Genomic DNA, 59,988 nt, shown 5'->3' on the forward strand with positions numbered 1-59,988 from the left:
TGCATGGCCAGGCAAACTTAGCAAGGGAAAATGGCTTCTCCCTCTCCCTCTTCAACTAGTGGGACCTTTTGGGGCTAAGGGACTCCCCCTTTAAGAAGGGTTGAGAGCCTCTCCTTTCCTTAGCCCTAGTAAACTGCCCCCAGCAGGATTTCTACTTGGCTTTTTTGGAATTTCTCGTCCCGTGATGTTAGGGACCTCCCTGAATGAAGCCGGGGTCTCCCGGAACACGGTGTGGCGAAGGGGCGGCTGTAAGGGGCTGGTGGAGGCCGTGATCAATTCGACCCTTTTTCCAAAAAAGCCAAGAAAGACCCACCGGCAGCGATCCCAATGTTCCCAGGTCTGGAAATGAGCAGGTCAGGCAGGGGGGCGCCTTTCAGCTTCTCCCTTCCATGTCCCGCCTCCTCCTTTCCTCGTGCCCTTCCTACGTGACACTGCCCCGCCAACCTCAGCTTTGACCCTTGCTTTTCTTCTGCACACCAATCACGTTGCTGGCTGTAGGTGTATTGAGTGAGAAGGGGCTGTCCTCGGTGTCCCCGTTACAGCCCCTTTGTCTCTTTGCTGCTAGACACGGGCTCTGTTTCGGACTGTGTTTGACATGCTTGAGAACTGTCCTTCGTGACAGGTGTTGGCCGTCCGGCGGCATCGGCGCACGAGTCGCAGTGTTGCTTCTTGCACAGGGGTGCCCCTAACCCTACTAACGGGACTGTGTAAGGAGTAAGGCGCGTGTGTCTTGGAAAAGGGTAGGGTCACAAAGTTGTCCTTTTCTTGGTGGGGTGGATTGGTCCGTCGGGAAGGGCCTAAGAGAGGGAGGAAGGCTTTCTTGAGAAGGGGAGACCTCCTCACCGGTTCATTTCCAGACATTTTTCCCTTTGCCATTTCTTTCCCCTTCTTCAAAGGGAGTAAGATTTGGCGGAAGTAAGGCTGACCCCCCCGTAAACGGGCTTTGGGTCTCTCTCCTTTTTGCCCTCTCTGCATGGGCCCAAAGTGAGCTCCCTCTAACTAGGGTTTGCGTCTTCACTTGCCCAGCCTTCCTCCCCCGCGAGGAAGCTAAAACAAAAGGCAGGACTAGGCAGCACTTTAAAGCTAGCTCTAGAAACAAGCCCCTTTTAGTGAACTGGGGGTTGGTCCTGTCGCCCTCCCGTCACCCTGACCTGCACGCACTCTCAACCGCGTCCACGCCGAGCGAAGCCTGCACCCAGCTGGCCACCACTTCTGCCGCTGCCAGGACTCCTGCTCACTGCCGCAGGTAGGCGCGGAAGTCGGGCTGCGGGGATCATTTCAAAGAGGGGCCTCGTGCACTGACTCTGAACGGATGTTGCCGTGCAGCGTAGGGAGTCGGCGCCTCACTTTCCTTCTCTTCTTTTCTCTCCCTAGCAGCTGAAAGGAGGAAACGGACAAGAAGAAAGCAGCGCTGACGAAAGAGCGGGCAAAGAGAGCGGAAGCAGAAGCCACGGGAAAAGGACGCCCACGTGACACGCATGGCTCTCCCTGTATCGGGGACGCTGGCCTTCCACTTCAACTTCCTTCCCCTTTGAGGCGGCAGGTCCAGGGACCTCCCTGTAAACAGGGATGAAGGTCCACCCCTTAGAGCAAAACTGCTTCATGAGGAAGCTAGAGCTGAGTGACCGCCCTTTAAGAAGGGGAGCGGTCGCTCTGTAGGTTTCGGCTCTTTAGGAGCTAGCCTTTCAAATAGATCTGGGACGTGACCTGTGCCTGTAACTGGGGTGCAGGTGTCCCTTTTTCGCCTCGCCTCGTCTTGTCCCGCCTGGACTTGCTTGGCAAAAAGACCACCCTCTCCTGAGGGCATGGAGGTCAGGGCTTTTTTCCTCCGCTGCCACCTAAAAGCTTCACGACCACCCTGTAAGGAGGGTTTGGGTCACTTTGCCACGCTGCGTTAGCCACAGGTCGCTTTGACGTGCCAGGCCAAACAGCTGCCCTGTAAGCAGAGGGCAAGGTCTTTCCCCTCTTCAACTAGGGAGGCCTTTCCATGGCTGTGGCTGAAGGACCCCCCCCTTTAAGAAGGGCGGCGGTCTCCTAGGCTTGAAGCTGCCAGGTGCCACTGACCTCTCCCTTTAAGCAGGGGTTCAGGTCTCCCCTTTTTAGCCTGTCTATGGAGGCTGGCACATGCCGGACACAGAGACCGCCCCCTCTACAGAGGGCAGTGGCGGTCTCTCCCATTGCACACTTTTCTCCTCTGACCCGTCATTGTTGTCCGGCTTAAGGGCCACCCTGTACGGAGGGTTTGGTTCTCCTTTGCCACGCTTCTATCTCCCAGGGGAGCTTTGCATGGCCAGGCAAACTTAGCAAGGGAAAATGGCTTCTCCCTCTCCCTCTTCAACTAGTGGGACCTTTTGGGGCTAAGGGACTCCCCCTTTAAGAAGGGTTGAGAGCCTCTCCTTTCCTTAGCCCTAGTAAACTGCCCCCAGCAGGATTTCTACTTGGCTTTTTTGGAATTTCTCGTCCCGTGATGTTAGGGACCTCCCTGAATGAAGCCGGGGTCTCCCGGAACACGGTGTGGCGAAGGGGCGGCTGTAAGGGGCTGGTGGAGGCCGTGATCAATTCGACCCTTTTTCCAAAAAAGCCAAGAAAGACCCACCGGCAGCGATCCCAATGTTCCCAGGTCTGGAAATGAGCAGGTCAGGCAGGGGGGCGCCTTTCAGCTTCTCCCTTCCATGTCCCGCCTCCTCCTTTCCTCGTGCCCTTCCTACGTGACACTGCCCCGCCAACCTCAGCTTTGACCCTTGCTTTTCTTCTGCACACCAATCACGTTGCTGGCTGTAGGTGTATTGAGTGAGAAGGGGCTGTCCTCGGTGTCCCCGTTACAGCCCCTTTGTCTCTTTGCTGCTAGACACGGGCTCTGTTTCGGACTGTGTTTGACATGCTTGAGAACTGTCCTTCGTGACAGGTGTTGGCCGTCCGGCGGCATCGGCGCACGAGTCGCAGTGTTGCTTCTTGCACAGGGGTGCCCCTAACCCTACTAACGGGACTGTGTAAGGAGTAAGGCGCGTGTGTCTTGGAAAAGGGTAGGGTCACAAAGTTGTCCTTTTCTTGGTGGGGTGGATTGGTCCGTCGGGAAGGGCCTAAGAGAGGGATGAAGGCTTTCTTGAGAAGGGGAGACCTCCTCACCGGTTCATTTCCAGACATTTTTCCCTTTGCCATTTCTTTCCCCTTCTTCAAAGGGAGTAAGATTTGGCGGAAGTAAGGCTGACCCCCCCGTAAACGGGCTTTGGGTCTCTCTCCTTTTTGCCCTCTCTGCATGGGCCCAAAGTGAGCTCCCTCTAACTAGGGTTTGCGTCTTCACTTGCCCAGCCTTCCTCCCCCGCGAGGAAGCTAAAACAAAAGGCAGGACTAGGCAGCACTTTAAAGCTAGCTCTAGAAACAAGCCCCTTTTAGTGAACTGGGGGTTGGTCCTGTCGCCCTCCCGTCACCCTGACCTGCACGCACTCTCAACCGCGTCCACGCCGAGCGAAGCCTGCACCCAGCTGGCCACCACTTCTGCCGCTGCCAGGACTCCTGCTCACTGCCGCAGGTAGGCGCGGAAGTCGGGCTGCGGGGATCATTTCAAAGAGGGGCCTCGTGCACTGAGACTCTGAACGGATGTTGCCGTGCAGCGTAGGGAGTCGGCGCCTCACTTTCCTTCTCTTCTTTTCTCTCCCTAGCAGCTGAAAGGAGGAAACGGACAAGAAGAAAGCAGCGCTGATGAAAGAGCGGGCAAAGAGAGCGGAAGCAGAAGCCACGGGAAAAGGACGCCCACGTGACACGCATGGCTCTCCCTGTATCGGGGACGCTGGCCTTCCACTTCAACTTCCTTCCCCTTTGAGGCGGCAGGTCCAGGGACCTCCCTGTAAACAGGGATGAAGGTCCACCCCTTAGAGCAAAACTGCTTCATGAGGAAGCTAGAGCTGAGTGACCGCCCTTTAAGAAGGGGAGCGGTCGCTCTGTAGGTTTCGGCTCTTTAGGAGCTAGCCTTTCAAATAGATCTGGGACGTGACCTGTGCCTGTAACTGGGGTGCAGGTGTCCCTTTTTCGCCTCGCCTCGTCTTGTCCCGCCTGGACTTGCTTGGCAAAAAGACCACCCTCTCCTGAGGGCATGGAGGTCTGGGCTTTTTTCCTCCGCTGCCACCTAAAAGCTTCACGACCACCCTGTAAGGAGGGTTTGGGTCACTTTGCCACGCTGCCTTAGCCACAGGTCGCTTTGACGTGCCAGGCCAAACAGCTGCCCTGCAAGCAGAGGGCAAGGTCTTTCCCCTCTTCAAGTAGGGAGGCCTTTCCATGGCTGTGGCTGAAGGACCCCCCCCTTTAAGAAGGGCGGCGGTCTCCTAGGCTTGAAGCTGCCAGGTGCCACTGACCTCTCCCTTTAAGCAGGGGTTCAGGTCTCCCCTTTTTAGCCTGTCTATGGAGGCTGGCACATGCCGGACACAGAGACCGCCCCCTCTACAGAGGGCAGTGGCGGTCTCTCCCATTGCACACTTTTCTCCTCTGACCCGTCATTGTTGTCCGGCTTAAGGGCCACCCTGTACGGAGGGTTTGGTTCTCCTTTGCCACGCTTCTATCTCCCAGGGGAGCTTTGCATGGCCAGGCAAACTTAGCAAGGGAAAATGGCTTCTCCCTCTCCCTCTTCAACTAGTGGGACCTTTTGGGGCTAAGGGACTCCCCCTTTAAGAAGGGTTGAGAGCCTCTCCTTTCCTTAGCCCTAGTAAACTGCCCCCAGCAGGATTTCTACTTGGCTTTTTTGGAATTTCTCGTCCCGTGATGTTAGGGACCTCCCTGAATGAAGCCGGGGTCTCCCGGAACACGGTGTGGCGAAGGGGCGGCTGTAAGGGGCTGGTGGAGGCCGTGATCAATTCGACCCTTTTTCCAAAAAAGCCAAGAAAGACCCACCGGCAGCGATCCCAATGTTCCCAGGTCTGGAAATGAGCAGGTCAGGCAGGGGGGCGCCTTTCAGCTTCTCCCTTCCATGTCCCGCCTCCTCCTTTCCTCATGCCCTTCCTACGTGACACTGCCCCTCCAACCTCAGCTTTGACCCTTGCTTTTCTTCTGCACACCAATCACGTTGCTGGCTGTAGGTGTATTGAGTGAGAAGGGGCTGTCCTCGGTGTCCCCGTTACAGCCCCTTTGTCTCTTTGCTGCTAGACACGGGCTCTGTTTCGGACTGTGTTTGACATGCTTGAGAATTGTCCTTGGTGACAGGTGTTGGCCGTCCGGCGGCATCGGCGCACGAGTCGCAGTGTTGGTTCTTGCACAGGGGTGCCCCTAACCCTACTAACGGGACTGTGTAAGGAGTAAGGCGCGTGTGTCTTGGAAAAGGGTAGGGTCACAAAGTTGTCCTTTTCTTGGTGGGGTGGATTGGTCCGTCGGGAAGGGCCTAAGAGAGGGAGGAAGGCTTTCTTGAGAAGGGGAGATCTCCTCACCGGTTCATTTCCAGACATTTTCCCCTTTGCCATTTCTTTCCCCTTCTTCAAAGGGAGTAAGATTTGGCGGAAGTAAGGGTGACCCCCCCCCCCCCCTCCGGTAAACCGGGGTTACACACATGAGGAAGCTAGTTATAGAATGTGAAAATTGGAATTCCTTAAATAGCAATTTTATTTACCACTATCTGTGTCAGTCATGTCCTATATCATCATTTGTCAGTTAAAATCCCTAATTATTTCAGATACTTGTGTGTCCCTGGAAAGCAGAGCCAACTCTGGGACTTGTGTTCTTCTGTGTCTGATATTTTCTCTCATTGTTTATCTGTCAATTTATTTTACTCCATTAAGTTCTGTCTTTCATAGTTGAAGGAAACCCCTCATTCTCTTGTTAAATTTTTCTAATTGGCTATGGTTATACTTTTGTGAATGTGTTTATTGAGTATCATGGAAAATTAAATTTCCTGTAATATTGTGGTTAATGAAGGAAAATAAGCGGATAACTCAAAAGGCTCTGAAGATATCTGTATAATATACAGTGGATACCGAATCAGTAAAAGGGAGTGTAAAACTCCTCAGGAAATCTGTGTCATGTGGTTTCAACATACACATTGTGTATTCCTTTATGCTGTATAATTTCATAATTGTAATGTATCTCACTTTCTGTTCCTTCCTACTTGTTGTAACTGTTTTACTTGTCACACTGTGTTTTCAAGTGTTTAGGGCAATTACCATATCTGACTTTATGCAGCTTGTTCTCTGATCCTTTTTGGTCTATGTGGATGTCACCTAGAATATAGAAATGGAAACATAATGTGTTATGTTTTGTAAACTTATTTTTCATAAGAGTTGGAATTCATGAATGCCAATACTTTTTCCTGAACTCCAGTATCAGACAGTTTTATGTTTCTAGGAAAAGGTGCGAAATAATATGTATGGCAATTTAAATGCTTCAGATAGTAAACAGAAATGATCATTTAACTAAAAAAGGATAGGAAAAACAACAGGAGAAATACATTCCATTAATCTGAATTTCCAGATTGTTTTTTATTTTTGTATGATTGGAACATGTTCAGCCCCAGTTAAAATTATGGAGGATTGCTCAAGGGATTCATGTTTTAACAAGAGATGATCCCAAATCAAACTCCATTATCCATGCAATTACAAAGTTCAGAAAAAAAACAACAAAAAAGATTAGGAGTGTGAAATGACTGCCATAGGAGTAGACATTAACAAGACTGAGATTTTTTCAGCTTTGAAAAGAGGCAACTAAGGGGTGATATGTTAGAAGTCTATAAAATCATGACAGCTGTGGAGAAAATAAATAAGGAATAGTTATTCACTTGTTTATATAACCCAAGTACTAGAGGTCACCAACTGAAATTAATTAAATGAAATTAATAGGTAGCATTAAAACAAACAAAAGGAATCATTTCTTCACACAACACACAGTCAAGCTGTGGAACTCCTTGACATAGGATGTTGCCAGAGGACGTTGTAAATGCCAAGACTTTTAACAGGGTTCAAAAAAGAACTATATAAATTTATGAAGGACAGGTCCGTTAATGGCTATTAGCCAGGAAAGGCAGGAGTGGTGTCCCTATTTTCTGTTTGTCAGAATGAGTAACAGTGAATGGATCACTTGACGATTCCCTGTTCTGTTCATTGCCTTTTGGGCAACTGGTATTGGCTACTGTTGGAAGACAGGATACTCAGCTAGATGGATGTTTGGTCTGACCCAGAATGGCTGTTCTTATGTTCTTATCCAGATCTAACAATTAAAGATAGTCCTAGCTATATAGTAGGGTGACTGTGACCTAGATTCGAACACACTGGTATCTGTTAAGCTTGAATTTGAACATTGTAATTCAATTTAATTTCTTATATTATTAAAATAAATTCATTGCCTTAATACTGAAAACAAGACCTAGCACTTCTATAGAGTTTTTTACTCCTCACTCACAAGTTACTTTGTGAAGGTTAGGGGTGTAAAATCCTTCACAAGGAGTGAAGTGTATGTGTACATATTATATTTGTAAGATATATGTTACTAGAGCACTATATTGCCTTTTATCACAGCTGTAGAGCTGTGCCAGCTAACGTTTTAAAAATATGTTAAAACAACATACAGGAAGCCTATATATAAAACTTGGATCAAATATCTTTACAACAGATGTTTCCTTCGCAAAAACATTTTCCTGTCCCTCATTACAAATAAAAGCCACTTAAGGTTGTACCTCCTTCGTCTAGCACCCTCGGGACTTAACCAGTCCCAGATAAGGGGTTTTGCCAGCCCAAGAGAGGACATTTTAACCCCCACTGACACCAGTCCCCCACCCCGTCAGCTCTAGCCTGGCTGCTGGTGGCCTGACCAGCTCTCCCCTGCCACTGGCCTGCTGCCCTGCCAGCTCCACTGGGATTCCTGGTCCCATCAAGCAACGCTGTTGCTTCGTGCCATAGATACCTTCCCTCCCAGTCATGATTGTGTTACCACAAACAGTTTGGGAGTGATGCCGTGGGACACATGACTGGGATGGAAGGTATCTGTGAGATTCTCTATTATGAGGTAACCCTTATTTTGAAAAATCAGAGGTCTCCTGCTCTAAGGTTATTTTTTATGGTGAAGGAAAGGAAAAAGAAACAAGCTAAATACAGAAGAATAGATTACATAGAAAATGGGCAGGAAACAGCAACCTGACCTCTTATCTGAATTGAAAGGAGTAAGGAAGTGATTACTTGACTGATGTAGAACATCCTTTTCCCAGTGTGTGTTAAATCATTCTTGGAAGTATAGGTGACTGGTGCCTGCAAGGGGTAGGGCTACCTAGAGAAACAGGGAGGGGCATGAGGAAGCACCGTATTTAGCAAACAAAATTTTGGCAGGGTATGAGGAGGCATTGCACTTCTGGGGTGCTACCATTAGTTACCTATGCTTTGTATAAATGACTTACTCCTGAGTCTCATCAAGGTACCAGCAAAATCCAAATATTTGGCCTTTAGAATTCACCAATTTACACTTTTACTTGCACCCTCAGGGGTGGGGAATCTTTTTTGGGGATCAGAGGCTGCTGACCCACACAAAAATCAGTCCGGGGCAACACACAAGGGAGAAGCAAAAAAAAAAAATCCATCACTAACATGGCTCTCAACTGAGAAGCAAAAAGACACTCTCCACACCAGATCCTAGTGGGGGTCAGGCTAGTAGACTTTGTATGCTCCGGTCCTGTACACAAGTGACAAGGGTTGTGGAGTGCCAGTGTGTGCACCCTAATCCTGGGGAGAGCCCTGAGCCTTGGGGGCTGGATCTGGGCTAGCCAGGGGCCGCATCCAGCCCCATGCCTTAGGTTCCCATCCCTGATCCAAGATATTAAAAATAGTTTTTATCTACACGTTTTCAGTCCAAACACTGGCCCTAAGTTTCAACACCTTTTGCATCAGTGGACCATAATCACTGATGGCCTTAGTGAATTCAGTATATTGAAGTAAATGACACTGTTCCTGTTTGTCAATGGTGAGCCCCAAATTAATTATTAATGTAATTACTAAAAAAATCCCAGATTCTAAAAGCCTTCAAACTCTCTGCAGTATTACCATACAGAGTTGGATGTGGGTGGGTGGATGGGTAGGTGATTTCACATTTTATGCTGCTTTTAAGTAGTATTAATTCAGGATAAAAGGGGAGTTTTACTTTTAACTACAGAAACCATATTATCTTCACTTTCAGTGTAATGCAAATTGTATGTCTCTCTTCATTTTCAAAGTAAAAGGAACCAGCTTCCATGAAAGAGTTAAGCATGTGTCATGTTTAAAAAAAAAGGATATGGGGGAGGGAGGAAAGTTAACAATGTGATAGTGAGATTGCTATAAACTACTTAAGCTAGATCCAGCTTTGGACACACTCCACCTCATAATTTGGAACCACAAGCGTAACCCATGCAAGGGAATTCCACCCCATATGTTACTGGCCTCAAAGACTCAAACTAAAAGGCAGTTTGCACACTACTCAACAGAGCTGTAGCAGGACTTAAAAATCCAAGATTACTAAAGCAATATCCAGTTTTGCTTGAACATAATCAGCAGATATGTTGTTACTGGGAAGTTTAAAAGCAATGAAGAGGAAGCAGCTTTTCTGCACTATGTTCTGTGTTCTGAGCTTGATAGGTGAGTATTAAACATATAAAGGCTCAATTTATGGCTACTATATTCATTAAGCACAAAATAGAGTGGGGGGAGGGGGAGAAATGTGCAGGGAAATACCTCTCTGTATTACTGATCCTACTACCAGTCCTTAGATAGAAGGTAGAGAAAACAGTGTACTGTAAATGTAATGTATGTTCAATAAAATTGGAGCAGACCACAGATTAGATAGAGAGCATTCTATAGAGGACATTTTATGTAGAATAATGACACATCTCCTGATTCTCCAAAAAAAGCCAAAAATGAGTGTTCAGAACAGGAATTATTACTGCTTTAAATGGAGTTGAAAACAAAAATATGAAAGCATTCAATTAGAACCTAGGTTATAAGAAAGATGTAAATGTGTGGAATTCCACTAATGAATTCATATAACTTGTTGCTCTGTACTAGCCGGAAAGGACAGAGGTTTCTAATTTTCAATGATTATTTTATAGGAATTAAACACTTATTTAGTTTAAAAACAAGTGTAACTACAAAACCTGTTCTAAAAATCTGTCACTTCCCAAAAAAAACTTTGCTTCCTCGGATGAACTTCTTGTTACCATGGGGAATCCTTCACCCACCCTTAAGTCATCCACAAGCAACAATCAGCACAGGGGGGAAGAGGAGAAGAGAGTAATTTTAAGGATTTTTGGTGCATAGGCCTCTGTTTTGCATAGGGTGCTTTTGTTGGATTTTAGTTTAAGCAATATTTAACACTTTGACATATTTTTGTATATTTGTTCTAATCTACTAAGAATCTTAATACTAATTAAGATTGGCATAATAAATTATTGGGGAACTTTTTTGTCTGAATATTCTATAAGCAGTACTAGAATAACATCCAAAATCCTGAAGTATCCAACCTACTTTGTTTTCACTTTTGTCAATGAAATGTGTGAGAATAGATTCTCTTAAATAGTCAGTTAAATTGTGCTCTTCTGTCTCTTATTTCATTGCTAATATTTCAGAAAGGAACAAATTCACTCCCTTATCAAGCTGGCACACAATATTGCTCACTTGTGCCATTTCATCTCACCTTCTAGTATGCTTTTACAGAAAGCCCAGTACAAAGAAGTCTTTAAAGTGTGTTTCAGCATTGTGTTACTGTCTGAGATGTGTGGTGAGCAAGGATTTAGTACAAGAGCTTTTGTCTGCAATTAGAAATCTGAATCATTTGTGCCATGAAAAAAGGCAAAGGCAAAATTAACAAGTGCTAGGGTTTGAGGGGGTTGTTTTTTGTTTTTTTTTAAATTTTGTACTTATAATGGACTTTGAGAGAAAATACACATACTGTAAAATGTGTTGCCATTTATTAGCTAAGCCAATACTCTGCTCTGGTATGGGATTTTTAAATGCTTTGTGAATAGTTAATTTGCTCCCCATATGTCTGGCTGATAGATCTTGCCTACATATTGATGGTCATATCTGGGGTCAGGAAGGAATTTTTCCCCAAATCAGGAAGATGAGATTCCAGGGGGCAGTTTCCTTCCTCTGCCACACAGCACGGGTCACTTTTACTGATTTGAACTAGAGTAAATGGTGCACTCTCTGTAACCTGATGTCTTTAAATCAAGATTTGAGGACTTTGGCGACTCAGGCAGTAATTTCTGGCCCATTACTACAGGAATGTGTGTTGTGAGGTTCTATGGCCTGGAATGTGCCAGACATTAAACTAGAACATTATGAGAGTCCTTTTCTCCTTTAGATCTATAAGTCTATGAACACCCCTGTGTGAGGTAAATAAGTTTTAATTCCATTCCATAGGGTAAAATAAAGCACAGAGGGGTTCTGAATACCTGCGTTTCTCATTGACTTCTGTTGGAGCTATGAGTGCCTAACACCTGTGAAAATAATTCCCTAAATGACATGTCTCAAGATTCCACAGTGAATCGGGTACACAGGTAACAGGAGTTCTATATCCTTGTTACTTACTTATTCCCTGGACAATGCTGCCTTTTTGGTGGCTTCTAGGACATGAACTTTCAGAACCAAAATATCATGCCTTTTTTCAGGTATCTACATCTTAGATGACTATATAAATTCAGGGGTATAATATCAAAAACTAGTTACTACAAAGAGAGTGGTCCTGGCCATCAATTTTTGAGCATCCAAGCACAAGCTCTATTGTATATTTGTAAACGTTGTTTTTCATTCTTCCTTTAAGACCTTCTATTTACTTGCTACCAGAATACTGTACTTGCTTTGGGCAGGGGGCTGGACTCGATGACCTCCTGAGGTCTCTTCCAGCCCTAGGATTCTATAAGCTGAAGCCTTTAACAACATTTCCATTTAGGAAAACTTATAGCAGGGACTGTGCAAAATTTGATCATTTGCAAGGATTCATACAAACACACTTTTTTGGTCAAGAGGCGATAAGGGTCTGGGAACCTCTGACAGGTTGTGATGCAGCCTGGGAGCTACTAGAATCTCTGTGCCCCTACCAGTTTAGCTCCAAGTTCAGTTATCACCCAGCATGACAGCAGGTGGCACTGCACACCCAGCTGAGTTACCCGAGTGCCTTACTTAAGCCACTAACTAGTTATTACTGGCTTACTATCTCTTGGTGCGTTGCAGCAAGATCTTTACCAAGGAGAGAGAATTAAGATTTGGTGCCATAGTATCTGTGAAATTAGCAATTGAGAATGAAACAATTCACATATTCTTTAGAATAAAAAAAATACTAACTTCAACTGAGCACCCTTTTGTGCCTATTCACATAATGCAGAACTCACGTTGTTCCTGTGGGTCAGGTGTGTTGATAAAAGAGAGACTGAAAGACATACCTATGGTGGGTGCTGTAGTGATATCAAGGTACAGGTTGAATGTCTCTAATCCAGAACTCTCTGGTCTGGCATGATTTCAGTTAGCGGGATGTCCACTTATCAAGGGTGTGGCCAAGTTTCCCATGGTCCCAAAAAGTTTGTTCACAGTCACCAGTCCTGACTGTTCTGTTATTTAGCTCTAATTTACCCCTAAATATCTTCTAAGGGCCCAGTAAGCAGTGGAAGTGTTGGTAATGCTGCTAGACAATATTGATGTCCAGTGGTACAGAAAATTGTCAGGTTTGGCTCCAGTGAGGTCCCAAGGATGCTGGACTAGAGAAGTTCAACCTGTACTTACTCCAGTAGATTTTCTGTCACATTGCTTCCTAGTCTGCTATAGTGTTGGAATAGAATTTTCCCCAACTTGTTTAAACATCTTCATTAAAGAAGGAACAATTTGCTACTTCATATATGGCTACGTCTTGACTATATCCCTCTTTCGACAGAGGGATGCAAATAAAGCACTTCGAAAGTGCAAATGAAGCTGGGATTTAAATATCCTGTGCTTCATTTGCATAATCATGTAATGGTGCTCTTTCGAAAAAGCGCTATTTTGAAATTGAAACCACAGTCTAGATGCAGTTCTTTCGAAAACGGGGTGCTCTTTAGAAAGATTTTTTGAGGTTTACAGGATCTTTCGAAAAAGCGCTCCATTTTTGAAAGAATCGTGTCTAGACTGTCGTTTCAATTTCAAAATAGCGCTTTTTCGAAAGAGTGCCATTACATGATTATGCAAATGAAGCACGGGATATTTAAATCCCGGCTTCATTTGCACTTTTGAAGTGCTTCATTTACATCCCTCTGTCGAAAGAGGGATGTAGTCTAGACACACCCCTAGTTAAAAGTAGGACCCAGCATATTGCTGAAGACCTGCAACTTGTTACTGACCTCTGAGTTGTAGGTGTCAGCACTTCTCAGGGTCACAACCCAACTCAGATGCACAACTTTAACAAAGCAAACATCTCCTGAGCAATTTCCTTGCTGATCTCTCCCCTTGGCTTTTAATCTTATTTTCCCAGCAGCATTTCTCCACTCAAGAGCTAGACAATAGAAGAATGACTCTCAAAAGCTATGTGCATGTTGGCTGAAATAGCAAGCTAAGAATTCCCTCTTCCCCACTGACATATATTAAGTGGAAACAAAACCACTCCATGCTGTTTAAAGGAAAATTTGTTGACACATATTTTCAGACTCCAAAGTAAGATTAGAAAAGGTTCAAGGTAAAAGCAAATCCAGAATTATGAAACACATTACTTGAAGGCTAATTAGGAGTGATTCAGCACTTGTCTAATCTAAATATTAAGCTATAATTCAGATTTATTCATATAATAATTTGTAGTTTTTCCAAGAACTACTTTTCATGTATTTTAGATATGGTACTTAGGGTCTATTCCTGGCTCTGCCATTAACCTGTTTTGTTACATTGAGCAAGTTATTTCAACCTGATGCTTCAAATTCCCCATTTGTAAAATGGGGATAATGATAAACTTCACATGCTTTGCAAAAAGGTATGTATAAAAAGCATGAAATAAGAGCTAAAAATACTACGGTGAGCTGACAGTCTGCAGCTAGGCTATATTTCATAGCTAAGCTAGTGGGATGCATTCCCAGCACCATGCCAACCTATGAAGTTTTAAAACCTTTGAACCACACTGTCTGAGCACTTTTGAAAATTAATTTTGAAGTAATTCACCCATGGTCTACGAGCAGGCACACAGTGGAGGCAGGATTAGAACCTTTTCTTCCTGAGTTCCCACATCGCTATCTATCCTTGCATGTGAGAAGCTGCCTTAAAATCAGAAGCCAAAATGTCCATCCTCAAAGGAAGACATGTACGAGAATGCTGTGCATCCCTGGAACTGCTATATTTCAGCGGGTACTGCATGTAATTTGCATTTCATCTGATCCAAATGAAAGTTGCTAAGTGGAAAATAATTGTCTGCAAAATCTACTTGGTCTTTCTGGTTCATTTTTAAGATGAGTGCTTTTTTTAAAGGCTGGGAAAGGGGGGGTTACTTCAGTTTGTACATTCCAATTACACCATATAACAGGTAGAACAGGAGATCCCAATACAGTGCTGAGTCACTGGAGATGGGCAAACCTGTTTGTTTAAAATAAAGACTTTTCGCCTTTGACTTGAATCAAATGCTAATCAAAACTATTACATTTAGGAAAGTTTCTGTATGTTCAGATTCAGCTAGTGAGAAAAATAGAAAGGAGCATAAACTTTGTCAAATTAAGTGTAAAAATATAATAAGAAAAGACAAAAAGGAGTTTGAAGAACAGCTAGACAAAAACTCAAAAAGTAATAGCAAAATGTTTTTTAAGTACATCAGAAGCAGAAAGTCTGCTAAACAACCAGTGGGACCCTTGGATGATCGAGATGCTAAAGAAGCACTCAAAGATGATAAATCATTCCAGAGAAGCTAAATAAATTCTTTGCTTCAGTTTTCATAGCTGAGGATATTGGGGATATTCTCAAACCTGAGCCATTCTTTTTAGATGACAAATATGAGGCATTGTCCCAGATTGAGGTGTCATTAGAGAAGGTTTTGGAACAAATTCATAAACTTAACAGTAACAAGTCACCGAGACCAGAATGCATTCACCCAAGAGTTCTAAAAGAACTCAAATGTGAAATTGTGGAAATATTAACTGTGGTTTGTAACTTATCCTTTAAATAAGCTTCTGTACCTAATGACTGGAAGATAGTTAATGTGACGCCAGTATTTAAAGAGGGCTCTAGAGTGATCCTGGCAATTACAGATGGGCAAGTCTAACGTCAGTACTGGGCAAATTAGTTGTAACTATAGTAAAGAATAAAATTGTCAGACATATAGATGAACATAATTTGTTGGGGGAAAATCAACATGGTTTCTGTAAAGGGAAATCATGCCTTACTAATCTACTAGGGTATGTCTACACTTCCCCCTAGTTCTAACTAGGGAGGCAAATGAAGCATACGGAAGTTGCAAATCAAGCACGGATTTTAAATATCCCATGCTTGATTAGCATAATCGTAGCTAGTCGCCATTTTAAAATGCTGGTCGCCCGATTTAACTTGCCACATGTAAACGTGGTAGTTCGATTGGAAACCCTTCCAATGCAATGAGGAGTAACAGTTAATTCGAGGGAAGGGTTTTAAATTGGACTACTGCGTCTACACATGGCAAGTTAAAGGGTGACCGGCATTTTAAAATGGTGACTGGCCGCAATTATGCTAATCAAGCATGGGATATTTAAATCCCGCACTTGATATGCAACTTTGGTATGCTTCATTTGCCTCCCTTGTTCAAACTAGGGGGCAAGTGTAGACATACCCTTAGAGTTCTTTGAGGGAGTCGACAAACATGTGAATAGAAGGGGTCCAATGGATATAGTATACTTAGATTTCCAGAAAGCCTTTAACAAGGTCCCTCACCAAAAGCTCCTATGTAAATTAAGTTGTCATGGAATAAGAGGGAAGATCATTTCATGGATTGAGAACTGGTTAAAAGACAGGAAACAAAGGGTGGGAATAATGGTAAATTTTCAGAATGGAGAGGGGTAACTAGTGGTGTTCCCCATGGGTCAATCCTAGGACCAATCCTATTCAACTTATTCATAAATGATCTGGAGAAAAGGGTAAACAGTGAGGTGGCAAAGTTTGCAGACAATACTGAACTGTTCAAGATAGTTAAGACCAAAGCAGACTGAGAAGAGCTTCAAAAAGATCTCACTAAACTAAGTGACTGGGCAACAAAATGGCAAATGAAATTTAATATTAATAAATGTAAAGTAATGCACATTGGAAAAAATAATCCCAACTGTACATACAATATGATGGGGACTCATTTAGCTACAACTACTCATGAGAGAGATCTTGGAATCACTGGGGATAGTTCTCTTAAAACATGTATTTAGTGTGCACAAGCAATCAAAAAAAGCAAATAGAATGTTAGGAATCATTAAAAAAGGGATAGAGAATAAGACAGAAAATATCTTATTGCCTCTATATAAAACCATAAAACGCCCACATCTTGAATACTATGTACAGATGTGGTCACCTCATCTCAAAAAAAGATACATTGGAAAAGGTCAGAAAAGGGCAAAAAAATGATAGGGGTTTGGAACAAGTACCATATGAAGAGAGTGTAAAAAGACTTGGACTTTTTATCTTAGAAAAGAGGAGACAAAGGGGGAATATGATAGAGGTCTATAAAATCATGACTAGTGTGAAAAAAGTGAATAAGGAAAAGTTATTTACTTATTCTCATAATATAAGAACTAGGGGACACCAAATGAAATTAATAGGCAACAGGTTCAAAAACAAAAAAAAGGAAGTTTCTTCACTCGGTACACTGTCAACCTGTGGAACTCCTTGCCAGAGGATGTGGTAAAGACTAGAACTTTAACAGGGTTCAAAAAAGAGCTAGATATATTAATGGAGGTTGTGTCCATCAATGGCTGTTAGCCAGGATGGGTAGGAATGGTGTCCCTAGCCTCTGTTTGTCTGGAGGTGGGTGACAGGGGAGGGATCACGTAAGGATTATCTGTTGTGATCTCTCCCTCTGGGGCATCTGGTATTGGCCACTGTCAGCAGACAGGATGCTGAGCTAGATGGAGCTTTGGTCTCACCCAGTATGGCCATTCTTACGTTGTTAATGTGATTTTTACATAGTAAAATATTACATGGTGTATATACATTAAAAAAAGGATTAAAAGTGCAGTGAATTGTGCTATTAGAACGTCTATTAAAATGTGTACCTAGTGTACTAGTGCAAGACCCTGTCTGTTTTTGTACCTGATGTAAGCTATATACATTTGTACCTATGAGTGTAGGGCTGCAACCACCTTTTCCTGCATACGATCATCCTCAAGTAGCTCTATTCATCTACCAAGAGCCTTCAAAATAGAGGAGATGATGAGCAGAAAATTGGTGAGGCCAAGGTGGAATGGTAATTCAGGTTCAACTTCTTCTAGAACACTGATTGTCAAGTACGCAAGCCACATGGATCATAGATGCTACCTGAGAAATCAGGTTCCTAAGCTGGCTCTTTAAGTCAGGCTATGCAACAAGGCAAAATCCCTCCTTACTGGCTCTAAGTGTTGATTGGGTGCCTTCTGCTCAAGGCTGACTGCAGTGATGTCATGGTTGGCATTGTCAGCCCTCCTCCTTTCCACATTCTCTTTGGCCTTTTTCCTTTGTGTCATTCGTGACTGCAGATCCCACACCCATATCCTGTCTGGGGCTGTATGGAAAGGGGGGGAAAAGGAGGAGGGAATTTATCAGATATTTCCAGAGCAAATGGAGTTCCAACCACTTGAATTTCTGCCACATGACGGGAGAGGAGTAGAACTAGAGCTTTATGAGTAATGTAGCTCGGCATCCCCAAAGCTGCTGCTTATTAAAGTTGAATAGCTTAATGAAAGGCAAACATTGACATGTGGCTCGTGCAGTTGTAGTTCAGTTCTGCCCTCTTTCTCCACAGCTTCTCCATTCCGATCAACACACTCGGTCTCTAGCTAGTCCACATCAGTTGATTGAGGCATGCAGGGCTCGGGCTAAGGGGCTGCTGAACTGAGGTGAAGACATTTGGGCTTTGGCTGCAGTCCAAGGCCCAGGTTCCAGAGCTCAGCCTGCAGTGTGAAGCCAAATGTCTATATCACAATTAAATAGCCCCTTAGCTCAAGCCCCATGAGCCTAAGCCAGCTGGCATGGGCTAGCCACAGGTGTCTAATTGCAATGTAGATGTACACTTAAAGGACCAGGAGCTCCTAAATGCTCATTTTAGTTCTGCCCTTGTGGCGTTAGTTATGTGTCATTAGAGTCCTTCCTCAGTTTGTCTGTCTGTAAAATTGGGCTAATACATACCCTGCATGGTTTTTGCAAGGATTAATTAGTTGAAGTCAAAGGTATTAAAGCAGAGATGGATGCCAAGTGATTTGAAAAAAATGAGGTGTCCTGTGGCACCTTAGAAAATAACAGGTTTATTAGAGGATAAGCTTTGGTGGGGAAAAACCCACTTCACCAGCATAGGCATGCGCACAGGGTGTGCCTGGGCACACCCTAATGCGGGGTGAACTGGCAGACGGGCTGGCTGGAGGAGGAGGGTTGTAATGGGGCAAGCCCATCCCCCCTACCTCTGCAAGACGACACCGGCGGCCACGGCATCAGAAACTGCGCAGCCCGGCATGCCTCGGTGCTGCTGCGCGTGCTCCAGCGGCCCGTGGGCACTTCAAAAGCCGGGGCCGCACACCATGGAGCTGGTGGAGGATGCGGGAGAGCTTCAGGTAAGTATGCCCCCTCCGGCTGGCCACCCCCTCCTGTGTGCAACCACACAACTCCCCCACCCCACCCCACCTGTATACCCCCCACTGCCGGCCACCGTCCCCGGTGCGGCTCTAGAGACGGCAGAGTGGAGCCGCTCACAGGGGGAGGGTGCAGCCGGGCTCCCTGCCTCGCCAGGGCCACTCACCCACCTGTGCCCCAAAGGCCCATCGTGTGCCCCAAGCCCGAGAGCTGCCCCCTCAGTGCCGGGACCCCACAGCCCGGGGTCTCGCCACTGACTGGGCCGCGCCGTGCCGGAAGTACTGCCTGGCTGGGTAGGGCTACAGCAGCTGCTCCTTGCACGCTGGGCTCAGCCCCGAGCTGGGCTCCTGGTGGCCAGGCTCAGGAGCTGCCCACATGGTGGGGGCCCGCTGCTCAAAGCCCACCCCAGGAAAAAATACCAGCTGGGAGGGAGGCGGGGCTGGCCAGGAGGAGGAAGGGACGGGGCTGGCTGGGGAGATTGGGAGGGGGGCAGCACCAGTAATCCGGGGAGATAAGGGGGTAGCGCGGCTGGCTGGAGGAGATGGGGGGCGGAGCGGGAGCAGGGGCAGCGTGGCTGGCCAGAGGAGATAGGTAGGAGAAGAACTGGCCAGCAGGAAGCAGGGATGGCCGGGAGGGTGCTGGGGGCAGCAGAGCTGGTTGGGAAGGATCGGGGGAAGTTGGCCGGGGGGGGGGGGGGGGGGGAGACTGATCCGGGCACATGCTGATCCCGGGGCGCTGTCAGTCCCATGCACGGTCCCGGCAAAGCGCAAGTGAGTCCGGCTGCGGCTCCACAACATGCTCAGGAGATGGGACAGGGCTCCTCCTCCCCACAGCATCAGACTCAACCAGGAATCACCAATTCGGCCCCATGCAGCTTGCTCTGGGGAGCTACATTTCCTGGGCAGGTGGGATGTTGAGCCTGGAGGATAAATGTGGCTTCCGGTGCCTCCATGTGCGGGTCCCTCCCAGAGCATTGAGGCTTCAAGCTCTATTGTTACTATAGTCTCATGTGTCTCTTGGAGACCTTTCGCCTTGGAGACCTTAGCCCTGGGCCAGCAGCTGGAGTGACTCCACAGACTCCAGCCCCGCAAACTGGAAGGCAGAAGGTTGGGGAGGGGAAGGGGGAAAATAGGGGGAAGGGATGGAAGAGGAAGGGGCTCGTGCTGAGGGGAGGGGGGCAAGGCAGGAGAAGAAAGGGGCAGGCACCAACGGACAGGGTGCAGGAGAGACAAATGCCAGGGGACCAAGTGGAGACAATGAGGAAGAGGGCAGGAGGGAGGAGGTGTCAGTGGGAGGGGGGACAGGGTGATGCTGGGAGAGGAGAGGGTAAGGGCACTGGGGGGCTAGAGGAGGGAGGAGGAGGTGTTGGGAGAAGGCTTGAAAGAAGGGGTGAGTATGAGGAAGGCGGGGATGGAGCAAGTCATGTGTGAGGGCACAGGGGCTTGAGAGGAATGGGGGCAGAGGGTGGTGAAGGGGTGGGCAAAGGGGCAGGGGCAGTGAGTGAAGGGGGAGGCACCAAGAAGGTGCAGGGGTAAGGGAAGGTGCAGGTGCCAGGGGATTCTGGGGGTGAAGCAGACAGGCAGACACCTGCAGGGGAGGGACCAGCACCAGAGGAGAGAGGCAGGGCAGGTGTTAGGAGAGGGGATGAGGAGGGATAGCTCACATGATCAGAGTGGGGCTACTGGAGGAGTGGGCACAGTGGGGAGAGAAGGGCTGGTAGAGGGGGGCAAGTATCAGGAAGGCTAAGGGCAGTGAGAAGGGCAGGAGTCAGGACAGCAGAGGAAGGTGATGGGGACTAATTTGGCTACAACAAATCAGGAAAGAGATCTTGGAGTTATCGTGGATAGTTCTCTGAAAACTTCCACACACTGTGCAGCGGCGGTCAAAAAGGCAAATAGGATGCTAGGAATCATTAAGAAAGAGATAGAAAATAAGACACAGAATATCTTACTGCCCCTGTATAAAACTATGGTACGCCCACATCTTGAGTATTGTATACAGATGTGGTCTCCCTCACCTCAAAAAATATATTTTGGCCTTGGAAAGGGTTCAGAGAAGGGCAACTAAAATGATTAGGGGTTTGGAACAGGTCTCATATGAGGAGAAGCTAAAGCAATTGTGACTTTTCAGTTTAGAAAAGAGGAGACTGAGGGGGGATATGATAGAGGTCTATAAAATCATGAGTGTTATGGAGAGGGTGAATAAAGAACAGATATGGGAACTAATGAATAAATGAACTAGAGAACACCAAATGAAATTAAAGGGTAGCAGGCTTAAAACTAATAAGCGAAAGTTCTTCTTCACGCAGCACATAGTCAACCTGTGGAACTCCTTGCCAGAGGAGGCTGTGAAGTCTAGGACTATAACAGAGTTTAAAGAGAATTTCATGGAGGTTAGGTCCATAAAAGGCTATTAGCCAAGGGATAGAAATGGTGTCCCTGGCCTCTGTCTGTCAGGCTGGAGATGGATGGCACAAGACAAATCGCTTGATCATTGTCTTTGGTCCACCCCCTCTGGGGCACCTGGCGCTGGCCACTGTCAGCAGACAGGCTACTGGGCTAGATGGACCTCTGGTCTGACCCAGTACGGCCATTTTTATGTTCTTACATTGGGGGCAGCAGGCACCAGGGGAGCTGATGAAGCAAGGGGAGGAGACATGGCAGCAGAGGGAAAAGGTAGAGGTTTATAAGGTATTTATTAGTAACTTGGGTGCCACAGTGGCACATCCAAACAAGCCACATGAACTCAGTACTGGTGCACAACACAAAAATCATTCTGCTCAATGGAGGAAACTGAGAGGGAACTCTTCCCCCAGCCTCTCCGCTCCGAGTTACTGTCACTGTTGGGTTAATGCAATTACAGGACAGTTGCATGAGGGAGGTTTGGTGAGGGCCAAACTAATCCCTATTGGTAGAAGGATGGTGGGAAAAGTCCTTGGGGGGGGGTCACATGACACCTTTTTTTTCTGGTCATGTGTCCATATTGCCCCGAGAGTGTTACCTCCAGAGGTGTGGCTAATGGGAGTCAGGGGGTGTGGCTAACAGGGGTCAGGGACATGGTTAACAGGGGTCAGGGGTGTGGCTAATGGGGGTCAAAGTACATTTTTTAAAAATTCTTTGGGTGCGCACCCTAATGACATGTGCTTCGCATGCCTATGTTCACCAGATGAATGGTGATTTGAAGATGAAGTGTGCTATACAAAGACTAATTAGTACCGTCATCACAAACAGGCAGCTATTTCCACAGGTTGCACATTAGTCATTGTGAAGATTCAGATGAGAGGAAGAAAACCCTGTATTTAACTGACTTATACACTACATAACAACATACAAACTGCTGAGACTTTGCCCAGTGTTGATCTGAGGCTGTTCCTTTGCTACAGGAGTGGGGAACCTAAGGCCCAGCATTCATCCCACCTCTGAGGCTCCTGGCTTCCCCCCCTCTCCTCCCCTCCCAGCTCTGGGGAGCCTACACTAGTGCTCCAGTCCCCCCTCCCCCAATTCTTTTGCGAGGCTGGAGCACACAAAATCCACTAGCCCAGGCTCCCCTAGGCTCTGGGGGTGTATAGAGAATGTGGGGAGTGTCTTTCTCCTCAGTTGAGGGCCATATCAGTGAAGACTTTTTTGTTTTTGTTTTATTTCTCATGTGTGTGCAGCCTCTGACTGATTTTTCTATGGGTCAGTGGCCCTAGACCCCAAAAGATTCTCCCGTCCCCCTTCGCTTCACCATACGGAGCTGGGTGTTGTGTAGGGCTGGGGAACAATGGTGCAGAACTCCAGTGGGAGTGATGAGAGTCAATTCATTTGTGTTGAGTTTATGTTGTTGCTTGATTATTTGATTTGATCTGGGTTAAGTGACAGGTAGGTTTATTGATTATTTTTATAAAATGGTCAAGGATGTCCAACGCACTGGATGAATATTCTTTTGTCGTAGTATAGTGAAAAGGTCAATTAAATAAATATTTGTGAAATCATGTCCTCCACACAACTAATTTGGAGATGATTCCCTTCTGTGCTAGATTTCCTAAACACTGATTGCTTTATGTTAACAGTTTTATTTGGCTTAAATTCTCATTCCTTTAATACTAATAAATTCACACAAATTTTGCAAAACCAATAAGAATGTCCTATGCGATAAATGATTCACGTTTTTAATGAAGTGCCACTTAGGAGTCATATCCCCATTCCCACCTGCATTGTTAGAGATATCTCGAGTCCTACAGCTGCAAAACCTTTTGATACTTGCAGTATTAAAATGGTTGCTTGTGCTGGGGAGTGGAAGGGAGGAAGGGAGTCTTCTTGTAATAAAATGAAGCAAATCCAAAGGCAACTTAAGGTGGAGGAAGATCCAGTCCTTGTTTTATGATGCACACTGATGCAAAGATTTTGGCCAAACAGCTTTGATATTTTTATAAACATCTGGAAAAGTTCAAAGGTGTTTGTTTGGGTGGTTATGGCACTTTGGGAAGTCAAGTTCAAGGCATGATGTCATTTTAATGAGGTAAAGGTTCCTGCTGATGTCCATGTAAATACAAGGCCTTATGAAATGGGGAGATTTAACATTACGTTAATTATTATTCCGGGCATGGAATCATGTCTTCTGGTTTTAATTTATCAGGAAAACTCAGTGATTTAACTCTTTTGAATTGGCTCTTTCCTGGAAAAGGATATCTCTTTCATCTAAAAAGAAAACCTAGATCCAATACCCTTATACAGTGCAACGATTCAGATTTGGATGTGAGCTTTGCAGCTCAGTCCCACCTCTACTTTTAAATTGTCATAGAAGTGTAGTTCATTGGGGGGGGGGGGAGGGAGAGATTAGTTAAAGGCTGGTAATGGGGTACAGGAAAATGAATGTCAGTTGGATTTTTGGGGCTAGAGACTTTGAGAGGTGATCAGCATCCATGCAGCATGATGACCTTTTCTAAAAATCTTCCTACTTGCTCTGGTAACTAAATAGGAGATGAGCTCTTAGGAAAATCTGGCCCCAGGCTACAAAGAGGACAATCATGGAATGGACCTTGGAGAAGGCCATATGATGGAGTCATAACAGAGCAAGTCTGAGGCATGTTATATAAGAAGAAAAGTTGCAATGCCAATTTCCAGGCTGCATCTGTTCTAAAGTCTTATCAGGAATGGCAGCTTGGCTTATTTCATCAACACTAACCCTCCCAATATTAATAATGTTTTCTAATAAAGATCTTTCACGTTTTTGACATTACTTATTGTCATCTAGGCTTCTTAACTGGAAGACAAGAAAGAATGTAGGATATAAGTTTCCTTGAGAACATCACTGGTTGGGATAAGAGCTATACATAAATATCTCTTCCTCTTTATGAAGAAACTTAAATCTGAAGAAGTGGGTTGTACCCATGAAAGCTCGTGATACCATCTACTTTTCTGTTAGTCTCTAAGATGCTGCAAGACTATTCATTATGTTTTAAGTTTCTTCAGTTACAGACTAACATGGCTACTCCACTGAAATCTTTATGAAGAAATTCCCCTTCCTAAGAAGATTTTTAAAATGACACAAACTTTTTCAGGCCTTGTATTGATTAATATTTAAAGGCATGATGTTAGCATATTCAAAGCACTTGCAAAAGCACTATGGAAATACAACCCGTTAACTTGCTACAATCTGTGTTTTGGGTACTTTTTGCTGCTCCTGAAGAAAAAAGTAGGTTCTCTCTTCACTGACAGAAAAGGCTTAAGGGTAATTGTGAAGCTATTCTGTGGTCTGCCTTTTAACACTATGTGTATGTGCTCTCTTTTGGGAGTATGGCTGGAGTATAGACTTCACAGTTACCTCATTGTAGCCATTTCCATAAAGTAAGGCTGCCAACATGAAGGAAACTCTGAACACAGGCATTAGGAGGATAAGGTATGAAAAGCATTCAAATGTTGATGCTTAGAAAGACTGTAGCTTGCATGTGAAATATCTGACAGGGTGCACGTTCACTGTGAGTTTCCTCTATGATAATGATGCCATGGAATGTAGCCTGTACATTTTCTTCAATGAGTACGAAGTTGCAGTAAACGCATTGACACTGCAACTTTATTGAACATGAGTTCCAGGGTAGTTCTTTTTGCCAGATGGGGGCTTTGGGTTTTATTGTAGGTCTAACAGATGAGTTTGGCTACATATGTAAGGCCTAGTCATGCAGTCACCATATAAACAAAACTGCCTTTAATGCCAATGGGAATTTTGAGCCTATATGGAATTGCAGAACTTTGCCTTTATTGAACTGCAGTTGAACAAAAGGTCTGTGAAGTGCAAAGATGGGGTCTGCACGCTGCTACTTACACAGAATCAATTGTTGGTGTTGAGTGCGGAATGTTACCACATGTCCCTTGGATAGTTAACAGTAGCTATTTGTGTGTTCGACACTGATGGGTTCTTGCTGTTTTGTGGTACTTTTTTATATCAAATGAATTATTCATTTAGTCTCATGTCTTAGGGCAGGTCTATTAGACCCGGAAGGTCGGTTTAAGGTTCACAACTCCAACTATGTAAATAACTTCAGAGGGGTAGCTGAATTAGTCTTTAACTGGAAAAACTTAAAAAACAATGAATAGTCTAGTAGCACCTTAAAGACTAACAAAACATGTAGATGGTATCATGAGCTTTCGTGGGCAAAACCCACTTCTTCAGGGTTTTGCCCACAAAAGCTCATGATACCATCTACATGTTTTGTTAGTCTTTAAGGTGCTACTAGACTATTCGTTGTCTTCTATGTAAATAACGTAGCCAAAGTCGAAATACATTAAGCTGAGTGGGGCACCGTCTTCACAGCAGGACATCAATGGGAGCAAACACTTCCCTCGGCCTCCCTTACTCCTCACAATGGCAAGGAGTATTGGCGCCGACCAGAGGAGCCCTCAGCGTTGGATTTAGCAGGTCTTTACTAAGCCAGCTAAATCAAATGCCAGAATATCTATCTCCAATGCGGCAAGTGGAGACATGGCTTTATATTTATTATACCCATTGTTCTGCAGTAAAATCTTTGTTGTTGCAAGTTGCTTAGTGAGCTTCAAATAGGATTAGACAAATATGGGTAGAAATATCACCTGCTCTGTTAATTGGATAAAAATAAGGGCCCAAAATTACTCCTGTTCCAAGGCATAATTTGATCATCATCATCAAGAGTCAGAAGGAAATTTCCCAGTGCTGCATATAATAGCATTGCATAATTAGCTATATTTTAGGGATTTATCCCTTCTCTGAATCACCAAACATTTTCTGAAGACAGGGTAGCAAACTAGATGGACCTTATCTATTCTGACATGGGAGGTGAGTAGTTTATGTTTCAGATACACCAAGAGACTATTAAAATGGAATATTTAATTTATCCCTAGAATGCGTTGCAGGGTGAATTCTGTCTTATTTCGTGTGGCTAATCAGCTGGATGCCGTGGCCAAGAGAGCTGATACAATTGTGGGATGCATAAACAGGGGAGTTTCTAGTAAGAGTAGAGTGTAGAGACATTATTTTACCTCTATATTTGGCACTGATGTGACCATTGCTGGAAAATGAAGTCCACTTTTGGTACCTCCAGTGCAAGAAGGAAGTTGCTAAATTGGGGAAGATTCAGGGAAGAGCCACAAGAATTATTAAAGGATTAGAAAACATGGCTTTACAGTGATAGACTCAGTGAGCTAACCTTAGTTTAAACAAAGAGAAGGTTAAGGGGTGACTTGATGTGAGTCAATAACCATGGTCCCCAACCCGGCGCCCGCGGGCGCCATGGCGCCCGCCGGGCCCTTTATGTGCGCCCACGGAGCAATCTGGGCTGGCCCCGACCCCGGGCGTGCGGCAGGTGCCAGCCTCGGGCGCATGGCCGGCCCCGGATGCGCCACGCGTGCCCTGGCCCTGGCCCCGGCCCTGGCCCCGGCCCCAGGTGCGCCGCGTGGGCCCTGGCCCTGGCCCCGCCCGCATGCACCCTTGCCGGCCCCGGCCCTGGGGGCACCGCGCATGCCCGCACTGGCCCCGGCCGGGGATTGCAGCACATGCTGCTGCCAGCCTCGGGTGTGCGGCGCATGCTTGGCCCCGCCCCAGTCACGTGGCCGGTGAGCGGCCCCGCCCCCTTACGTACAGCGTGTGAGTGGCCCCGCCCCCAAGCGCCCGGCAGCCCTAAAAGATTGGGGACCACTGGTCTATAAGTACATTCATGGGAAACAAATATACAATAATGGGGTCTTCAGTTTGGCAGAGGAAGATGTAACATGAGCCAATGGCTAGATGAAGCTACACAAATAGACACTGAAAATAAAATGTAAATATTTTAACAGTAAGAGTGGTAAGCCATTGGAACAATATACCCAGGGTCATGGTGGGTTCTTTGAAAATAGACTTTTTCCTAAAAGATCTGCTTTGGGAATTATTTTGGAACAAGCCACTGACTTGTGCTATCAGAAGGTCAGACTAGGTGATCCAAGTGGTCCTTTCTGGCCTTGGAACCTATGAATTTATGTAGTAAGCCTATTCGCAGGAGTCTATGGTAAGGCCCTCCTATACTAACTCCCATTTTACAGAATTCTCTCCGGGTTTCCATGGAAAGTTTTGCATTGGCATCAAAATTCTTCTCTGCCCTGTACCTATGACTTAGGCCAGGTCTAAAATAGACCTGGAAGGTCAGTTTAAGGTACACAACTCCAGCCATGTAAATAATGTAGCTGTAGTGGGTATACCTTAAGCTGAGCTTAGCACTATCTTTACAGTGGGAAGACAATGGGAGACAATGCTCCCGTCAGCTTCCCTTCCTCCTCGCATCTGCAAGGAGTACCAGCACTGACAGGAAGTGCCCTCAGCATTCAATTTAGGGTGTCTTAACTAGACCCACTAAATCAAAGGCCAGAAGATTGATCTCCAGCACATAAGTCTAGATGTGACCTGAGTAGTATCAGTTCACCATCCGATAGACTCTCCAGGTGGGAACTGAATCCAGCTTTCTTAGCAAAGCCAGGAACAGAACCCAGCCTTTCCAATCACATATTCTAACCCGTCAACCCCACTCCTTTCTATGATGAAAGGCAAGAATCATTTCATTATTTTATTTATTGTTTTAGCAAGAACTAGCTGAAATATATTTCCTCTCCCTGAGTCCTGTTTCAGAGTGGCTTACTTTCACTGTAAGATGTTTGGGTTACTGCTCTCATTTTTACTGTGTATATACAGTGCCTACCACTAACGAGCCCTTATTGTTGACTGGGGCCCTTGAGTGCTACTATCCGTTAGCATTTTTTTTCTTGTCCATTAAGGTAGGTTTGTTATGTTGCCTCTCAGCATCCCAATATTTCTTCTGTGCATGAAAAGATTAGCAGGAACATTGGTCGTGACCCCATTTTAATGGGCTCAGGGTTGAAGCAGAAGCCCTACGGCTTCAGCCCAGATGGTGGAGTTCAGCTAACAGGGCCCTTGGCTGGGGCCCAGGTGCTTGGACTTTGGCTTTGACCCCTTTCCTGCCCAGGGAAATGGGTCTCAGGCACCCATTCCACCACCCGGGGATGCAAGAATCAGGTAGACTCAGGATTCTGGGGGGGTGTAGCTTGTGTGTGTGTGTGTGTGTGTGTGTCAGAAAGGAGTTGTGGTGAAATGACGTTTGAGAACCCTTGGACTAGTTTAACATTTGAGCCCCTTGCAGGGTTAGAAGCGTGTAAATGGTAATGATTCTGTAACCTGAAGTCTTTAAATCATTATTTGAAGACTTTAGTAAACTCAACCAGATGCTGTTGGTCTATGTCACGGGGCGCACGCCCCCCAGTAGCCTCAGTGCCCCCTGACTGTCTTCACATGGCCCATCTCAGGGCGAGTTACAGTCTGTATGGGTTGCTCATCATCGGCTTCACAGCAGTTGATACTGGCCCTTTAAACAGGCCGAGTCCACACACAGATTCTCGTCGTAGCTGGGCACCCCCCCGGTAGGGGGACCCGGGCCCACCCTACTCCACCGGGTCCCGGCCCAGGGCCCTGTGAGCGACCGGGTATAAGGTCACTCCCTCGGTGGGGCTAGCTAGCCAAAACCCACCGAGACTCTCGGGCCAAGAGGGGCGCCTCCCGCTCCTGCCCTGGGCCACTTCCTACCTGGCCTTGCCCAGCTGGCTGCAATCTCCATGCCAGCGTCCCCTCGGCAGGTAGTCTCCAGGTGACGCCAACTCACCTCTGCCTTCCGCCAGGCCTCTCCTGGGGTCCCCGGCAACTGCTGAGGGAGAGCTTCCCTCTCCAGTCTGTCTCCTGCAGCTGTATCCCTCCCAGGAGCTCTTGCTGCCTCTGCAGTCAGCCCTGCACTCCCCCTTCCAGCAACTGGGCCTCTCCTTTTATAGCTGGCAGCTGGGCTCATTAGCCTAACCATCTCAGCTGGTCTTCCAGCTTCCCTCAGGCTTGGGGCCTGAGCCTGGGGCTTAAAGGCCCAGTGCAGGGCAGGCGCCCTGTCACAGTCTATTACAGGAGTAGGTGAATGTCCATGGCCTGCAATATAGAATCATAGAATACTAGGACTGGAAGGGACCTTGAGAGGTCATTGAGTCCAGTCCCCTGCCCTCATGGCAGGACCCAGTATTGTCTAGATCAGTGTTTCTCAACCTTTTTTTGCTCATGGCCCCCTTCTGAGCCTCATTTACCTCTGTGGCCCCCCTCATAGCTGCTGTTAGTTGGAAAAAAAGGTACATCATTTATGTTCCGTTTTTTCCATGTGGCCCCCTAGAGGTAAGATGTGACCCCTGGGGAGCCATATGGCCCACAGTTGAGAACCACTGGTCTAGATCGACCCTGATAGATGTCTAACTAACCTGTTCTTAAATATCTCCAGAGATGGAGATTCCACAACCTCCCTAGGCAACTTATTCCAGTGTTTAACCACCCTGACAGTTAGGAAGCTTTTCCTAATAGCCAACCTAAACCTCCCTTGCTGCAGTTTAATCCCGTTGCTTCTTGTTCTATCCTCAAAGGCCAAGGAGAACAAATTTTTCCCTCATCTTTGTGACACCCTTTTAGATACCTTAAAAAACTGTCCCCTCTCAATCTTCTCTTTTCCAAACTAAACAAGCCCAACTCTTTCAGTGTTCCTTCATAGGTCATGTTCTCTAGAACTTTAATCATTTTGTTGCTCTTCTCTGGACCTTCTCCAATTTCTCCACATCTTTCTTGAAATGTGGTGCCCAGAACTGGACACAATATTCCAACTGAGGCCTAATCAGCACAGAGTAGAGTGGAAGAATGACTTCTCATCTCTTGCTCACAACACACCTGTTAATGCATCTCAGAATCATGTCATATGCAGGAGGTCAGACTAGAGGATCATGAAGGTCCCTTCCAGCCTTAAAGTCTGAGATCAGGTCTACACTGATGGAGAAAATCAGTGCAAGAGATGCAACTCCAGATATGTGAATTGTGTAGCTGGAGTTGATATACTCTTTATAGATTTTCTGGGGGCGGATCTACAGCGAGAGGTCAATGGGAGAAACACTCCCATTGATTTCCCTCACTCCTTGCGACTGTGAGGAGTACCGCTCTTGATGGGGGAAGGGGCTACCTTCAGCATTCAACTTAGCAGGTCTTTTCTAGACCCAATAAAATGAACCCTGGAAGATTGATCACAATAGGTTGTATCCTTGGGTAAATGGAGACGTAGTTTGAGAATCTGTCACTCTTTCATGAAGGCATGGGGACAGTGTATGTGTGTGGATGGGGAGGGTGCTTATACCTCGCTCCTCTACTGCTCCAAGATGTGAGTGTCAAAAGGACAATCAGTGGCGACAGGAGAGTCCAAGCCTTCAAAGAGAAAAGGGGAAGAAGCAGACAAACCTAATCTCTTGGTAAAAAAGCAAGCAACCAAAAAAATATTCCAAAAATCACATTTGTTTCTTCTCAAGGAGAGACTCTTACGTTGTATATGACTGAAATATCAATTTGGGTGTGCACATCCTAAACTCATAACTCCAGTCATCTGAAGAAGTGGGCTGTGCCCATGAAAGCTCATGATACCATCTATATGTTTTGTTAGTCTATAAAGTGCTAACAGACCATTTGTTGTTTTTTCCTGTAATATCAGAGTTACTCTTAGTCTGCATCTTGTAGAATGGATGCCATGCTGTGCTTTTAAGCCATTAATTACCACTCCTTTCTCCCCCTCCCTCCCCAGACAATAAAGTTTCAGGTGAAAGCACCCCCACCACACCAAATAGTACCTCATTGACAACGATGAATGCTACTCTTACCAGTATAAAACCTACAATGACAACTGACAATCTCACACAACTGACGGCCTCCTCAGAGACTAAAGACATTTCAGGAACATCAGAAGGTATGGGAAATTGATTTGGACTTGCCTATTATTCTCCATGCTCTCTCTGCAGTTTCCATGTACTGATGTGGGTTAGTGATTGACTGTATAATATGTGAAAATGAAACTTGCCTTACACAGCCACCCAAAGGATGAAATACAGGTTGTAAAACAGGTTGCCTGATTAAAACAGGTTGCCTGATTAAAAGGGGCTTTTAATTTGTGGTCAAACTAAAATGGTATTTTAGAAATGTGGCCAGTACAGAACCACAGACGTGAAACCCAATTTGTTCCTGGACTCCTGAAATACTTCAGAATTCCAGACTCCACTTTGAGTTCCAATCTTTATTGGGTGGACCTGAAGAGGGCCCCAAATCCAATCATTTCTATTCTTTTGGGGAGTGTGGATTTACACCCACAATTTTACATCTTGAAGCAATTTCTGCTCTAAAGTGGCTGTTTAAGATAAGCAGACCGATCACTAAAACTGGGATGGTAGGCAAGCTGAGTTATCATAATAAGATGCCCTCGCATGTCTCTGCATTCCTTTTGGTGTTCTGCATATAATATCTTTATGTGTAAGGCCTTTCTGCTCTAGGCCAGGGCTTGAGGGGATTTGAAAAGAAGGACCTTAATAAAAGATGCATTCTCTTTCTTTTTTTTTTTTAATTAACAAATCTATTTTAAGGACTCTGAGTCCAGTGGAAGGGCTAAGGTAGCAGAAGGGAGGTCAGAGTATGCAATAGCAGCTTTACACTGTTGTAGAATACACACACAGAATATTAGCTCACTATCAGCTTATATAAATGCATGTAATAATTAGGTAACCATGAAGAAAATCTAATGCACATGTTTTCTATAGCCAATAATACATTCTGGTACCATTGGTGACAAAGACTCAATATTGCAGATTAGTTACAACAATGACAAGCGTTGATTCAAGAAGCCTTAATCATACACCTATTTTTTTCCCATGTATAAAAAGCAAGTACTGTTGAAATTACCACAATGATGGAAAAGACCACCCCTGCGACTTCCACCGGGGCCACCCAAACACACCTGACGGTGTTAGACCAGTCAGAGTCAGTGAACACATCTCCCAGCGTGCAGCCAAGCTCACCAGTAAAAGTCACAGATTTGGATACGTCAAAGGTTTCAACAGCCACTACAATCAGCTCAAAGCAAACTTCCCACTCAGTGACCATAGGACACATGACAAGCAGCCCAAAGGTAGGAGGAAGTGCCTGAATAGGCTTCTGCTGAACCATGGTGAGCGTGTGGTTCTTGAAGATTGTCTTCAGAAGCTGGTGTGTGTGTGTGTGTGTACTGTGTTGTGTTAAACTCCATCCAGTGCAGTACAGACCCAGGAAATCCTTGTGGCTGGGGCACAGGACTGAGAATGAGAATTAGAATCTGTTCCCAGCCTCCCTCTGTGGGTATGTCTACACTACCCTCCTAGTTCGAACTAGGAGGGTAATGTATGCATACCGCACTTGCTAATGAAGCCCGGGATTTGAATTTCCCGGGCTTCATTAGCATAAGCGGGGAGCCGCCATTTTTAAATCCCCGCTGCTTCGAACCCCGTGTAGCGCGGCTACACGGGACTCGAACTAGGTAGTTCAGACTAGGGTGCCTATTCCGAACTACCAGTACACCTCGTTTCACGAGGAGTAACGGTAGTTCGGAATAGCACCCTAGTCCAAACTACCTAGTTCGAGCCCCGTGTAGCCGCGCTACACGGGGTTCGAAGCAGCGGGGATTTAAAAATGGCGGCTCCCCGCTTATGCTAATGAAGCCCGGGAAATTCAAATCCCGGGCTTCATTAGCAAGTGCGGTATGCATACATTACCCTCCTAGTTCGAACTAGGAGGGTAGTGTAGACATACCCTGTGAAATGGGGATTATGAGACAGCCCTATCCCTTCCTGGTGCTGTGAGGCCAGGGCCGCCGACAGAGGGGCAAATTGGAGTAATGGTCTGAGGTAAATAGGATGAAGTTTAATAAGGACAGATACAAAGGGCTCCACTTAGGAAGGACCCTATCCGGTGCTGGGGGCCAGTAATTCGAAAAAGCGGGGGAGGAGGGGCTCCTGGCCACTGCTACGGCGTTAGTCACCGGTGATGTGTTCTGGATGGCGCCGAAAGTTGGCCCCACCACTTCTGCCTGAGGCCCCACCCCTTCCTGGAGCACGGAGCTGCCCCCTCCTTGCCCCGGGGCCCGGCGAGTCTGTTGGCTTGCCTGTGGGAGGCTATATTCATTAATGGCTCTGAGACCCCTGAAAGCATTAGAGAATTGCCAGTAGGGATGTTAAAGCTTCACCAGTAAGCTTTGCCTTTAATGGGTGAGGCTTACCAGTTACGGTTAACTGGTTGGGGCTGGAGCTGCCCCCTGCCCACCATGGGCAAGGGGCTGCTTCAGCACGGTGGCACCCACTGCAGGCAGAGGGCACTTTAGCCCCGCTGAAGCAGCCATCCTCTGTGGCGGGCCTGGGATGCACCGTGGACACAGGAGCTCCAGCGTGGCCGAAGCAGCCCCTGTCTGCCGCAACGGGCCTGCTCCAGCCGAGCCGTGGGAGGCAGTGGGGGCTGCACCAGCCTAGCCGGGCTGGAATAACCCCTCTGCCCCCCCGATTTAATCAGTTAACTGGTTAAACTTAATGTTTAACTGGTTAACTGATTAAACAGGATTTTACATCCCTAAAGGGGTTTCTGGCTGGCATTGTCTCTCATGGGACCCCTTGCCAGCGTGCCTGGATACAGCACATCCTCAGAACAAAATACACTACGTGGACTGATGAGCACTTTACAAGGGGGTCAGCAAGGAAGACAGCTGTGTTTCTAGTACCGTGGTCCCCAACGCGGTGCCCGCGGGCACCATGGTATCCGCCCAGGGCATTTATATGCACCCGCCTAGTGTACATTAGGCACACCCTAATGCAGGGGCAGACAGGCCCGGCGGGACGGAGCCACTGGGCTCCGCACTCCTGCACTGGAGCCGATAGGGGTGCTGCTGGCACTTATGGCCCTGCCAGAAGACCCCACCTGGCCGAGGGACTCTGACGAGGAGGCCAGCAAACTAACCCCGGCTGGGGAAGGTACTGGGCCGGGGGAAGGGAAAGCGGGTACAGCCGCGAGAGGCACGAGCATACACCGTCAACCCGGGCGGAGCTGGGGCTGTGCCGGGGGTGGGGTCATGCGCAGCACGCCGGAGGGGGTGGTGCCACTTCAGCATGGTGTTGCGGCACCGTTTTTTAAAACGGCCAGCCGCGGATCAGGGAAGGAGGAGGAAGGAGATGCTCCGAGCAGGGCGTGGGCGAGCAAGGCCTGGCTAGAGGTGGGACGGCAGTGAGTGCACCTAGCGGAGCAGTCGTGTTGTGATGGGCCGGGGCTGCAAATGCCAAGCAGCCCAGCTCCAGGTACGGCACGTAGTCTGGAGCCTGGACTGCGGGGACTTCTGGGGCCCAATCACAGCAGACTCCAGCCCTGCAAACTGCAAGGCAGAAGGTAGGGAGGGGAGGGGAGGGGAAGGGGCTTGTGCTGATGGGAGGAGGGCAGGTCAGGAGAAGAAAGGGGAAGGCACCAAGGAACAGGGTGGAGGAGAGACAAATGCTGGGTGGCGGGGCAAGTGGAGATAATGAGAAAAAGGGCAGGAGGGGGAGGTGTCAGTGGGAGGGAGGACAGGGTGATGCTGGGAGAGAAGAGGGTAAGGGCGTAGGGGGGAGGTGCTAGGAGAAGACTTGAAAGAAGGGGTGGTCATGAAGAAGGCAGGGATGGAGCAAGTCGTGTGAGGGCACAGGGGCATGAGGGGAACGAGGGCAGAGGGTGGTGAGGGGGTGGGCTTCAGGGAAAAAGAGGGCAAAGGGGGCAGGGGCAGTGAGGGAAGGGGGAGGCACCAGGAGGGTGCAGGACTAAGGGAAGGTTCAGGTGCCAGGAGATTCTGGGGGTGAAGCAGACAGGCAGACACCTGCAGGGGAGGGACCAGCACCAGAGGAGAGAGGCAGGGCAGGTGTGTAGAGGGAGGTGTTAGGAGAGGGGATGAGGAGGGGTAGCTCACATGATCAGAGTGGGGCTACTGGAGGAGTGGGCACAGCGGGGAGAGAAAGGCTGGTGGAGGGGGGCATGGGACGGGAATATCCTCCTTCTCTCCCAACTACGAAAAATTGGCTGAAGAAATGCGGTGCCAAAAATCCCACTGACTATTAGAAAAACTATATGAATTAATGATACCTATTTTCCATTAAGTGCTGATGAGCGCGTATGATTAACTTGTGTTTAACTTTTTTTCATATTTGTTTGTTTATTGAAATCCTGATACAAATAATAATACAAAGAATATCTTTAATTAACCATAACTAGCTATCTATGCTAAAGTAAGAATAATAAATATATTTGAACTAGCAGTTCAACAATGTTTTACTTTTTTAAAATAAATAAGATGAAAACTCTTTATGATATTTATTTTGTAAAAAAACTCCTTAATTTTTCTTACAATTAGATAAAAAAGAGCAAATTCACATAGTAAGGTGAAAGAGTAATTGCCGAATAATTTAATTAATACCTTTTACATGTAAAATTAATATTGAATATGATATTTTTCATATTATGTAATGTACAAATACAAAATAAGTCTTGAAAAATTGTTGGTGCCCGCCACCCTCTTCTGAAAATATGAATGTGCTATTGGTCACAAAAAGGTTGGGGACCACTGTTCTAGTAGAAAGGCTTCTAGGGCATTGCGCATCCTAGATTGCTTTGGGCTGCCAGGGGCCTCTAGTGGGCTGCCTTTGCCATTGCTGCAGAGTTGTTCTCACTTTCCTCCAACCATCCCCGATAGATGGATTTCTAGCTTAGTCTGAAGCATTTCCAGCCATGGTGATCTCATGTCCTTTGGCTACATCTTCCCTGCTGCAGTTCAGCCTGTTCCCGCTTGCTCTGCCTTGCCTTCTTGATACAGTGAGGTTTGCCATGAAAACAGCTTTTCACGGGGCATGCCTAGTACCACGATGGACGGTTTTCAACCTGAGACAAGTAGGCTCCAGGGGATGGTTCAATAGGCTATTTTGGCAATAGATGTTCTATTGCTAGAAGTGCCAGAGGGGTGGGGTTGGAACCTTTCTCTGCAGAGTTTTAAAGAAAGAACTGCCAGCTGGGGAGCAGAGCAAGCAACTTTTCCGGAAAGACAGGGATGCTAATAGGCTAAGTTCACGTGAAGGCCACAGAGAGTGAAGCTAATGCTGCTATGCTGCACCTAGGGGCCAAGATGCAGGACACCCGAATACATGAAGGTCATATAGAGCACAGCTCTGGAGAGACTTCCCACTCCCTCTTCAGCAGTCTGATTAGAACAGTTGGCTTGAAAAACTCTTCTTCAAAATAGAGCGAGGGGGACAGTGGAGCTTGAGGGTCATAATCCCAACTATTCTGAATACAGAAGTAGAAAGACTCTTATCTAGTGGCTTCAATGACTTGCCTAGGGGATGCAGCCATGTGTCCTGACCCGTCTCTGCATACTTGTGTGATTTACAAATGTAGCAGTACAGGTTGCACCTCCTTAATCCAGGACTCTCTGGTCTGGCAATGTTTGTTATCTGGGACCATGGATGTTCCTGGGCCAGTGGACCCTGGTGGCCAGGAGTCAGACAGCAGATGGGCTGGCAACTGAGAGCCCTGCCCAGCAAGGCTGGCAGCTGCCTAGTAGGGGAGCCAGGGTCGGGGCTGCATCAGCCGGGGGAAGCTGGGGCCAGAGAAGCCAGGTGCGGAGGGTTGCACGGCAGCTCAGCAGAGAAAGTGTGACAGTCTGGCAGGCACCAGAGCTCAGGCCAGTGGCTTGCAGCCTACCTGGGGCTGGCACTAGGATAATCAGCCGGGGCTGGAAGCGTAACCAGTCACGGGCTAGGGGGACAGTGGCAGGGGGCTTCCCTTGGTCTAGCAAATCCCCTCATTCAAGACCAGTCGAGTGCCAGACCAGGGAGGTCCAACTTGTATTTTGTTTTGCATTCTAGTCCGAAGACTTAATTACTTGCCAGGATATTAAACACGTGATGAAGCCCAACGGGATCTGCTTATTTCTCAATGTGTCCGAATCATGTGTAAGTAGCAACTTTGCAAATGGCCTAAAGGGCCACTTGTTTTAAAGCAGCGTGGGAACAGACAGGGTGGGGATGTGCAGGCTTGGGGCAGGTTCTTACCATCTTTTCAAACTTACAGGCACAGGGTGACTGTAAACACAGGTGACATCTAGTGGGCAGTAATCAAACAGCATTGTCAGATGTGAAGCTTTATTTATTTCTATATTCTGGTTAAGATTCACTGTCCAAGAAATTTGGCATACTTTGTTATAGGGAAGTTAGTGAATGAGCCCTGTTCTTTGTGCTCACCCTTGTGAATAAATGAAATGCTGGCATTATAAAAAAAAAAGGGGGAAAATAATAAAAATAAATCTTAAAGCAAGGTAGTGAAGTTAAGGTCTCAGGCTTCCTATGTGACCTTGGGTAAATCACTTCATATCTTGGACATGTGTCCTGTGCCCTTTGATTCTAGCAAGTCACATCTCACTGCTCATACACTTGGAATCACCAAATATGAAGTGCTTTGAACCACATGAGTTTTCAATGGCTTCGGAGGGAGGGTGGTCCCTCCACCTTAACTAACCATTGCATGGAAAAAACTACTTGGCCTCCAAGCAGGGTTAGCTGCTGAACCTGGGAACCAGATAACTGTGAGGAGAGCAGATAGAGGGGAGGGGAGTCCTTTTTCCTGCTGTGCTGGCCTTTCCCAAGGCCTGCATGCATGTTGGTGTCTGTCTCTGTTAAATGCAAAGGAAACTCTTAACTTTCTCACACATTCTTTCCACGGCAGACAAAACAAAATACACAGGTTTTTCCTCCCATCTCGGTCTCCCACCCCACCCCCGAAAAACTAAATGAAACTAGTTCTGATTGATTATTTGATACCTTCTGTTTTCACCAACGTATAAATGGATTTACTGGTGTGACTGGGAGGTTTTGTTCAGTGCTTTGCTAGGCCAATGTTCTTTTAAAAGTGCCTTGTGCGGCAGTTCCCAAATAGAGAGTTGCAGCCCCAAGTGAAGTTGTTCCATCTGCAAAGGGGGGGAGGGGCAGCAAACTGGTGTCACATAGCGTATGTGCATAACAGTGGTGGATTAGCCACTGGGCCAATAGAGCCTGTGCCCAGAAGCCCTGGTTAAATAGAGGGCCCTGGGGAAACGGGCACCCTCACATCCAGCCCAACCCACTATACCCATCCATTCACCACTCATGTGAGGGAAGAAGGTTATTGGGTGGGTGGCAAATCTCTGTGCCCTGACCCTATTTCCCTCGTAAGAACGCCTCTGATGCATGCAAAGTCATGTTGCACAGAAGACCCCATTTTCCAATAACATTCTCCATGCTGTTTGGGGTCACAGGAAGCAATATATCTAAAAATGAAGCCGTGTTTCGGAACCACTAAGCTAGTGATTTTGGGTGCTTCCATTTTCTGGGCTCCCAGCTTGAGACATATTAGAAGGTGTGATTTGTGGGAAGTGCTAAACCACCCCCTTAAGCTGTCCTTCCCTCTCCATGCTGGAGTATTTTAAGAAATGGTGACCCTATTTTAGCAAAGTCCAGCCCTGACCCCAGTCCAGAGTGTGTGTGTACATAGGTTTCAGAAGAGGGTCCATCCTGTTTGCTGTACAAGTTGGCCAAGAGGAGGAAAAGGCTGCAATCCACTCTTCCCTTCCTCCACCCAAGAGTCACTGTTGTTTTTAAGTAGAGGGATCATTTTAATGCTAAAAGTGAGAACTTTATTCTTCGCTCAGCCTTTGATCAACAACCCATCAGAAACAATAAAGGCATTTCCTAAACAGGAAGGCCACATATTTCTTTGTTATTTCCTTCTTCTCCTAGCTGACAATGAGACAGACAGTGCCTGTAATTTCAAAACAATAAAGGCTCCCTTGGCTTCTTTCTCATTCTGAGAGTTAAAGGGACACACCTAAGCACCTCAGGCCCCACATTTACGCTTGATAAAAAAATAACATTTAAAAACGTTCTCATTAGTTGAAATGTATCTAACAAGCATCAAATTGTTCTATGAGGCAAGTATCAAGATTCCCATTTTACAGATGGGAAAACAGGCACAGAGAAGTGAAATTTCTTACCCATGGTCACATAAGTTAGTGGAAGAGGAAAAATCAGTATTTGTGATCACTGGTTCCCAGTCTAGTGCTGAGTCTGTTACATCAGACTGATTCCCAGTTTGAGCTGATGTTAGGCTGGTGTTCGCTATATGTTTGTACAATGCCTTGAACAATGGGACCAGATCTGGCAAGAAAGCCTTAAGCACTATTGCAATATAAATGATAGACTGAGAATAACAATACATCCTAGTGATCTATTTTAGGTATCACTGAAGGAGAGAAAATGTGTGGGTTTGTATGGTTTCTTTTAATAACTCTTTTCTTTTTGGGAATTTTGCAGAGTAAATTTGTAAAATTAAAGGGAGTGCAGTTCGCTGAGGTGATTTGTAACACAATCCCCCGCCCATGCCGCATTGAACTAGCCGAATCCCAGGTGAAGCACTCCTGCTTACTGCTCACTCAGGCTGGCGATAAAGGTTAGTAGAACCAACCAATGTCTCTGGATTTTCTTGTGACCAATGAAGGAGTTCACTGTATATGTGTATGGGGAGGGAAAGACAGAAGTTAACTGTAGGTGTAGGATGGGGATGCATGACTTATTTGTAGAGGCAGGGTTGGGAGTATCTGACCATGTGCTAGAAATCCTGTAATACTCAAGCACAGACTAGAAAGCAGAACTCTCAGCAAACTTATCAGCTCTATCACTATTGTTTTCTTTTCTCTAATGGGTTTTACTAGAGTTTTGATTTACTTTGAGTCACAGCATTTCCTACAGAAATAACAGAGTTCTCAGCTACTCCTTTGTCAATGATGGGCCACTGATGTAAACGGCAAGAATTGAGTTGTTGGCATTTACACTACACATGTCACAACCTTTCTGCTTTGAAAACTACAGATGATGAAGCAATAGAAAAACTTCTCCAAGATCAGAAGACTGAGCTGACCAAGGTAAGTGCTTTAAGCTAGTTAAGTATGTAGGAGACGGGGTGGTTTTGTGGGCTGGGATGAAGGAGTCTTTCAGTTTTAGGCTGATAGTTCAAATCCAGGCTAGGTTGGTGGTAACTGAAAATATCACTATCTCAGAGTTATTTGGCAACTAACTGTAATTAAGATGGTCTCAGTCCATCTGCCAATGCGTGGGTATTCACAGCACCACGCCAATTTAATGGACATTCTGGCTGGCAGTCAAGGTCACAGACACCAATGACCTGTAGAGATCGAATCCCTTTGTTTCTTAAAACTGGTACCTCCAGGTCAGGAGTCAGTCAGTGTGTGGAGGGCATTTGCTAGGCTGTACCTGTTCTGGGGAGAAACAGGGGATCTTTGACTGTCTGTACTAATCAAATTGTTTAAGTGCTCTAAGCATATTTTGATTTAAGCACTAATTCGTGTCCCTAGTATAAGAGCAATAATACACTCCAATGGTGCCTTGTAGGTCCTCCAGTACTAACAAGGTGGCACTTCAAAGAAGACTGCCATATTCACTTGCAACATACAGTTTGGTACAAAAGGGGCTCAAAATGTTGGATGAACCATTCATGTTAGGATTGCCACTTCTGAGGTACAAAACACAGCACAGATCTGGGACTCAATACAACTGAACAGCTAGCAGTGTGTACTGAGCTGCCTTGCAGATTTCCTGTGACAGCTATCTGAAAAAGGGATGATCCTGGGAAAACCAGAACAGGTGGCAGCCCTGCACTTAACCTCTCAAAACCTGACACAGAATTCCTGTGGCTCTGAAGACCTATCCAGAAGCCTTATCTGTCCAGGGATCCTGGCACCTGAATTAATTCAGCACTTTTCCCTTTGGAAAGACTATGCACATAAAGCTTCAGAGGGGTAGCCAAGTGTGACGTAGTGGGGGTACTTGCTGGGCTGTGGTGACCCCTGCTGTCTGGAGCAAGACCCAGCAGGGAAAACCTCGCTAGGCAGAGGTAATGCCAAACTTGTTGAGCCAGGGGCCAGACACCCCCCATGGAGAGGAACAAAGGAAGGTGGAATGCTGCCCTGACTGGGGGGCAGGGCTGCAAGGGAATTTAGTTAGTTACTGTGGGAGAGCATGGAGGAGAGCCTAGGAGAAGGGGCTGGAGTTTAGGGGCCCAGTCTCCCCCATCTCAAGGGGGCCTGAGGCATCCTAGCCCAGCTCTGTGACGAGACTACATCTGTGCTGTGCTGTATCCTGGAGAGGCAATAAACTTCCTCTATTCCACCGGCTGGTGAAGTCTGTTTGTGCCATTTCGGGGTGCAGGAGACGGGGAACCCCCAACGCGCCGTCACACCGAGTCATCTGAAGAAATGGGCCATGCCCACAAAAGCTCATGATACTATCTACATACTTTGTTAGTTTTTAAAGGGCTACCAGACTATTTGTTGTCTTTTAAGTTTTTCCATAAACATAAAGTCACTGTCAAGTGTCTTCTAAGCCCAGCAGCAGAATCTTATTACAGTGTACTTTATTTACTTCAGAATATGTATGAAGTACTAATTGCCACTGTATCCCCCCATTTTTTAAAAAAAGCAGGGCTAAGTATTCAAAAGAAATAGTGATTTTTGGGTGCCTAATCTGAGACTCATTAGAGGAGCCTAGTTTTTAGAAGCAGCAGACTACCCGTCCTCTGAAAATCAGGGTCTTTTAATGTATCTCAAGTTGGGCATCCAAAATCACTTGTAACTTCTGAAAATTCAGAGTATGAGTGTGAGTGTGTGCACACTCACTATAGAAATCTACAACCATTAACACCGAGTCCTCCAGAATCACTACAGTATGCTGCGGTGCTTTGGATGATTACTGTAACATACTATAGGTTGTTTTTTTTTTTTTAAAGAATCTGGATCTCAATAATAACTCTTAAAACTTAATTGGCACTTTACATCTTCAAAGTGCCATCCTGACATTAATCTTCCCTGTATACCACTGAGGTTGCCATTGCCTTGTAAAACTGAACTCCAAGTGTCTATAAAAATGACACCCAGCAGCTAAATAAGCAGTAAGTTATTACCTCTGTGCTCTAGGTCTTAAGGACATAACATTCTCATTCTGGATGAAAGCTTTTTTTGGGGAGTTAAACCTGGGGGTACTAGGGTAATGTTTATAATGCAAGATTGTGAGGTCTTTCAGTCCTGGCTCAACAGAGTGCACAACCTGGGCCCAGGAGACGGAGAGAATAATAATACTACAATACCCGATGCTTCTGCATTGCTTCTCATCCAGAAAAGTTGTCAGTCTCAGCAGAGGGGCTAAGAACTCAATGTGCAGTGGATTTTTTACCCCGGCGGTTGGTGTCTGCATGTCAGGGGCAAGGCACAGTGATGGGGCAGTGTGGGGAAAGTTTGCACTGCTTCTGCCTGTAATGTAGGCGTGTGTCTACACTGCACCGTAGGTCGAAAAAAGATACGCAATTTGAGCTATGCAAATTGCATATTTTATTTTGATGTTATTTCAAAATTTGGCGCTGTCTACACAGCACTTATTTTGAAATACATTGCTTTTCTGAAATGTTCCTTCATCCTTGTGGAATGAGGTTTACAGGGATGTCAGAATAGAGAGTCCATTATATTTTGAAATAACAGGAGTGCTCAAAAGATGCAGCATGGCTATTTTAGAATACCTCCCGTATCCCGAAATAGGGCTGCGGTGTAGACGTAGCCTAGCTGACTTGGGGAAGGAGAATCTCAGTTTCAGGGGCTGTCAGCCTGGCTCTATGCTCTGATTCAACTCCCACTGAAGCTAATGAGTCTTTTCACAGTTTCCATGGGAGATGGGTCAAGCTCTATGAGAGAGAAAGTGTGTGTGTAGTAAAAAGAACTGGCATGGAAGATATTTATTTATTGAATGTATTTTTATGTATTTAAAAATGTTTTACCATACCTCTCTATTTAAAATATTTGAGGTGGCTCTTTTTATGTTGTTAAGGTGTCTATATTTGTTTCTTTAAAATATGGAGTGCTCTCAGCAGATGTTGAGCATGCACAAGTTTCCTGTTTATGAGACTCTTGGCTCTCTTTGCTGTATTTCCAGTTAGGAATAAACTCCCATAAATTGGAGAGCATCGGATGCCACCAAGACTTTTCCCGGAGGACACTGATTGCCTTGGTCACATCTGGACTCTTGCTGGCATTTCTGGGTTTGGCTGGATACTTCCTTATGAAGCGACGGAGCTGGAGCCCCATGGGAGAGAGGCTGGTTAGTGCTTATAGCTGGCAAAACAACAAGTAGAGAGAAACCAAAATACAGGAGGAATGCGGAGGAGGGAATGCAATAGAATCACTGCCACAGACAACTAAGTGCCACTAACAGTCTCTGTTTGGGAGGGCGGGGGTGCTAGGCGGGAGCTTATGATCTGTACAAGTTACCTGTAGCGTATGAATGTACCAATAAGCTGTGACAAGATGGCTTGTTGCTCTGCCACTGCAGACAGTCTGACAGGGAAACTGAAAACTTGGTGAGGTGAATGGGGAGATTGAGATGAGAGAGGTATAAACAACTGTGCTCGAGCCCGGATCATGAAGAGTGAAAGGAAACTCTTCTTCTCTAATATTAAATATTCCGTGATTGTTCATTTGGGGAGAATTACCTTTTACTCCCTATCACTGCCAAGTCTAACATTTATTTTTGCCTGGTACTAAGAACTCCTCGGGGAAGACACCTCCTGAGACTCTGAAAGCTTGTGAATTTGCTATTAAAATCGAAATACTTTCCTTCACTCATTGCATTTAAAAGTCAAATTATACATCCAACTTGTATCTATGCTGTAATGAAGGTTGTTTCCCCCCACGTAACAAATGGTGATAATAAAGAATAAGAAGAAAGAAAATATTTCCCTATATACACACACACACACACACACATATATATATGTATTTCCTCTTACAGATTTTGCTGAGTTCTAGGGAGTTCCTTCTTTATCACAGATTTATGGAGACTTGCATCTTTCTATGAAGTGGAGTCAGAACCTTTTCATCTAATTCCAGATGCACATGTACAGTTATACGGCAGGAGACTAAGAGTGTTCAATATTCTGGGGTGGATCCTGCCAAATGCATGAATGCAAATGGCAGTGCATGTGTAGTGGATGGGATGGGTCAGGGGCTTGGCAGCAGGAGACAGAGCTTGTTACCTCTTGGGCGCTGGATCCCACCTCCTGCCCTAGCTTGGCAGTGTGACTGCAAGGCCCTGGTGATATGGTTCCTCAGTGTTACATAAACCTGGTGGTCTTAATCCAGTTTCCAGTGGACGGGTGTCCCCATCGCAATTAGCATCACCAGAGTCGACAGTATCAGCAAAGAAGCAAAAAAGTAAATTGGGCCACTTATATGTAAGAGATGCCTATTCCGGGGCAAGACAGAGGCATATTTGGAGGGGACTGCCTGGATGGGAAGTTTGCCCTCCTTCTGTCTATTCTGTACATGGCTTTGTGAACAGAGGACCTCAGACTCTATCAACCAGGATTTCCTTCCTGGTACACTGTATTGGCAAGTGTACTTCATATACAGACCCATGCTCCTGACTCTTGTTGGCCTTACTGTCAGCTCTGCCGCACTTAAGGCCTCCAGAACGGTTACAGCAGAACAAGAGCAGTGGTCCATCTAGTCTGGTCTACAATACTGTGTCATACCTCCTGCTTCAGAGGCAGGTGAAACCTGTCTCGGTTTCCTAATGCACTTGACTAGTTGGGTAATAATAATTAATGAGAGAGAGAGAGAGAGAGAGTGTGTGTGTGTGTGTGTGTGTGAGAGAGAGAGAGGTATGTGTGTGTTTTTTATATATATATATATATATATATATATATATATATATATATATATATATATATATATATATATATATATATATATATATATATATATATATAATCATATCACCACAGGTAACCAAAAAGTTGGCAAATGTGTGGCTGAAGCTCTGTTTTCTCATTCCTGAAAGCTGCTTATCTGAATTTCAGGTTGAATGTAATAAGAAAGGATATGTCCCAAAAGTTTCCTACCTGACCCATGTGGAAAATAGAGCTGGAGGAAGCTAGGGCTCAGTGTGCAAACTCCCAAAGCAATGCAGAACCTGGGCCTGTGGATCTGAGCAGCACAAAAACCAGGCTGTTCTGCTTTTTAAGAAATCGCTCACTGACTAGGCCTAACTCTTAGTACTTCAGTGCCACGGTCCAGGCCTGTATCCTTCCTCTTGACAGAAGCTGGTATCCGCGTCTGCTGCGATTGCGTGCCATGCAGGTCTCTAAGCTGCTTGCTTGGCATCTAAGCCGCTTGCTGTCCATCCTTTCCTTTTGCTAACTCTGCATTTGTTGTCTGTGTATCCATTTAGGGTGAAGACCCCTATTACACTGACAATGACAGCCAGGGAAACACAGTGATCACCGTGGCCTCCCAAGAGCCATCCGAGCCACAGGAGAAGCCAAATCTCAATGGAGGGGCTCAGAAAAATGGGGCTGGACAGGCATCCTCAAAAAATGGACATTCAGCCAAGCAGCACGTTGTTGCTGACACTGAACTGTGAAATGTGCTAGGGTGACTGACTTATTATCATGATTTGAAGGGGTAGGGGTGGGGAGAATAAACAGTAGCAGGGGTCAGGGAGAGATTATTCCTTGGATGGCTGGGAAATTGTAACCTTTTTTTATGTGAAGCACTTCAAAGTCCCACTCTAAAGCACACTAAGGCCCAGAGCTCGCATAGCCCTGTGCTGTAAAATGTTGAACAGTCTTAGTAAGATGCTTCTGAGGGTTAACACAGGGCTAGAATTGTGGACTAGGGTTCTTTGCTTTTCCTTCAGCAGAAGAGAATGGGTTGTGATCAGCAACCAAAACACCCAGGCAACAGATGGAAAAGATATTTGGAACTTCAGAGTGATGTCAGCTTTGTAAGAAATTGGCTTGATGCTGATTTTACTTGGAAGGGATTGGAGCAGGGAGGGAAAAGAGTGGAAGCTGTTGACCTTACAATGGTTTAACCCTTCAGAGCCGATGGAGCATTTTAACCTCTCTTATTAAAGATATACACTATTAACCAAGCTTCCAGGGCTGCCAGTGGAGAATCAACGGCTGTTTGCTGGGCACACTTGTATAAAAAGTGGGGAAATGGCTCCCCCTTTATTGTTCTCTACTCTACAAAAGTGAATGCCCCAAAACTGCAAGTCCCACCTGTTTACCACCATGCTGGTTCTCTGCACTCATTCATAGAATCATAGGGCTGGAAGAGACCTCAGGAGGTCATCAAGTCCAGCCCCCTGACCTGTTTTGTTTTTTTTTAAGAGTACCATTTAGCAACTGAATTGCTTCTAATGAGACTCATGGGCTCAAGTCAGAAAAGTACAAAGTACAAATAACTCAAATATCTAGATCCAAAGTACAAATAATCCAAATATGTGTAGGGACTTGGGCCCATTACATTTTACAGATCTAGAGTCTGTTTACAATCCCCTCCGAAGCTGTAATGTCTGTCACTATGATGGATTGGTTTAGCCTCAGCTTTGTATTTCAGTGCTGCTTTTTCCTCTCTCAGCAACATTAGTAAACTAATGCTCATTCTTGTGCTTTGTAGCCCCTCAATGTTTAACACTCTCGTGGAATTTCCTGAAGTTGTATGTAAAGCTTTCCAGGTGGAGTCTGGGGCTGAGATGTGAATAAGGCTTTAAACTGAATTACTATCCCTCCTCGTCCCCTGAATATGTGGTGGTGTATTGCAGGGAACTCTCTGGTGTCTTTCTCCCATAAACTGTAAGCACAGGCATAAGGGAGCGGTCGACAAAAGCTTCCCGTCAACTGATCCGCGTCTTGATTTGCACGCTGTGCCGATGATCAGCTGAGCCGGAACAGCGTGGCGGCCATTTTTATTTTAATGAAGCCGGAGATATTTAAATCCCCGGCTTCATTGACTATGTCAGGTAACCTATTTTACATGCCTCTGTCGGCAGAGGCATGTAGTCTAGATATACCCCCAGTATTTGCAACATTACTGTCAGGTCTCCTGGAAGGAGTTGACATTGTTATCCAATATGAGGCCTCAAAAATATGTCACTACCAAAGAACTGCTAAAAGAACCAAAAAAATTATCACACAGAAAAGAAACCTCAGTCCTTCCCTGGTAACGTGGGGTTGTATTAAAAAACCCTAAACATACAAGGGAAAAATTTTCGCCCTTCAGAACAAAGAAAAAATCTCACGGCACCCACTGATATTTTAAGGCCAGGAGCAATCTCTACTTCGTCACAAGCTGGATATTGTTCTCCTGGAAAAAAAGGGATTTAAGCCAAGCCCATTCTGCACGGGTCAGGAGTCACACGTCATTCAGTAAAGGGTGAAGTCTGTGTTTGGATTCATGGTGCAGGACGGAGCCAGTTCCCATGTCCTCTTGCTGCCTGTAGTGTTTGTGGTTCCTGGTCTCTGGGCAAGCTATAATTTGGCTAGCTGCAGGTGGAAGCCTCTAGAAGTCTGTCACCTGGTGCCACTATGGGTGGCACCAATATTACTGTAGCAGCTACAGCCCTTCCTTGGGCACAGCCTTGTGAGTTGCGGGGCCAAGTATGTGTGAAGGGAAGAGAGATGTTATTGAAGAAAGGGGACAGGCTGGCTCAGGGTGGCATTCAGCTCTAAATCACTGATTCCAATGACACCCTGCTTGATGGCTGACAAAAGACATTGCTATATGATCCATTTATTGGTGGCTCACGTACAATGACTGTGACGATGCAGTCGGGGTTTCCCCGATCCTGCACCCCCATAGCAGCAAGAACAGACTCCGCCAGCCGGTAGAATAGAGGGGGTTTATTGCTTCTCCAGGATACAGCACAGCATAGAAGTGATGTGTTTACAGGAGTCTGGGCCAAGATACCTCCTTGGAATGGGGTCCCTAGGCTCCTGGATTCCAGCCCTCTCCTTAGACTGGTTCCTCCATGATTCCAGCCCAAGACTGACCCTTCCCCCAGCACGCACTTCCTTTGTCTCCTCTCTTTCCTTAACAAGTAGAACCAGTTTGGCCACTGTTCTGAGGCCCCTCTTGCAGGGCTGTGCTTACAGACAACTGCCCACTGCCCGAGCATAGCAACCCGCAAGGTACTGACACTACATCACAACATGTGAGCGAGTCAGTGGGAATCACACATCACAAAACAGGGGGACCCCGAGATACAGAGCAGACAGCACCCCCACTATGCCACAGTGACTAGTGGACCCGTAGTCTTATTGAGTAAAGAAGCCATCACCACCATTCGCAGAAACACACTCCATTCTTGGCAGCTTCAGTATTGGGGATGAGGCCTGAATAAGCCTGGAAGACTGACACACCCTCTTACTACTAAAGATCAATGCCATTCCTTGTTAAGACTGAGACACACAGGTGCCTGGGATGTGGGAAAGCACTGCTTGGTGCCAGACTCATACTATACTTATGTATAAGGATTTCAGTTTCCAGTTCTCTCAGTCAGGCCCTTTCCCCCTGCGCTAAAGTAATGTAAAAAAAAAAAAAACAAATTACAAAAACTGTTGGTTTTCTTTTTTACAAACAGATCTGTAAATAGTGTCAGTAAAAAGGATTGAGAATTGAACCCAGATTTTCAGATGTATTCTTGAAACATTGGACTGTTTATTCCATTGGCAGCTGTGACTCTACCTTAGTTAACTGCTTGGACAAAGAAAAAAAATGTGCTGTCCACTGAGATGTTGCTTTCCAGTAGAAATAGAAGATGTAAAAGATGTTTTTTATTTTTTGCTTGCTTGCACCCTCCCTCTCGCTCTCTTTCTTTCAGCAAACAGGGATTCAGAGCAAGTGAAAAACATGTATCATATGTTCAAAAAATCCTTTCCCTCTGCTTCTCAGAATTAAACTCTCACATGCTCATAATGGCTGATAACCTGCTGTCTACAATGCACATATTATTTCTTGATAAATGTCTTAGGCCTCCACAGAGGCGCCCCTTTGACTTGCAGGACTGGGTGTTTAGATCAGAGTCAGAAGTAATTGCACCTGTGTGTGTTGTACTATGGATTAAGTTCAAGCTGCATAAAGGTAGCTATTTCCATTATTATTATTTGTAATACAGCCCAGCCCAGGGACACCACCAGCTGGGATCAGGGTCCCATTGCTCTTGGCATGATATAATAATGGGGAACAGTCAAAGAGTTTACATTCTATATAGGCAAAACAGATAAAGGGTTGGAGGAGAAACTGAGGCATAGAGAACTGCAATGACGTGTCTGAAAGTCACCCAGCAGGTCAGGGACAGCACTAGGAATCCAGGGCTTCTCACTCCCAGTCCTGTCCCCAAGACCAAGCTGCCCTGATCTTCATGAGAAATACATAGGACAGGTCATCATGTTTCATCATCCAAATGTACGTTCTATCCCAGAGCAAGGGTCGCCTATGTGCCATTTTTCAGTTACAATGAATATGGATGTATTTGTGCTGAGATAACATGTTTGTGAGAGAAATGGAATGCCAGTAAAACCCCTTTGAAACAGCACTCCTGAGGCCATGCATGGGTGAGTCAGTCAACTTTGCTGCTTATCCTGCTGGAGGTGGGGGCGGGAGGATAAAAACCATAGCTTCCCACTGAGTTACAATAAACTATAAACTGCATTTTAGTATGGAACCGTCTGGCTAAAATAAAGACCAAGGCCCCAATCCTGTAACCCTTAAATATCTGCTGACCTGAATCAAATTATTCATGTCCCATTGTCTTTCAGCGGCATAAAGTAATGCCCACGGTTAAGTATTTGAAGGTTTGGGTCCCTAAATAGGTAAGGAGACATCTTTGTTTTTAAAAGTTTTCCCATGCGGAAACACCACCTTGTGGACTGGTGGAAAGCCTATTTGATGAGGTGTGTTTGTGATTTTGGAAGTATTTTAGGGTACAGAGGCCTGCCCCAGCACTGGCAGGCAAGGAGTTAATCCCTGCTAGGCTGTGCTGCTGACCACTCGGAAACAGGTGCAATAGGTTGTGGTGGTAACGAGGTGAAACTGCTGCCTGAGGGACTTCGGCCAGGGCTCCTAGCCTGAATGAGCTTTTTGGATTTAAAAAATATTCTTCCTCGCTGTTTGTTTCTGAACTGCTTCACCCAAAGGCTCCTGATGACAAAACGCACGGTAGGCTTCCTGCTAGAGGGCTCCGTCAGCTCACACAGGGGGGACATGCCAAAGTGTTAGTATCTAACACCCCCCATGTTGTGTCTGCGCCGGAAGCTTTGTGATGACTGGTTCCAGTTGACCCAGCTTTGACGGGCAGTGAAGGTCGCTTCTGTGTATGGCTGGAGTAAAACAGTAACCCTGAGGATGGAAGAACTGGTGTTGTTGAGCCCCAACACAGTGGCTTGCCCCACGGTTGAAATTCTTTCTCTCGCTGCTGCAAGTCGGGAACCATGCAGAAGGATCGGGGTGTCTGCTCACAAACGGCTTAATCTGAAAGGAAAGGTAAGAACAGGCTACACTCCAGACCCTAGTGTTATACCAGGGAGGCTACCATGGCTGCTGCTGAGCCAACAGGGTAGGAACAAATCACAGATCCACTTTCCCAATATGACCACATAATACACACATGCCTCAAGTGTGAGCTTAACTTTTGGACTCTTCCCAAAGGGAATGGATCTAATAACACTGTGTAACTCTGCACGGATGAGACACCGTGGCAACTTTCTTTGCCAGGAGCTTTCCCTTTATAGAGCCTTGTTCCTTGGGGTTCATGGAAGATGGGTGGTTAGAGCAAACAACTGGCATTCCACATGCTGGGCTTTTTTCTATATTGTGGCTCTACCTCTAACTTGCTATATACAGTAGCTGCAGAACCTTTTCATTCCTGTTTGCTCCTCACTGATGGGGGTGCTATAATATCTAGAGCAGAAGGAGTCAGGAGAGTGCCTTTAGTCCAGGGGTGGGCAATAATTTTTGGCCAGGGGCCACTTTGAAAATTTCTGAAGGGGCCCCAGAAGGGGGGCGGGGGGCTAAACTAGAAGTGGCAGGGCCAGCATGCTTGTGGGCTACCCCACCCACAGACCATGATTGGTCTGGGGTTGAGGAAACCCCTTTGCTGCCCCTTCCCACTAGACACCCATGCCCCTGGCAGGGTGGGAAGAGGCTTTGCATGCTCTCCCATCCCCAGGTCTCCCGGCCTTTGAGGAGCACATGGCACTTTGAAGTGCCAGGGTTGAGCCTGCTGGCTCCTGATTGGCCTGGGGCAGGGGAGTGTGCAAAACCTCCTCCCACCCTATGAAGAGCACGTGGCACTTCAAAATGCTCGCAGAGTGGGAGGGGCTTTGAGCGCTCTCCCCGCCCCCACGCCAATCAGGAGCCAGCAGGCTCAACCCTGGCATATGCTAGGTCTTGGTAGCTGCCCCTCCTCCCAGGCTGCTATTGCTATCACTCTGCATTAGGAACCGGCTGGCTCCCTGCATGCACTGGCTTTCTGTTGCCAGCCAAGTTTTAAAAAATGCAGGACAGACATGGGGGCAGCCTGGGAGTGGGGGTAGCTGCGGGAACCCAGCACATGCTGGGACAGTGTCAGCCTGCCTGCCAGCTCCAAGTTTGCAGCATGCAGAGTTGCAGCAGGGAGGGGTATGTGTGTGGAGGTTAACTTGCAACATTAACCGATAAGGCAGCTAGCAAGAGCAACCAATACAATATGCTTATTGGTTAACCAGTTGCATTCTAACATCTGTAATGTAGATGCTGGTTGCTGGACAGTTATAAAGCTGCCTTAGTGGACCAAACTTCTGTTACTTAGAGACACTGGGGCTACGTCTAGACTACCCTCAGCTTCCGAAAGAAGATAGGTAAATTAGGTGCAAATTTGCATCTCTTCTTCTGATCCCTTTTTCAGAAGAGGTTATTTTTAAAAAAAGCAGCCTAGATGGGTTTTTTTGCGCAAAAACCACTTTTCCAAGAGAACTCTGTAAACATCATTTTTTGAGGAATAAGGGTTCTTTCGAAAAAGGGGTTTTTGCGCGAAAAACCCCATCTAGACTGCTTTTTTTCTTTTTTTTTTCAAAAAAACCTCTTTCGAAAAAGGGATCTGAAGAAGATATGCAAATTCATGACTAATTTGCATATCTTCTTTCAGAAGCGGAGGGTAGTCTAGACCTGCCCTAAGTAACTTTCTTTTTCCAGAATAAATGTTTGAATGTTAAACTGAGGCATTAGCAACCTTATCTAAATAGATTAGGGCTATGGCTCAAAGCAACAAAAGCCAAGCATTTCAGAGTTAAGACATCTCTCAGTCCTTAAGTTGCTTACTGGTGCCTAGCTGTCTGCAGGAGCCTAAGAAAAATGAAACAATCCCTGTAGCCTCCCTGCTGCATTGCTCAGGCTCCGCAAAGGGGAGCTCAGAGCACAGAATGTGCTTTAAGAATGGAAAGTGAATATAAAAATCTTGTTTCTTTTTAGATGTGATGAGACAGGAAAAGTCCCTAGGTAAATGTTAGGGTATTTGTTGTGGAAATGCCAGTGGATCCTCAACTCCAGGGCTACTCAACTTTGGAAGCCCCAGGGATCACAATGATACTCACAGCACATGCCGAGGTCCGCAACTTAAGTATGGTTGCATATATATATATACACACACAAATATATGCAAATAGCTTCTTTCACACTGACAAGCATGAATACAAAGATTAAAGCAAGAGTACACAACATGAAGGCCCCATTTAAATCAGTTCTACTGATATTAATAGAATGCAATATTTACCCCATTTCCATCCATATGACAGCACTTTTAATGAGCAATGACAGTCCAGGAATTTAACTACGAAAACACATATCAAGAGAAAACCATTATATTGACTACTTTTTTATTTTGGCTCCCACATGTGGGCTGTAGGTTGAGCGCCACGTAAATCCAAAGTGCACAATGGGCCGCAAACAAATGGGCCTTGGGCTGCATGCGACCCACGAGCCACATGTTGAGTAGCCTGCTCAACTCTATAGATGCTGCTGCAGTCTCTCAGCAGGAAAGATGCGGCTAGGTAGTGCATCCTAGTGGATAGAGCACGGGGGGGGGACCTAGAATACCTGGACTCTGTTTCCAGCTTTTAGTAGGCCAGCTGGGTGACATTGTGAAAGTCACTTCCGCTACCTGTTCCTCTGTTTCCCCCTTCCTAATGGGGATAACAATATTGATCTGCTTGAGATCTACTGCAAAAAGCACTAAAAGAGGAGTAGGTTGTTATATTTATTATTTCAGTGGCTCCACAATCTTCATTGCCCAAAGCCTTGCCTTTGCTTGAAGACAGTGCTCTCAGAACAACAGAAGGGCAACTCAGACTTCCAAGGGGCTGTCTAGGTCTGCCACAGACTTGAAGGGTGGTGGGCAAGAAGCTCACATAATCTGACTTGGACTCACCTCTTTAGCAGCTAACCTGGCTGTTAGAAGGCTAATCAGTTAAACTCTGACCTTCCAACTCTTTGTTTTAGAGTGGGAGTTGCGCACACGCACAAGTGACTCAATTGGAGTTATTTAAGCTCTTTATAGTGTAACCCCCCTTGTTCACTAGCCCAGTCTGAGGTTATTCAGCATCGGGGAAGCCTTGTGAATTCTTACGCAACTGTGGGAGGCTAGGCCTGAGGTTCCTTGGTGTGCTCTGTGTTGTGTATCACTGTGTGTGCATCTCAGACCAGACCCACTCAGACAAACCACCAAGAACAGGCGTTATTCTGTAAAAAAACAAACAAAAAAACCATTGAACAGAATCACAGTTCAGCAGTCCTTCCTCTCTGCATGCTACTTCTAGCTCATTCCCTGCTGAGGCCCTGCTGGGGGCAGAGGGTACATCCTGGCAGGAACCAGGAAGTTCTCCCAACATGCTGCAGTTTGTAGTTCCCAGGGCTGCTGTTGAAGCATACTGGACCTTGGGCTACAATTAGTGATCTTGTTTCTGCATTTTAAACTCCTTCCCCCAATCCCAATATGGATGAGTTACATTCACAATGTAAAGCAAGGCCGTGGAAAAATGAAGGACGATGCTGCAGTTGGAACACAGGCAGTTTGGGTTCTATTCTCAGCTCTGCCACAGGCTTCCTGTGTGACTTGGACAAGTCACTTATTTTTTCTAGGTTCCATTTCCCTTTGCCTCTCGGACAGGACCCGTCTCTTGCTGTGGGTAAGTAAGCTGCTTAGCATAATGAGCCTCTTATCTTGGCTGGGGCCTCTAGCTGCTACCCTGATTCTAATAATGAATACTGCCAGTACCCGTAGTTGCTGCCTTTTATCTCCTCTGCAGTTCTTGATTTTTTATCTCCTGCCATAGTTAACTGTGCAGATAAAATATGTGCAGGAAAACTGAAAGACTTTCCCAAATCTGGATTCTTTCTTCCACAAGATGCAAGGAAATATCTCCTATAGACACTATAGATGTCATATGATATCAAGTGGCTGATTTTTCAAATGAGTCCGTGCCATGTTCCCCGATGCATCAGAGAGCTAATCCTATATAGGGCGCATTTCTCACACACCCAGACACTTTCTGCAGCCACGCTGAGACCACAAAACCATAGAGTAAACTGCACTGGCAAAATAAAAGCTTTCAGAGCACAGGGAAGGTGTGGGTGCAGAACTGCAGTGAGCTCCAGGACGGAAAAGACTATGTGCTTGGAGCTTCAGGAAGTCTTTTTTCTGTGTGAGTAAACACAGGCAGATCCCATTCAGGCCAAACAAAGGCTCTATTATTCCTTCCTTATCAAATGACGTAGGTTCCTTCCTTGCAGATCCCACCTCAAGCTTTTATTTTTGAGAACCTTGTTGCCAGTAACAGTTTTATCACCTGTCTCCTCCAGAAATCCCTTGTTGCCTGAAAGTTAGTGTTGCCAGGCATTGGGTTTTCAACCGGAATGCCCAGTCAAAAAGGGACCCTGGTGGCTCTAGTCAACACTGCTGACTTGGTCACTGAAGTCTGGCTGGCAGAGCATTGGGGCTTACACAAGCTCCCTAGCTGTGCTGGCTGCACACAGCTCCTGGGAGTGACCAGAATGTCCGCATGGCCTCTAGGCACAGGGGTGGCCAGGGAGGCTGTGCACACTGTCTCTGCCCTGGGCACTGACTCTGCAGCTCCTATTGGCCAGGAACCACGGCCTATGGGTGTAGTGATGCTGGTGCCCAGGGCTGCAGGCAGCATGCAGAGCCCTCTGCGCCAAGGAGCCATAAGTGCTGTCTGGCTGGAGTCTGCACCCCTCTCATGCCCCAATCCCCTGCTGCAGATTGGAATCATCCTGCACCCTGCAGCCCTTAGTTTCTGGGCCTGACCTGGAGCACTCACCTGCACCCGCATCCCAACCCCTTGCACCTGCAGCCCCCTCCTGCACTTCAAACCCCTCATCTCCAGCCCCGCTCCAGAGCCCACATCTCCAGCTGGAGCCCTCACCATCTCTCACGTCCCAAACCCCTGCCCCAGCCCAGTGAAAACAGAGGAGAGTGAGTGACGAGTGACGGGGATGGAATGAGTGGGGGTGGGGCCTTGGAGAAGGGCAGGGCAAAGATGTTTGGTTTTGTACAATTAGAAAGTTGGCAGCTCTATGGAAAGTGAATCATGGACACAACCCTGTAGGCCCTTTAATACTAAAGTCATCACCTCCCTCTGTTCAAAATACCAGGGCTAGGTTCTTTCCCTTGATCAAAAGGGAAGCAACATAGTAGGACATTTGTAAATGTGCAAGCTAAGCAACGTTCCCTCTAATTTTTCCATCCATGTGTGGAATAAATTTTATGTGCACTGAAGCATGTGCGGATGTGCACCACCAGTAGATACACCTGCTGCCAGCTGTGGTCACTCTGCTAATCATCTGGGTGGCATTTGACTCTCTCCAGGTTGACCGCCCAAGTGCCCACTGATGCAGGGAACACTGATGCAAGATAAACTGAGTGCCATGTTGCTGGGCAGCACAATGGTGCTGTTTATTACTTATACCTCCCCCACCCCCACAATTTGTGGATATTTTTGCCTTTCCCCTTAAGCGGGAGGATGTTGGCTGACTTTCAAGGCAGGACACAGAGTTAGAGGGAACAATGGGGGGGAGGGGGTGATCCAATATTTGCAAAGCTTAGGTAGTAAGCAGCACTTCCAGTAATAGTTGTCTCTTTACATCACTTAACAATTTAATAATAATAATAACACTTAGCTCTTATATAGGGCTTTTCATCAGCAGATTTCAGAGCACTGTAAACATTGGATCCATGTCATTGGTCTCATTTTACAGATGGGGAAACTTAAATGCACTTTAAGAAATCCCCACCCCTGGTTGTTAGCTGGTGGGAGTCATGGGAGCTCTCACGGGCCAAAGGAGGAATGTCCGCAGGGTTCAAAAAGGGGCTAGATAGATTCATGGAGGGTAGGTGCATCAATGGCAATTAGCCAGGATGGGTAGGAAGGGTGCCCCTAGTCTCTGTTTGTCTGGAGGTGGGTGACGGGAGGGATCACAGGGCTTCTGGCAGCATTGGCGGAGAGGATACCGGGCTGGCTGGACTGTTGGTCTGACCCAGTATGGATGCTCTTATGTCCCTTAGCTGGGTATTAATTGCAGTCTTGCCATTTTGGGGTAGTTTTCTCACTTGTCTCAAGGAAACCCTCTCAGGCATTTTCCCTTCTTCAAAATGGCCACCATCGGCCATTACTGGCAACAGGGCTGAAGCCAGCAAGATGGCTGCCATTCCCCTTCAGTTTCGTTGCAGAGGCCGGGCATGCTGCCCTTAATAAAGATGGCTGAGCCTGTGCCTGGTTTCAATCTGCTGGAAGGCCAGGAGCCCAGGCTACTGGGTGGTTCTTGGGGCTGGACAGGAGTCAGGGATTGTGAGGAGCAGCAGAGACCCTGTGAAAGGTGGCTGGACAGTGGGGGGAGGCTGGAGAGCCCAGGAGGATATGGAGCAGATGGGGTGTGCAGAGGGATGTGAGCACTTGGGGGGTGCAGCAGGCTGTGGGGGCAGCCTGGTGGGGGGGGGGTGCAGCAGGCTGTGGGGGCAGCCTGGTGGGGGGGGGTGCAGCAGGCTGTGGGGGCAGCCTGGTGGGGGGGGTGCAGCAGGCTGTGGGGGCAGCCTGGTGGGGGGGGGTGCAGCAGGCTGTGGGGGCAGCCTGGTGGGGGGGGGGGGGTGCAGCAGGCTGTGGGGGCAGCCTGGTGGGGGGGGGTGCAGCAGGCTGTGGGGGCAGCCTGGTGGGGGGGGCGGTGCAGCAGGCTGTGGAGGCAGCCTGGTGGGGGGGGGGTGCAGCAGGCTGTGGGGGCAGCCCGGTGGAGGGGGGGTGTGCAGCAGGCTGTGGGGGCAGCCCGGTGGGGGGGGGGTTGTGCAGCAGGCTGTGGGGGCAGCCCGGTGGGGGGGGGGGTGCGCAGCAGGCTGTGGGGGCAGCCCGGTGGGGGGGGTGCAGCAGGCTGTGGGGGCAGCCTGGTGGGGGGGGGGGGTGCAGCAGGCTGTGGGGGCAGCCCGGTGGGGGGGGGTGTGTGCAGCAGGCTGTGGGGGCAGCCCGGTGGGGGGGGGGTTGTGCAGCAGGCTGTGGGGGCAGCCCGGTGGGGGGGGGGGTGCGCAGCAGGCTGTGGGGGCAGCCCGGTGGGGGGGGTGCAGCAGGCTGTGGGGGCAAGAGGGAGGCTGCAGAATTGGAGCCTGCCTGGCAGGGGTCGATAAGGGGAGTAGGGGAGAGGCCCCAGAGCCAGAGGTGTGGGGTAGTCACATGAGTATTGGGAATGGCTTTTCTCTTCTCTGTGGGGTGAGGAGAACGCACGTGCCCTCTCTTTCTAAGCAGCTGGGAGGAGGCTTTTTTTTTTTTTAAATAGGGTGACATTTCAACCTGAAATGATCGTACGTACTCACTGTCTGGAAGAGTACAGTGAAAAGCCCAAAAGGCGGCCCAAACAAGAAGGCTTTGATGGTGATTTTAAAATGTCATGGATTGTGGGGCCAATGTCCCAAGTCATATTTTTTGAACTCCTGAAGATTGAGTCTTGCATTCAGCCTGGGCTTTTGTCATCTTGACATTATCCTGTTCTACGTCCCACTGAAATGGTTGGTCTCTAGAACTCATAAGTATCACATCCATGTTAACTGGAATGGAGCAAGGGTTTAGTTAAGAAAGCATTACTACTCCCTGTTAACTAAGTCAGTGTTTAAATTATTTGCTTGTTTTTGCAGAGGGCATTGATGGCAGACCTGAGATTAGACGCCTGGGTTCCTGGCACCCATTTTAATCCTTGTGAGATGGCCACAGTCTTAGCTGACCCCCAGGTTTCTCCATAGCTAACAGCATGAGCTGTTGCAGTTTGAGCGAAAGAGCCAACATACTGTGTAGCTGGAACTGTAACAGATTCATGTGCGCTGTGGATCAGGTGTGGAGGGGGCAGTGGTTTTCAAATTTTTTTTTAAATCATGGCCCAGTTGAAGAAAATTGTTGATGTCTGTTGTGACCCAACATAATTTGACTAGAGTGTGGGCTCTGGGTGGGGCTGAGGATGAGAGCTTTGGGGTATAGTAGGGGACTCTGGCTTTGGGAGTTTGCGTGTCAGGGCTGGGGCAGGAGGCTCCCAGTCAGCAGTGAAGCAGGGCTGCTAAGGCAGCTTCCTGCCTCTCCTGCCACCTCAGACCATGCTGTGCCCCAGAAGCAGCCAGCAGCAAATTCCCAGCCAATGGGAGTGCAGAGCTAATGCTCTGGGCATAGGTATTGCACAGAAACTTGTGCACTCTCCCCATCTCACACCCACACACCTAGGGACCGGGCAGCACCCCCACTGGTCACCTGATCCCTCTGCAGCAGTGAGACCCAGTACCTGACATTCCTCAACGCTTTCCATTGGATCTTCAGTAGCAAAAATAGTACCATTCTTTTGTCTGTTAAGAACAGTGGAGATGATATGCAGAAGGGCTGATAAGAAGTGTATGGGGGAGAGAGAGAGAGAGAGAGAGAGACCGACTGACGAAACAGTGTCTTGCATTCTCTCCAGCATGGAACTCTTTAATGCTGCCAAAACCAACTCTCCTCTGGCTGGTGTGTGTGCGGGGATGTGAGGTTTCCTTTAGGAATTTTTAAATAACAAGATGACTGTAAATGTTTCCATGCATGCCTTGTTCTGGCCTTATCTTAAGGCTCTGTTGAGCTCTGCCCACCCACAGAGTGAAAAGCTGAGATGAGTTGATGTTTTTACTGCCTTTTGGCAAGTAAAGCTGACACCTAATTTCAAAGCACAGTGGATCTTCTCCATGATCCTCAGTTCTTTGGCTTCTCTGCTCCTTCACTTTCCGCTGTTCTTGTGGACTATTTCCCATGCGTCTTAAATTCTTACTTCCCCAGTCCGAGAAGTGGGATGAGATGCAAGGATGGGATCTGTGTTTATGCCCCATCAAATACTAAGATGAAGTGCTCCTCTGTAGCAACATGTGATATAAACTACTGGGTATTGAGTCAGGCTCAGCTGTGAGAATAGGATCAGGTGCTACCCAGATCTGCCTCTCACAACAGAGCTAATCTCTCAGTGCTGGGAAACATCAGAACCTTTGCTTGGCAGCTGAAGGTTATGTGGTAGTATTTGTGTGACTGGTCCCCATTGTTTTTCCTCTTAGATCTTGATTTGACGTGAGATCTCATCCTGCAGCAAATCTTCTGGTGGCCTGCTTCGGTCCTTCGTGAGATGTTCCAACCCAGACTCTTCTGTGAGTGCCCAATTAAAAGCATTTAGGCATTTGGAACCACTAAGACCCTTGGGCTACGTCTAGATTGCATCCCTTTTTCGTAAAAGGGATGCAAATTAGACGTATCGCAATTGCTAATGAAGTGGGGATTTAAATCTCCCCCGCTTCATTAGCATAAAAATGGCTGCCATTTTTTTTTGGCACGGAGCTTTGCCGGAAAAAAGTGCCAGTCTAGACGCGGATCTTTCGGAAAATAAAGCCTTTTCTGAAAGATCCCTTATCCC

General features: G+C 46.7%; 1 protein-coding gene across 1 annotated transcript; it reads left to right on the forward strand.

Annotated features, from left to right (window-relative positions):
* The first annotated feature begins 9,288 nt into the window (after positions 1-9,288).
* On the forward strand, positions 9,289-48,844 carry CD34 (CD34 molecule). The gene is made up of 8 exons (XM_075910580.1): positions 9,289-9,569; positions 30,838-30,999; positions 31,964-32,208; positions 36,980-37,066; positions 39,458-39,593; positions 40,013-40,065; positions 43,139-43,303; positions 45,434-48,844. Exons 1-8 carry the CDS (start codon positions 9,491-9,493, stop codon positions 45,623-45,625), a joined length of 1,119 nt encoding a protein of 372 aa, XP_075766695.1. The 5' UTR covers positions 9,289-9,490; the 3' UTR covers positions 45,626-48,844.
* The last annotated feature ends 11,144 nt before the right edge of the window (positions 48,845-59,988 follow it).

This window comes from Pelodiscus sinensis, chromosome 27 (assembly GCF_049634645.1).
Source record: "Pelodiscus sinensis isolate JC-2024 chromosome 27, ASM4963464v1, whole genome shotgun sequence".
NCBI lineage: Eukaryota > Metazoa > Chordata > Testudines > Trionychidae > Pelodiscus > Pelodiscus sinensis.

Bases quoted from the DNA above. Each gene is read 5' to 3' on its own strand.
- CD34 (XM_075910580.1), top strand. From the start codon at position 9,491: ATGTTGTTACTGGGAAGTTTAAAAGCAATGAAGAGGAAGCAGCTTTTC. The intron at 9,570-30,837 runs GTGAGTATTAAA...CTCCCTCCCCAG, and splicing joins CTGTGTTCTGAGCTTGATAG to ACAATAAAGTTTCAGGTGAA. The intron at 39,594-40,012 runs GTTAGTAGAACC...TGAAAACTACAG, and splicing joins CACTCAGGCTGGCGATAAAG to ATGATGAAGCAATAGAAAAA.